This window comes from Piliocolobus tephrosceles, chromosome 5 (assembly GCF_002776525.5).
Source record: "Piliocolobus tephrosceles isolate RC106 chromosome 5, ASM277652v3, whole genome shotgun sequence".
NCBI lineage: Eukaryota > Metazoa > Chordata > Mammalia > Primates > Cercopithecidae > Piliocolobus > Piliocolobus tephrosceles.
Window position 1 is genome coordinate 21,657,045 of NC_045438.1, and position 61,180 is coordinate 21,718,224.

Here is a 61,180-nt window from a genome sequence, read left to right on the forward strand (position 1 = left end):
GTGTGTCTCAGTTCCCCTGGCTAGGAAAAGGGACTCCCTTCCCCCTCGCGCTTCCCAGGTGAGGCGATGCCTCTCCCTGCTTCAGCTCTCGCTGGTCAGGCTGCAGCAGCTGACCCGCACGGATTGTCCGGCACTCCCGAGTGAGATGACCCCAGTACCTCAGTTGAAAATGCAGAAATCACTGGTCTTCTGTGTCGCTCGCGCTGGGAGGTGGAGACTGGCGCTGTTCCTATTCGGCCATCTTGCTCCGCCCCCAGCACTTTCTTGTAAGTACCGGAGAGGCAGAAATAAATGCATTCACAAAATGTATTTGGTTTCAGAAACACCTTAACTTACACAGAATCTCTCATATTTATTTATGTCTAAAATGTTATTTTTAGGATATTAAATATTTCCAAAAGGATAGAAAATTAATAGACTGAGCAGAAAACCTAGAAAGTTGTGGCATTTTCTTGAGTCCCAAATGGAGACTTATCCGTCAACACATTGAGGAGTACAAACATTTGTAGTCATTCTCATATTCTTTTTTTTTGAGACGGAGTCTCGCTCTGTCGCCCAGGCTGGAGTGCAGTGGCCGGATCTCAGCTCACTGCAAGCTCCGCCTCCTGGGTTTACGCCATTCTCCTGCCTCAGCCTCCCGAGTAGCTGGGACTACAGGCGCCCGCCACCTCGCCCGGCTACTTTTTTGTATTTTTTAGTAGAGACGGGGTTTCACCGTGTTAGCCAGGATGGTCTCGATCGCCTGACCTTGTGATCCGCCCGTCTCGGCCTCCCAAAGTGCTGGGATTACAGGCTTGAGCCACCGCGCCCGGCCGTCATTCTCATATTCTTAAAAACAACAGCAAAAATAGTGTAATCTTAATGGTTTCAACCGATCTGTTCCGTTAAAAAAGTTGCTTTGCAATGAAAGAAAAAGTAAAATAATGCCCCAATTTTCTTTTATTTTAATTTTATGCCACTAACATTCAAACAAAGGCTTATAATACTATGTTTCCAGCAGCTATTGAATGAGAAATACTGCAGATTTCAATGGCCCGCTTGTAATTTACAATGATGTTATTGATCAAACCATATCAATAGCTTCTTCAACAAATTCTTTTGCAAATAATGTGTTGCAAAGACTTAAATTTCAGTTAGAAAATATTTACAAGAGAATTATCGTTTTTTTAATGAGAATAAATACATTTCATTCATCTGGAGGTCCAAATGAACTAGTGGCTCTCTTGGAAGAAGACTTTTTAATGTCTTCAGGCATGTTCCCATAAAAGTTGATAGAGAGCTGATTAAATTTTGTGGTTCTTGGAAATTTATATTATGATTAGGGATAGTCTTAATTGTAACACAGAGCTTTTCATGTTAACATTGGTTTAGCATATGTCATCTTTAAGGTGTTATAGGTCATATTTCTTCCTTGCTGCATAACACAAAACACTTTGATATAGAGGCAGTCTTGGCGTAAGCCACACACCATTTCTACGATCATCAGTAGGGTCAAGGAATTAGTAGTAGCATCAGTGGTCTTGTAGTCCTACTTTGTACATAGCACTGAAGAAATATAGAATCTAAATTTACTAATATGATTCTGACAGATTGGAATGTACTAGTTTACAAGTTAGTAAGACATGAAATGCATTACATACATAGGATTTCAACTTAAGATTTTGTTTTTCAATACAAAGTTCAGCCTTACCCCCAGACTGTCTATGTCATAATTTCCATAAATATAAATCTTCCCAGATGATTCTAATGATCTTCCAGTTTTAGATACTACTACTATAGAATATTTTCAGACCCATACAATCTCTGTCTTTACTTTATTCTCTCCTTTTAACCAAAACATTTAAAAAATGTTCATTTATCTGTGTGATGGATGGGGTGTGGTAGATTGGCTTATCTGATTTATGCTCTGCAGAAGCAGCAGAGTGTAAAACAGTATTTCCAAACTTCCCTATACTTACACTTGATTTAGGTTTTGCCTATTGCATATACTTATGCAATATTCTTGTGTAAGACTAGATTTCAAAATGTAAGTAAGTGGTGAGAGAGAATGCACACAAGTCATACATTTGCTGTTGAGATGCAGCCCATATGGTGTGGTTTCGGAATCAGTATTTCTGAGCAAAGCTGTCATTTCTAGGCAACAACTAGCAGGATATTTGGGAGCCAGCAGGTGGCAAAGCAGGTTCCTGATTTCCAGCTTCCCAATTATATAGAGATAACTGTTGCCTTAGCAGGTCAGTTTATGTGGTGGTGTTCTGGGAGTATTCCTGAAAGCTTAGCTCAGTCTAAAACTTGCTATTTCAACTCTTCCAAGTGTTATGTAAGCATCTAATTCCCTATATGTTGTCCTGTTTCTGTTAAAAATAGCTACGGTGGTTTCTGTAATCTTCAACTGATCCCAGATTAGTAACTTCCTTTTATAGCTACCTACCTGGTAATCATTACTCAATGTACAGAGTAATCAACAGAGATCAGTAAACAAAAAAGATCTTCAAGGAATATAAGAACAAAAAAATCTGGCCGTGCAAGGTGGCTCACGCCTGTAATACCAGCACTTTGGGAGGCCGAGGAGGGTGGATCACGAGGTCAGGAGATCAAGACCATCCTGGCTAACATGGTGAAACCCCACCTCTACTAAAAATACAAAAAATTAGCCGGGCATGGTGGCAGGCACCTGTAGTCCCAGCTACTCGGGAGGCTGAGGCAGGAGAATGGCGTGAACCCTGGGAGGCAGAGCTTGCAGTGAGCCGAGATCACGCCACTGTACTCCAGCCTGTGTGACAGAGGAGACTCCATCTCAAAAAAAAAAAAAAAAATTGATTGATTTACAAGTGATAATAACCCATAGTAAACAGACCAGAGGATCTATAGAAAGGACAATTACTATTCATACTTATTGGCATCAGGCTTCCACATATGGCATGGCACAAAACTCTCCTACTCTCGTATTATTAAATCCATCATGCATTTGAACGCTTACTAAAACTATTCTGTGTGCTTTCATTTCAAAGAAAAAAACTAAAAACAGTGAGCCTTGATTTCCTCTTAAACATTAACATGATAGGATTAAAGAAGAGGCTTAGATATCTTTCTTTAGGGATCATATATATTGCAAAGAGAAGAAAAGTTCGGCTGAAAACTTAGATAAGATCATATGAACTCGAGTTTAAATTCTTATTTTTTGACCCTTTCTGGTTTTCTGTATATTTCTATATTTGTTCATATGTTTGGCATTTGTGGAGCACATATCAAGTGGACTTGATACTATGCTAGACAATAGTCATAGAGCGCAATGCAGAATAAAATTGATGTTTCAAGGAACTTGTGTTCTTAAGGTGGGAGAAATATACCAAACAACTGATTATAAAAGTAACAGAAATTATGATATATGTGTAATACATAAATGAAATCATAGGATGACATAACCATAGGGTTTTGACCCAGTCTTCCTTGAGGAAATATTAACTGAAGTAAACCCTAAAAGTGAAGTTAATCAGGAGGCTGGAGAGAAGAGTTTTCTTGGCAGAGTTGTGGCATATGAGTGACCCGAGCAGAAGGAAGGTCCCAGGACTTTTTAATAATAAACCTGGAATATGCAAAAAGTTCTTTCCTCAGTCACTATGTCAGATCTAGAAGTAGGCTAAGAATGGAATATTTAAATAATGGGAGGTAAAAGGAGAGAAAACTGCAGAAAATAGTAGAGAAATGAGAAGGACAGTTTTCCAAAATGCATCTTTCAAAGGGTATGCCATACTTGGAGATATATCTCCCTCTAACCTAGTCTATATTGCTCAGGCTGGACTGCAGTGGCACAATCAGCTCCCTGCAACTTCCACCTCCTGGATTCAAGAAATTCTAATGCCTCGGCCACTTGAGTAATTAGGACTACAGGCATGTGCCACCACATCCCAACTAATTTTTGTACTTTTAGTAGAGAAGGGATTTCATCATGTTGCCCAGGCTGGTCTCGAACTCCTGAGCTCAACAGATCTGCCCACCTCTGCGTCTCAAAGTGCTGGGATTATGGGCATGAGCCACCATGCCCGGCCAAGTCTACATTTTCTAAAATGCAATAAGATAAAAGTTACATATCACCAAGAGATAGAAAATTCACTCATTTTTTCCTACCCCCACACCTCTTCACACCATCACATTCCGTTACTGATACCGCATTTAGCCCTTTCTTGAAGATTGGAATCCTCATCCTTCCTGGGCAGGAGCTGGCTTAGCTGGTTGATTGGTAAGGGTAGGCATGATAAAATGTGTACCCATGAACAGACAGGTAAGCCCCTAGGGAGTGTCTGTACCATTGCTTCAGCAAAAACAGTTTGTCTGATCTTCCTGGGGAGAGCAAAGATCACCTGGTGGCCATCAAGCAGATTGTGCAGAAGCAAAACTCTCTTTTTTTTTTTTTTTTTTCTGAGACGGAGTCTCGCCCTGTCGCCCAGGCTGGAGTACAGTGGCGCGATCTCGGCTCATTGCAAGCTCCGCCTCCCGGGTTTACGCCATTCTCCTGCTTCAGCCTCCCGAGTAACTGTGACTACTGGCGCCCGCCACCTCGCCCGGCTAGTTTTTTTTTTTTGTATTTTTTTTAGTAGAGACGGGGTTTCACCGTGTTAGCCAGGATGGTCTCGATCTCCTGACCTCGTGATCCGCCCATCTCGGCCTCCCAAAGTGCTGGGATTACAGGCTTGAGCCACCGGGCCCGGCCGCAAAACTCTCTTATCAGTGGAATTCGGAAGTAAGTAGACTTCCCTATTATCTAAAGCAGGTATCTGGTTGCAGGTTTCTTTCCCAAACATTTGTAACTAACTAGAATTTCTATATATCTCCAGGATACATGTGAATCAAAACTCATTGTGCAACCCTTGCTGACATTAAGGCACCAAAATGTCTACAAATGTAATCATTTATCATGACCTAAGTGGCTGATATGATCTAAATTACCCTTAGGATCCTCCTTTAAGGACCATAAATACTCCTAAGGAAAAATCCACTGCTGCACACTCAGTCCTCTTAGTGAGGTGCCCACTGCACGCTTCTGGAGAATTCTTTCTATCTAATAAAACTTTTCTTTTTAAATCTATACTATCATCTGTAAATTCTTTTTGCCAACCCTTGAGTTGACCACTTTCCAATGCCAGGGTTCTGACACCTTGCCCAGCATTACCTATTATGGGAGAGACTGTGGGCCAATGGTCCTTTTAGTGTGTAATTACATTTCATTTCCAGCTACAGAGATATTCAATTACTATTTTATTCTTTGTAATTTGGTAAGAGAGAACCTCAGGCAGCAAGTACTTTGAAGGTTATTTAATTTTTGTTGCTGCATAACCTTGGATATCTTACAAGAAATAATGTCATAACTTTGGTTAGCTTACTTTGCTCAAAAAAATGTTAAAACTTTATTAACACCTTCTATTTTGTTAAAAAGGAAAAATTGTTGTAAAGCAAGGCCAAGAGATTCAGCCTCATGCGAAGATTCTGCCAGGATCTCCTAAAGCAACTTCTCTTTGTTTCTTTTATTTCACTACTTTTTTTTTTTAAACAGGTTTTTATAATGAATTCTTTACCATTAGTGCCCTTAGTTAATAAATAAGGTAACAACTCTGAGTAAGGAGTCAATCTATCATAATCTTTCCCTTATGAGGCTGTAGATGCATTTGTATGATAAAAACCACAGCAAAATCATAAATTGCTCCCAGGTTTAGAAAGCTTGGAAAAAGCCAGGAGAGGTGGCTCACACCTGTAATCTCAGCACTTTGGGAAGCCCAGGAGGGTGGATCACGTACGATTGGGAGTTCGAGACCAGTCTAGCCAATATGGTAAAACCCCATCTCTATTAAAAATACAAAAATTAGTTGGGTGTGGTGGTGCATGCCTGTCATTCCAGCTACTCAGAAGTGTGAGGCAGGAGAGTTGCTTGAACCTGGAAGGTGGAGGTTGCAGTGAGTCCAGATCATGCCACTGCACTCCAGCCTGGGCAACAGAGATCGACTGTCTAAAAGAAAAAAAAAGAAAGAAAAAAAGAAAGAAAAAGAAAAAGAAAAAGGAAAAGAAAGCTTGGAAAAAGGTTTATTTGTTAAATGTTAAATCCTTAGCACAACACAGTCTCTGTTCTTTCAGTTTATCTTCTATTGAACTCTTCAATAATCAGAGCAAATAAGCTACTATGTGAAAGCAACCATTCCTAGGTATATAGCCATTATATTCTGAATAATGTAAAATAAGTCAAATATGTCAGTATATGGAGTTATAGAACAGTCAAGTGGCTTTTATTCAACATGGTATTGGAAGTCCTAGCCAGGGCAATTAGACAAGAGAAAGAAATAAAGGGCATCCAAACTGCAAAGGAAGAAGTCAAATTGTTCTTGTTTGCTGATGACATGATCTCTTATTTAGAAAAACCTTAATAGTCTTCTAAAAAAAAAAGGTTAGAATTGATAAATTCAGTAAAGTGTAGAATACAAAATCAACATACAAAAATCAATAGCATTTCTATATGCCAGCAATGAACAATCTAAAAAAGATATCAAGAAGGCAATCCCATCTATAACAGCTACAATAAACAAATACCTAGGAATACACTTAACCAAAAAAGTGAAGGATCTCTACAATGAAAACTATAAAATACTAATGAAAGAAAATGAAAAAAACACACAAAAAAGGAAATATATTGCATGTTCATGAATTGGAAAAATAATATTGTTAAATTGTTCATACTATCCAAAATGATCTACAAATGTACTCTCTGTTAAAATACCAATGAGATTCTTCACAGAAAAAAAGAAATCCTAAAATTCATATAGAATTACAAAAGACTCCACATAGTCAAAGCTATCCTAAGTAAAATGAACAAAGCAAAAAGAACACATGGAAGCATCACATTACCTGACTTCAAAAGATACTACAAAGCTATAGTAACAAAAAGTGCATGATACTGGCATAAAAACAGACACATAGACCAATGGAACTGAATAGAGAACCCAGAAATAAGTTTTTGTATTTACTGTTAACTTATTTTCAACAAAGGTGCCAAGAACATACACTGTGGGAAGGATGATCACTTCAATAAATGGTGTTGGAAAAACTTGATAACCACATGCAGAATAATGAAATTAGACCCCTATCTCTCACTGTATTTGAAAATCAAATTAAAATGAATCATAGACTTACATGTAAGAACTGAAACTATGAAACTACTACCAGAAAACATTGGTAAAATACTTCAGGACATTGGTTTGATACACATTTTTTAGTAAGACCTCAAATGCACAGGCAATCAAAGCAAAAATTGACAAAGAGGACTATATCAAGTTGAAAAGCTCTGTACAACAAAAACAAAACAAACAAACACTAAACAAAGTGAAGAGAAAACCTACAGAATGGAAGAAAATATTTGGAAGCTATCCATCCAACAAGGGAAGAGGTAAGGGATTCAAATGATTGAATAGCAAAAAAATAAAATAAAATAAAAATCAAATTATCTGATTGAAAATTGGCAAAAGATCTGAATAGATATTTCTCAAAGAAGAGATAAAAATGGACAACAGACATATGAAAAATACTCAACATCACTAATTATTAGGGAAATACAAATCAAAACCACAATGAGATATCACCTCATCCCAGTTAAAAAGGCTATTATCAAAAAGACAATAAGAATGTTGATAAAGGGGCGATGCTTATACATTGTTGTTGGGAATGTAGATCAACCACTATGGAAAACAAAACCACTATGGAGGTTTCTCAAAAAACTTAAAATAGAACTAACACATGATCCAATAATCCCACTGTGGTGTATATATCCAAAACAAAGAAAATCAGTATATCAAAAGAGATATCTGTGCTTCCATGTTTATTACAGCACTAATTACAATAGCCAAGATTTGGAATCAACTGTGTTCATCAATGGATGGATGGATAAAGAAAATGTGGCATATATACACAATGAAATATTATTTAGCCACAAAAAAAGAAGCAAAGTTGTCATTTGCCACAACATGGATGGAGCTGGAGGATATTAAGTGAACTAAGCCATGCAGAGAAAGAGAAATATCACATGTTTTAACTTATATGTGGGAGATAAAAAAAATTAATCTCATGAAGGTAGTGAATAGAACGGTGGTTACAAGAGGCTGGGAAGTGTAGTCAGGAACATGGGATGAAGAGGGAATGGTTAATGGGTACAAAAACACCGTTAGGTGGAATTAATAAGTTCCAGCCTTTGATACCACAACAGGTTTACTATAGTTAACAATAGTTTATAGCATTTTTCAAAATAGCTAGAAAAGAATATTTAGAATGTTCCCAACAAAAAGAAATGATGAATGAGGTGATAAATATCATAATTACCCAGATTCAATCATTACTCATGTATGCTTGCATCCAAATATCATATGTACCTCATAAATATGCACAACAATTATGTATCCATAAATGATTAATTAAAAAATAATCAATTGGCTTTTTCTAAAATTTCTATTACAGATATCTGTATGGCATCATGTATTCTTTTCTGCCTATTACAAGATTAATATGCAACCGAAAAAAACCTGCCTAAAAATTGTGGGGCTTTCATGTTTTTGATAAAGTTTAAAGGAATCAGAATTGCAGGAATATATGCTCTACGAATAAATATGTCACCATCTCATATTCTTTATCTAGAGAGTGGAAGAAATAAATGGGTGTGCACAAATATTTCAGCACTCACTTGTGATCTGTAGAGGGCTAAGATAAAGATGTATAATACATGGTTCCTGCTCTCAACAATTTTATGTTCTTAGAATACAAAAAGGAAATGATATATTATATTTTAGAACAAAACTTACACATTCTACCACTTTAAACGTGTTTTATTAGATGACACATATAGCAATAATTTGTAACAAAACAACTCAGTTTGAGAATCTTTACTAGAGAAATAGTTTGCATAGATGAAACAGTCATCTGAATTTTAGCTGTAAACTGAAAATAAAATCCTAAGCACTCCCACATACGGAGCAGACCCCCTTTTGGCCAACGGACCCCCTCCCCCCGAAAAAAACCTTAAAACCTGAATTCCTAGCCATAAAAGGAAGGGAATCAGATATACTTCTGACTTTTTGGAATATAGACACAACTGACAGGGATTCATGTTAAAATCGAGATTATGAAACTGACAAAACAGACTCTTTGTGGCAATAAGACACCAAACTATAAACAAGATCTAAGGTAATGCAAAGCAAGAATTAGGCCATTAATCTTGCTACATCGCATCCTTATGTTAATTTAAAACATTTCTTTATGTCCAGCCTGGGCAACATGGCAAGACCTTGACTCTACTAAAAATACAAAAAAATAGCCAGGCATGGTGGTACATATCTGTTGTCCCAACTACTCAAGAGGGCTGAATGTGGGAGGATTGCTTGAGGCATGGAGGATGCAGTGAGCTGAGATCACGCCACTGTACTCCAGCTTGGGTGACAGAGCAAGATCTTGTCTAAATAAATAAATAAATAAATAAAATAAACTTATTTATGTGGACTACAAGTTTTAGACAGAGCCTTACTCCTTTAATCAAGTGCAAAGAATCTCTGAACTCATCCATAACCTATAAGCCCCCCGCTTCAAGATATCCCAGCTTTTTGAGCTGAACCAATGTATGCCTTCCATGTATTGATTTATATTTTTGACTGCACTTCCTGGCTCCCTAAAATGTATGAAACCAAACTGTAATCTGACTGCCTTGGGACGACTTTCTCAAGGCTTCTCGGGTTTGTGTTTTCCCTGGGCCTCAGTTGCTCATATTGGTTCAGAGTAAACCTCTGTAAAATGTTTTACAGAGTTTGGTTTTTCTAGTAACAAAGCAAAAGAGATAGGCCTTGACATCAAGTCTGATATTAGTGGTAAAGTATTAGAAATGATTCAGAGGTCTCTGGCTTGTACAGTTGGGTGCATGGTGGTATCAGTCACAAAGTGAAAATTGGAAGAAAAGCAGTTGTGAAGGAAGACTACAGTTTTTATTAAACAAGCACCCTTGAGACACCAAAGAAGACGCATGTAGGCACCAGTTAGGGTAGGAGGCCTTCCAGTTAGGGTAGGAGGCCTTCCGAGCCTTATCTGTTGGATCTGGTGTGGAATGGGTAGAAATGTGCTGAGCTGCAGTTTAATTAGCAGGGGAGAGAGAAGGGCAGGGAATACCAAGTCGGATTCTCCTGCTCTGTTCCCAGGAGAGGCAGGTAAACTGCTTTCATTGCTGGTCCGCACTAGTAAGGCAGGAAGGAATCTCTTTGGGTGAAGGGGAGTTTCAGAGACTTCCTTTAAATACTCTACTTAGAACCCTCAAGGTATTTGCCATTCTTGGGGAACCCTGAGTCAGGGCAAATTGAAACCAAGTTCTTCTGATTCCTACTGCTCCTCCAGTTCCTGCCCTTCCCCATCACTAACTCCCAACAAATGTACAATGTATGTAGATTGTATTTATGTAGATGTGGCCTCAGGAAATCAAAAGGTCCTAGAATGCAGGTAATTTAAAGTCTTACCAAATAATCTTCCGTCCAGTTTTTCCACATGGATTCTATAATCTATTCAAGGAGGTGGGGGAAGAGCATTCTTTTCTTTATTTTTGTACCTCATTAGTAAGTCCTAACCATACTCTTCCTTAGATTCCTTTTCCAACTCAGTCTTGTTCTCACATTTTTAGAAAGGACAACGGGATCTTTAAATTCTCTCGGTTTGTGTTGGGAAAGGACCCAAATTAGTGTGCTTCCTCATTGACAGTCAGAGTAGCCTTCAAGCAGTATATCTAGGGAAGGCATTTACACCTCCTCCCCCTCCTCTTTTTCAGTTTGGCATACTCTAGCCTGCATTTTGCTCTCCCTGTAACGATGAGAGAAAATAACACACACTATTCACTCTCCTTTGTCTGCAAAGTCTGGCATTTCAGTGGTTTTCTTTAAGGGAGTCCTCATTTGTGACCAGCTTTGCCATTAACGGAAATCAATCTGAATGCCCCATTGTGCATCTTCTTTCTTTCCTTGCAGTCTGGGATTGCCTTTGCCAAGTTTTTTCTCACTGAACTTGAAAGACCTTCTCTCATTTTCCCGTTCCCTGCCTCCAGCCCCACTGAATCCCTGCAGAGCTTTCTCAGGCATAAGGGCTGTAGTGTGACGATTGGGAGGAACTCGACCTACTCTGCTAACCCAGTGGCCTGAGCCAATCACAAAGAGGATTGGAGCTTCACTCGAGCGCTCCTTCCCTCCTCCTCCCTCTGTGACAGCCTCTTGGAAAGAGGGACACTGGAGGGGTGTGTTTGCAATTTAAATCATTGGATTTTTGCCCACCTTCTTTCCAAATAAGAAGGCAGGAGCTGCTTGCTGATGTGTAAAGGGTCTTCTGAGCGGCAGTGGCAATTAGACCAGAAGATACTCGCTCCTGTCTCTAAAGAGGGGAACGGGCAAGGATGGTGGAGGCTTTCTGTGCTACCTGGAAGCTGACCGACAGTCAGAACTTTGATGAGTACATGAAGGCTCTAGGTAGGTAACAATAAGAACGGCTGTTCTCTTCTTATCGTGCTGCTTTAGATACTTGCAGATTCCATTTTTCACTCATCAGGTCAGCAAGAGGCAAAGACAGATCACATCGTCCTGATCAGATGCTAGGCTATGCATTTTCCACTGAATGGATTTTTAATGTGGCACTTGTTTGCCTTCTTACCCAGGGCCAAAAACACAGAGCATCTGCTATTCTGTGGAGAAAGTGAAGCTTCTCTGACTTTTTTGGTTTTCTTCTGCATCCACTTACAATCACAGTAGTGTTTTACATGATTAATGGCTAATCATGTTCAATGAAACTTACACTTTAGAACCTGGATTCCAGAATCAGAAAGCAGATTCTTGCTTTGTGAGCTATTTTGGAAGTTGCTGCAGACTGTACTGTTCCCTTTGCTATTTTAGGTGTGGGCTTTGCCACTAGGCAGGTGGGAAATGTGACCAAACCAACAGTAATTATCAGTCAGGAAGGAGATAAAGTGGTCATCAGGACTCTCAGCACATTCAAGAACACGGAGATTAGTTTCCACCTGGGAGAAGAGTTTGATGAAACCACTGCAGATGATAGAAACTGTAAGGTGAGAAACTGCTTCTTCTCCAGAGTGGGGATGGGGAGGGGGGAATAAAGATAAAGATTCCCAATGCATGTTTTTTTTTTTTTTTTTTAAGATGTTGGAAAGTGTAGAATATTTTCAATATTTCAATCCAAGGAGAAATACACCAAAGTTAGTTTAGTGTGCATATGTTATATTTTGAACAATGGGTACTTGCTATAGCATAAATCTCAATTGTATTTGTCTCTTACCATATACTGTTCACATTTTATATCAAGCTTGTATTTCAGAAAATATTTGATAAAGTTTGTTTGAAAGAGAGAGTGCATTTTGTTTAATTCCCCAGGTTGCCTCAGATTGATTAGATTGACTAAATGGGCAGTTTGCCTCATTCTAAGGCTTTCTTTAGAAGGACGACTAGCTGCAAAGCACTAGTTTAGGATTTTTGTTTTTAAAATATTAAATTTTTGTTATTTAGATGTATATTTTTAATCAAATTATGAATTATTCAAATTTACATACTAATCTAGAAGTAATAGAGATAACAATAGGATAATTAATTGATCATGATTTATTCAATTACACAATTCTTTCAAAAATCACATCATTTGTCTTCCGTATCAGAAATCTGAATTGTGTTTATTGCTATGTTTTGCATTTCATCGTTGGTCTCAGTCTGTTGTTAGCCTGGATGGAGACAAACTTGTTCACGTACAGAAATGGGATGGCAAAGAAACAAATTTTGTGAGAGAAATTAAGGATGGCAAAATGGTTATGGTAAGTAATGACAGTTCTCCATTCTTCCTTGTTTTTTACTCCTCTCCCCACACCTCTCACCTCCTTCCCTCTTCCTTCCTCCCCCTTCCATTCTTCCTCCTTCCTTCCTTCTTTAATAATACATCACTGGCAAGGTTCTTTAACTATATATAAAACAGGGGAAACAAAAAGATCCTAGTTAATTGTCTTCTTCAGCTCAACAATTTTGATTGCAGAAAAAGAGAACATTTCATGTGTAGTTAAAAAAATAAAAGTTGCCATTGATTTGTCTAAAACTGTGTCAAAAGATTTTTTTGTAGGATAACTATGGATGTCTCTCAAATAAAATTTAAATATAAAGCCCATAATCACTGAAATATATAAAGATAATTGCTATTATAAGACAATCTCAGACAGATGACTTTATAGCTCCTGTAATAAGAGATCTTTAGTTTATATTTTAATTTATAAAGTTACAAAAGTTCAGTGCAGATAACTTAGAATATAACAGAAAAGTATAACATAAAAATTAAAATCTCCTCTAATTTCTCATCAGAGGTAACCTTTTTTTTTTTTTTTTTTTTTTGTTTGTTTGTTTTTTTGAGATGAAGTCTTGCTCTGTCACCCAGACTGGAGTGTAGGGGTGCAATCTCGGCTCACTGCAACCTCCACTTCATGGGCTCAAGCGATTCAACAACCTCAGTCTCCCAAGTAGCTGGGAATACAGGTGCAAGCCACCAACGCCGGGCTATTTTTTTTATATTTTTGTAGAGACGGGGTTTCGCCATGTTGCCCAAGCTGGTCTACAACTCTTGAGCTCAAAGTGATGCTCCTGCCTCCTGCCTTGGCCTCCCAAAGTGCTGGAATTATAGGCCTGCGCCAAGGCTCCTGACTCCCATAGAGAACCATTTTGTCGTTACTTCTTTCCAGTTTTTTCTTGAATGCATAATATGCCTTTTAAACATATATATTTAATACTAGGTAGCCATTAAAAATATTTTTTTCAATCACCCTCTTCTTACTCGCTAGGAATTATCTGTAAAAGAGGATGTATTAGTGTCCTAAGGCTGCCACAACAAAGTACCACAAACTTGGTGGCTTAAAACAACAAAAGTGAATTTTCTCAGTTCTGAAGTCTAGATCCCTGAAATCAAGGCGACCCTAGTGCCACTGTCCTTCTGCAGGCCCCCTCCCTTGCTTCTTCCTACTTCCTGGGTGGCTCTTGGCAATCCTTGAGGTTGTTGGGCTTATAGTCGTATCACTCTGATCCATTTCTGACTCCATCTTTACAAGACTTTTTCCCTGTCTGTTTTTGTCCTAAATTGATCAAACATAAAATAATTAACAAATAATTTCTCTAACGATGGAGTAGTATCACAAACGAGAAAAAATATTATGCCTTGACCAAGCCCTCCTCAGACACTTTTTGTGTGACCTGCAATGGTATATTGATGATACTGACATAGGTGGGTAGGCTCATTCAATTTTGGAGGAGGGTGTTAGAATGCTTTACACAGTCCTTGTAAGATGACAGCAGAGAAAGTTTTGTTGTTTAAGAATGGGGACTCATGTTCCCTTCTCAATTTGACTACTGTAACGAGCACTGTTCTACACTGAGATATTCATGTTTCTGTGGAGATGGAGGTGGGGAGCAGAGGGACAGTTTTCCTTTAACGTTAAAGGATATTTGCTCACATTTTTTGGCAACAATCGACATAAGAAAGGACTCATTTCTAAAAGATTCGCTCTGAAGTTCTCCTTTATGCTTTTACCTCCATTTTTTTTTTCTTGAACACAGAAAAGTAGATAGCTCAACCGTGGCATGCATGACTATGATCAGGCAAGATTGAGTTCAAAAAGGAAGATTAAAGCAATAGACTACAAGGATACACTATACTCCTGAACATCCCATCAATATATTAAAACAATGAGCACTAAAACCCCCTAAGTTCTGTAGAGTGGTTTTATAGCAACTCTTCAAGTTAGATTTGACATTAGAGTAATGGAGCTGATGTTCCACATCCTATCCAGCCACCTACCTGGGTTCACATAGGCTAAGCCATGACAACCAAAGCAAGAAGAACAGTTGTACCTTTACATTTTCCTCTTGATTTTGGAACAAGTCATTCCAAATACCATCAGCTCCAATGATTGGATTTTCCAATGACTGTTAAAATTTATCTAGGTTATGAATTGAAAACTGTTACGTAAACCTATTATACAACTCATTCACTTTTAAAGCAGATAGCTGAGAAAAGAATATAGACAGTCCATTTCTCACACTTAGTCTGCTCAATGACCCTGATAATTTAAGGCTAAAGAAATTCTTTTAACCTGAATCTAAATTGCTAATCTCAGTTTTTGTTTCATTCTCATTTCAGAGACATAAACTGTATATCAATATAGAGTCTCTTTTCAAGATATAAAACGCTTATGCAGCATTTAATGTTTGTAAATGTCATTCTTTCGCATAATACTTAGATCACATATATGATGATCTTTAAAATTCAGTGACTGCTGTTCCTGTATAAAAAGATTTCATTATCTTTTGAACCTTGCAGACCCTTACTTTTGGTGATGTGGTTGCTGTTCGCCACTATGAGAAGGCATAAAAAAGTTCCTGGTCTGGGCTTGGAAGAGCTCTTCAGTTTTTCTCTTTCCTCAAGTCTCAGTGCTATCCTATTACAGCACGGCTAATCATTAATTAGAAGGTTATCCTTGGTGTGGAAGTGGAAAATCGTGATTTAAAAGCTTGTTACTCCAAGCAACTAGCCCAATTTTAATCTGAAAATCTATCATGTTTTATAATTTGAATTAAAGTTTTGTCCCTCCCCTTTTTTTTATAAACAACTGAATATATTTTATAATTTCTTTTGGAATGTAAATCAAATTTGAATAAAAATCTTACACGTGAGATTTTGTTGTTGTTTTTAATATCATTAATCTGGCTAAGAACTCTGTATTAAGACAATTTTGGCCGGGCGCGGTGGCTCAAGCCTGTAATCCCAGCACTTTGGGAGGCCGAGGCGGGCGGATCACGAGGTCAGGAGATCGAGACCATCCTGGCTAACACGGTGAAACCCCATCTCTACTAAAAACTACAAAAAAAAACTAGCCTGGCGAGGTGGCGGGTGCCTGTAGTCCCAGCTACTCGGGAGGCTGAGGCAGGAGAATGGCGTGAACCTGGGAGGCAGAGCTTGCAGTGAGCTGAGATCCGGCCACTGCACTCCAGCCTGGGTGACAGAGCAAGACTCCGTCTCCTAAAAAAAAAAAAAAAAAAAAAGACAATTTTAAGTAAAATAGTCACTCTTACAGCATAAAGTAAGGCTGAAAAAGGTAGCACTTTGTTTAAAATATTAATTTAAAAAATAAACAAAAGCCTTAGAAAATACGGAAATGCCACAGTTTTGGTTGAGCCTTCCATGAAGAACCTGTGATAGTTAAATTCATTTGGCCAGGACCCAGAGATGCCTTGTACAGTGGGTTGGGCTATGGAAGTGGTGTCTTTTTTCTTTTTTTTTTTTTTTTTGAGATGAAGTTTCACTCTTGTCGCCCAGGCTGGAGTGCAGTGGCACCATCTCAGCTTACTGTAACCTCTGCCTCCTGGGTTCAAGCAATTCTCCTGCCTCAGCCTCCTGAGTAGCTGGGATTACAGGTGCCCGCCAGCACATATGACCAATTTTTGTACATTTAGTAGAGACGGGGTTTCACCATGTTGACCGGGCTGGTCTTGAACTGCTGACCTCAGGTGATCCACCCGCCTTGGCCTCCCCAAGTGCCGGGATTACAGGCATGAGCCACTGCGCCCGGTGGAAGTGGTGTCTTTAGAAGAAACAGTTTGAAGAAACAAAATGATGTATATTAAAATGTCTTATTAAAAGCTAAATATAATAAAAATATTATCTAATCAAAATTTCTTCTTGAAAGACAATAGAGAAAGGGAGTGAATTTTATCCTCGATTATAAAAAGTGTTTCTCCAGACAACTAAACTGAGTTGGATAAAGTCAGTGAGAGTGCAAATGGAGTGTTGTGCATAAAGACACTGAAAATTTCAGGGTCGGGGGGGCACGGCAGGATGAAGAAAGGGAAGGTGATTGAGTTGACCAAACCAAATTAAATACCTGTTTGTATCTGGCTAGGGTCTGAATTTGTGAAATACAAACAAATAAATATTATTACATATTTCATCATTTACGAAATACCTTTTATACATTTTCTCAACTGTACAATGTTTAGCAAGAAGGCAGGTATTATTTATTTTTACTTTACCAATAAGGAAATTGAAGGTTAGATTTGCATGTCCAAGTTCAAGTTCTCATGACTAGTAAATAATATTGAGAGCTGCAAATCTTGCAATATTTCCCTCTTTTTCCTTTCCAAAATTAATATTTCAGCTAACTTTTCTTCTGAAACAAAAACATAAGATTTTATTCTCCCTGATCATTCCTTTTCTTTGTTAGCCTCTTGGGAGGCTAGGGAGGTAAATTTATTTCAGCACTTATATGTAATACTGTATTTATTTTTAATCAGCCCAGTGTTTTCAGCAAGTTTTTATAAATTAATTCAAAGTTCAATTAACTGGCCGGGCATGGTGGCTCACACTTGTAATCCTAGCACCAGCACTTTGGGAGGCCAAGGCAAGTGGATCACGTGAGGCCAGGAGTTCAAGACCAGCCTGGCCAACATGGCGAAACCCTGTCTCTACTAAAAATACAAAAATTAGCCAGGTGTGATGGTGCATTTCTGTAATCCCAGCTACTCACGAGGCTGAGTTACAAGAATCGCTTGAGCTGGGTGGTGGAGGTTGCAGTGAGCCAAGACTGTGTCACTGCACTATGGCCTGGGTGACAGAGAAAGACTCTGTCTCAAAAGAAAAAAAAAAAAAGTTCAATTAGCTTATAGCTATAAGTATGAGAAAATTTTCTTTTTTTTTTTTCCCCCTAAGAGATGGGGTCTTGCTTAGTTGCTCAATCTAGTCTCAAACTCCTGGGCTCAAGCAATCCTCCTACTTCAGCCTCCTGAATAGCTAGGACTACTGGCACACACCACTGCACTCAGTTTACCTGTCTTTAAAAGCATGAAACAGAACATGAACAGGGTGTTGGCTCCAACTGTTCCAGCAGCCACCAACTCTGCTTCTAGTGGAGGGCTGCTTAACTTGGGATTTCAGCCTACGCTCTACCAGAAGCTCAGATTCTGGCCTCTCTCTTATTAAAGATACAAAGCCAAAGACAGAGATTTATCTTTAGTTCATTATAATGAAGCCAAATAACACTGGCACCAGTTTCCATAACAGCTGTCTCACAGAGTGAGGAATGAAAAGGTTTTTGGGTGGCCTAAATGGGAAACAAAGATGCAATGGTCTGAAAGATCAAGGGTTGCAGTGGTAGAACAAATGCATTTTAAGGGGGAAGATAATTAACATGTTTGCTTCCTAAATTTTTCTGGGTAGTCGCAAATCATTTTTCTTCAAACCAAATTCTATTTCACACTGTCTATCTGTCAATGCACTAACTTTTCTGATTTGCTGTCCTTGTTTTGTTCCTTAACATAGTTAAGAAACATAATTAAAGGAAAGGAAAAACGACCCAGACCAAAGGCAATTTGACCAACAGGCCCTGGAAGAACATTTCTGAAATGATACAAAGGTCTCAAGGATACAAACTAAACTAAGCTAAGGTTGTTTTGTGAAGCTTCTGCCCTTCTTTCACGTGATTTCCCACACCCAGAAACACACACTCAAAATGACATATATGTACACCTGGAACATGGAGACCTACAAATATATGCCCATGGTTGAGATATACCTGTAGAGATGTTGGGGCACTGTAGTTTTTTGCTTCTTAGTGAGTATTAAGAAAAAAAAAAAAAAAGAAAGTGGAGTGAGTAGAAAGAAGGATGGTGTTTCTACCCACTAATTTTAATATACTGTACTTTTTAGGATTGTAAATATTTTTTAAGTTTCAAAATGTGTATGCCTTGTTTTATGCTTACTGAAAAACTATTTTGCAACCAGTTACTTCCAGTAAAGAATATTGAAATTGGAAAAAAAAAAAAAAAGGAGTGAAAAGAGCTACTTTTATAATTTATCCTTTTCCTAGCTTTCAAATGTTTGGACTAAAAACTCCTCTAAGTCGTTTTGTTAATCCTTACAGTTGTTTCCTCTCACCAGCTCACCATTTTTTTCTGGCTCCATTTTCTCCCATACTCTAGAGGTTGTGAACTGAGAAACTCCAAGGACCATCTTGTCCACCACTGGAATGCACTCCAGTTCCTGCAAACTTTGGAATCATCCAAAAGCTGAAGCAGGACTTGGGCTGCCCTGGCAGGACTTGAAAACAGTAAACCGAAAGTACCTGAGACAGGTCTCAATCAATTTAGAAAGTTTACTTTGCCGAGGTTAAGGATGGGCCAGTGACACAGCCTCAGGAGGTCCTGACATGTGCCCAGGGTGGTCAGGGTACAGCTTGCTTTCATACATTTTAGGGAGACATAATACAGCAATCAGTACGTGTACGATTTTACATTGGTTAGATCTAGAAGGGCAGGACAACTTGAAGCTGGGCGGGGGGTGGGTGTTTCCAGATCATAGGTAGATTTAAACATGTCCTGATTGTCAATTGGTTGATTGAAAAAGTTATTATCAATAGAAAGGCTGTCTGGGTTATAAGACGTTGTGAGACCTAGATTTTGTCACACAGATGAAGCCGTCAGGTAGCAGGCTTTAGAGAAACAGACCTTAAATGTGTCTTGTCAGACTTAAGGTTTGTGTTGATGTTAATTAGGCATGTCCAAACCCCCCCAGTCCCCTTTTTATGGCCTGAACCAGTCTTTCACGTTAAACTTTAGGGTGCCCTGGCTGGGGAGAGAGTCCATTCAGATGGTCGCCCATTCAGATGGTTGTGAGGGGCCTTCAAATTTTATTTTTTGGTTTGCAAAACAGAAAATGGAAGCATCTTGCTTCCCACTTCAAAACCCCTTTCATGAGACATGCTCCCATTAAATTACATGGGATACAAAACAAACCTTTCTATGATGGGAAAGAAATACCTTCTACAACATCTTTTTTGAGGTTAGTAATTATGGAAAGCATTTTTTTCTGCAAAGGAATTCCACGCCCTATAAATTTAAATTATTAGCTTGTCATCTCCAAGCGATCAGCGTCCTCATAAATGGTGAGAAGGAACATAGAACACAGAATCCAGCAGTTTCAGGATTATTCATCATCTTTGCTTACTCCTTTGTACACTTCTTCGCCAGAAGTATATTCAAAAAAGTTCTTTGGAAGCATTAAATCAGCCACCTCTACCTATGATTTCCATTCATCTCTGGAATGCATAAAGTATGATTTTCAGACATGTTCTAATTCTAAGACCCTTCTCTTCCCGGCAGTTTAAAACAAAAACAAAAACAAAAAACAAAACGTGGTATCTTTGAGCATTGGTTTTCAAACATCACAATCACTTTAACATGACTTGAACTGCTTGTGAAAACACAAACTGCTGGGCTCCAGCAGGTTTCTGACTCAACAGGTCTAGGGAGGTGCTTGGGAATTTGCATTTCTAACTAGAGTTCCCAGGTGGTGCTGATGTTCCCAGTCCAGAGACAACAATTCGAGATCCACTGCGGTATCCAGAACTTTTGCTGATTCCCTGCAAATCATGATACTTCAGGGCTCTCTCTGCATCGCCTCTACTGAGGAGCCCTCCCCATTAAAGCTGGGGTAGGTTGGCCCAAGAAGGGAATCAGGATCGTTGAGATTTCAGCACCCCAGCATTTTTTTTAGTGACTGAAATAATGAAAATTCTGATCAGGCTCCTGCTTGTTTGCAGATTTTAACCAGTAGCTTTTTGCCCAATATTCTCCCTGTTTCCATAATATAATTATAAACTGCTGATATACTGCTTCCTCGTCAAGAACGAAGAGGTCACTTCAGGATCACAAAAATGTTTGTAGAAGGGATGAATACCTCGAAGGGCTTTGCAATCGGCTGCGGATGCCTGGACGTCTAATTGCTCAAGGTATTATCTGAGACTGAAGAAACAGACTTGCCCTGGATTACTTGAAACTCTCCCTCTCTTATTCTCTAGCAGTATAAAAACTCTCCGCTTTTTCCTTTTTACAGACGGATTTGAGAGATCTTGCTCTCCCTCCTTCTGGCTTTCACCAAATTGAATGTCTTTCTCTATCCCCAAGCACCAGTGTGTCAGTGTTTGACATCAACTGCACCACTGATACACGAGCCTGAATTTGAGCTTCTACAAGAACATTCCTTCCTAGGCCAAACACCGACGCTGAGAAATACGAGAACAGATCATCGCTAAACAGCAGCTGAAGGCCAGGCGAACTGACTCGCTGCGGAATCTGTCTTTGCACGTGATCAGCCAGGCGTCTATACCCGCAGCCGTCTTCTGACTCCTCCTCACCCTCAGGCCTGACGGTCAGAGTGGAGCTGCGGGACAGCCCGAGCCTCCGGGTCAGCCCCGCGGTCCTCCATGGCGCTGCTGCACGCGCTTGTCTGCTGCCTGCTGACTGCTTGGCACTGCCGCTCCGGCCTAGGGCTGCCCGTGGCGCCCGTAGGCGGCAGGAATCCTCCTCCGGCTGTAGGTGAGTTGTCCGCTACCCTTCTCTTCCCAGCCAGGGCCGAGAGCGGGGAGAGACGGCGCCTGCGCACAGCCAGAGAAAGTGCGGGAGGGCAGCTGCCTCCGGCAGAGGCTCGGGCTAGCCGGGGCCCTGACGCATCCGGCGTTCACTAAGGCTGCTGGGCGCGGGGAGGGCGACCAGGGAACTAGAGCGTTAGGGCGTCCAGCCGGAAGACTGGGGCTGGGCGGCGGGGGGGAAATGCCAGCGCCAGTGGGGGCGCTCCAAGGGCGCGTCGGCCGGATTTCAACAGCCTGGCTTTTGTTTACATCCTGCATCTCAGTTGGTTTGCTCCTTGGGGAAGGAAGGAAAAGCTGCGGGACTCAAGGGAAGAGGAAGCTGGGAGTCCGATGTCCAGCACTACAGGAGGCCCCGAATCAGTCCTGAATGGAGGGGGACTGTAGTTTCCCCCTCAGCTCCGGGATGTAAATTTCAGCGTGACTCAGACTATCTTCTGTCTTGCTCGACCGAGATCGGTGGCTTTTTCTGCCACTCACCCAGCTAGAGCGCGAAAGCACCCTCAGTGTAGACTCGCCCCTTAGTCAACCGTGGAACTCACGGGGACTTCATTTCACCTGGATGTCCACTAGGCTCCCTGCGGGCAGGACCCATTTTATTCACTCCCAACACTTAACACAGTGCCTGTTACAGTAGTGATTCTCTAAGTGTGGCCCTGGACCGGTGGCAGCCCCCGCGGCACCTGAGCTTATTAGCATTGCAAATTTCTAGCCCATCCCAGACCTACTGAATCTGAACCGCCGACGTTGGGGTTCCACAGTATGCTGTTTAACCCACCCTCCGCATGATTCCTTACGTTCGGCTAAGTTTGAGACTCACTGGTCCAGAATAGATACGTTTTGGTGGGAGACTGTACAATGCCATCCGAGCCTACAGTTTCAAAAATCAAGGTGCTCACACCTCCTCAACTCCCTTTAAAAATAATTGCACTGTTAGAGGAAAAACAAAATTAGAGAAGTGGAATTCTGTTTTCTTTGGGGGAAGAGTTGTCCCTGAGACTCGGTAGCAGCACCTAGTACTGAAAGCTCTCTCTTTGCTCCTTCTGTGCTTTCTCAGGACTTGGGAACGCTGTAGGGCAAAATCTTCTCTTTGAAGGCCAAGTCCTCGTGACTCAGCTGTCAGGAGGTCTGAAGCAAAAATTGTAAATCTGGTTTCCCAACTGTGGCAAATGTCAGTCAAGAAATTTCCCCCAAATGTTTATGTATACTGGTTTCTGCTTGTATTACAGCTTAGCTTATGTTACTTTAATTATGTGACCGGTTAGGGTTTTGAAATAAAATGTCTCTGGTTGCTTGAGGCCACACAATGGCAAATTCACTGTGTTTTAAGGAGGCCTCAATGAGCGCTTTCTGGGGACTATGTGAGTCTTCACACGTCCGTTTTGGATGGGAAGCTGCAAGGTTGAATGCCCTCGTACTGAAGGGGAAGGAAGAGGGATTACTGGAGTTCAGAGGTCTGAAGTGTTACTGGAATCACTGGAGTTCAAAGGTCTGAAGTATTCACTCAGCAGTTTCACAATTCTCCTTGTTTGTAGTATTTTGCATATTTTCCACTTGTGACAACTCCCCTGCCTCCTCCTCTCAGCCCCAAATGCTTGGACTTCCTTTCAACACCCTGTCTGACTGCGGCTTGCTTGTTATGTTTTTGCTTTTAAATTTCCAGTCTTAGATTTCTGCCCTGTCAAGTCCTGGTGGTCGGAGGACAAAAGTCCTAGGAAGCTTCACATGTGTGTTTTTAGCTACAGTTCTTTAGATTTAGTAGGCTAGGACTGGCTTGATTGGTACTGTTAAATCAAACTAAATACGGCCTGAGAAGGACTCCTTACTTCTATATTTGAATCCTTGTGAATGAACTGTAACCTAGCTTAATAGTCAGATGAGACTGAAAACCTAACTTAAGAGTAGTCACTGGTAACAATAGCTAAGTTTGGCCAATCCCGGCAGCCATACTTCAACCATTCATATGCTGCTGAGTGTTCAAACTGTTCAAATAAGGAATAAGGCGAGCTGAATTATGTCTGAACTATGGTTCATTGGGTTCTTGAGGAGCAGTTATAATATTTTCTTTAGATTAAAAGATTTTCTGGTATAATTTTGAGAGTTTTTCTAGATATGTTGAACACACATATTTTTGGAAATCTTTTTTTTTTTTTTTTTTTTTTAGACGGAGTCTTGCTCTGTCGCCCAGGCTGGAGTGCAGTAGCGGGATCTCAGCGCACTGCAAGCTCCGCCTCCCGGGTTTATCCATTCTCCTGCCTCAGCCTCCAGAGTAGCTGGGACTACAGGCGCCCGCCACCTCGCCAGGCTAGTTTTTTGTATTTTTTAGTAGAGACGGGGTTTCACCATGTTAGACAGGATGGTCTTGATCTCCTGACCTCGTGATCCTCCCGTCTCGGCCTCCCAAAGTGCTGGGATTACAGGCTTGAGCCACCGCGCCCGGCCTGGAAATCTTTTTAAAGATGGTCTGCAGAACAGGAAAACGTGGTGTAGTAAAAAGAACTTTGGACTTTGAACTGGGAAACATGGTTTGGAGTGTGAGCTCTGCCACAGGCCAGACCTTGGAAACACACATGCACACCCATTTTTTTATACAGTTTCGTTAGGGGAGGGAGATGAGACTTCCAGATGTTCATTATTCATGAGTCCCAGGTTAAGAACCTGTCAGATCTCTGTTCTTGGCTTCTATTTAAAGACATCTTTCAGTGAATTTAAATGACTATCCCCTAATTTATCTGTCTGGCAATGCCATGCAGCAGAAAATCACTAGACCGGAACTCTGGAGAGACTGGTTCCAGTTAAGCTTTCATTACTGAGTCATCATATGATCTTGAGGATATCATGAAATTTGCCTTTGCCTAAATGTCATCATATATAAATTAAAGAATGTTTGTTGAAGGGCTACTATAAGTCATTGCATATTCTAGGTGCTGGAAACATAAATCTAGGTACTAAATTATATCAGAGGGGTGTCCTCTTAATGCTTTTGAGGTTTGGGTTTACTGAAACAGATACTGAAAATTTTTATAGTCTTTTTCCCCTAATCTTCACAGTATCTGGTGTGTAGATATTGGCATTATTGGTTTTCTTTCTTCTTCTTCTTTTTTTCTTTTTTTTTAGAGACAGGGTCTCTGTCACCCAGGTCGGAGTGCTGTGGCCTAATCTTGGCTCACTGCACCCTCAATCTCCCTGGCTCAAGAGATCCTTCCTACTTTTTGTAATTTTTGTAGGCATAGGGTTTCACCATGTTGTCCAGGCTGGTCTCAAAATCCTGAGCTCAAGCGATCCTCCTGCCTCAGCCTTCCAAAGTGCTGAGATTACAGGCATGAGTGCCTGGCATCATTATCTGTTTTCATGTGAGGCAGGTGAGACTGGAGATATTTGAATATGAAAACACAGAGAGGAATTGTATGTGGATAAGGGCAATGTGGACTCTGGAGTCAGATTTTCTGAATTCATAGTTTAGCTCTGTTGAAGATGATGCATGTAACTTGAATTTAATCTCTATGTGCTTCAGTTTCTTATCTGTAAAATGGAGTATACATAATAATGAGTTCATACATGTGAAGCATAAAAAATAGTACTAAACATGTAATAAATACTTGAATTTTAAGTATTACTTGGAAATGGGGTTTGAAGTTAAAACAAAAAACAAAAAACAGTAAAACTAACATTGAGCTTACTTGGTGCCATACACCTTCTAAGGGCTTTACTTCTGCTAAGTCACTTACACCTCACAGTAGGCACTATTATTATTCCCATTTCATCAATGAAATAGGCCAAGATCACACAGCTAGATTAGTGGGTGGTGGAACTTGGGTTGGAAGTCAAACAGTCTGACTCTGGTCTCCACTCTTAACCACGACACTGTATTGTTTCATGTTCATTTACTATACCCTTGCATTCTTGAAATAATACAAATACATGTTCACATTAAAACGATTCTCTGGGAACACTCTGAGCTATTTTCCATCTTTACTTTTTGTGCTAGATAAAGTATATATAAGATGGAAATAAAGATTGGAGTATTTTCTGCATTATGGAATAAAATAAAATTGCTTTTGGCAGATATTTTCAAATAGTGACTAAGTACCAAGTAATTGACCATACTACTACTTTCTTCTGGATCTTTTGTCTACCATTTCTTAGTTGTGAACATAAATGTGTTATAAAATTATAATGACAATTATGTTGAGAAGAAACAACAACCAAAAGATAACTCACCCCTTTCACCTTATCAACTATTTCACCTTATTATCCCAGCTTTGGATTTTATTCAGTTGTATCATATTGTTATAGTTTAAAGTTTGCATCCTACCTGTTTGCTCTGTGCTTCTGGTGCAGTACATGCTACTTTGTCACTTCTGATGTGTTTCTAGTTATAATCAGAGTAAACTTGAAAACTCAAAAGTGGGGAAAAAAATCTCTTTTTTTTTTTTTGAGACGGAGTCTTGCTCTGTCGCCCAGGCTGGTGTGCAGTGGCCGGATCTCAGCTCACTGCAAGCTCCGCCTCCCGGGTTTTAGGCTATTCTCCTGCCTCAGCCTCCGGAGTAGCTGGGACTACAGGCGGCCGCCACCTCGCCCGGCTAGTTTTTTGTATTTTTTTTAGTAGAGATGGGGTTTCACCGTGTTAGCCAGGATGGTCTTGATCTCCTGACCTCGTGATCCGCCCGTCTCGGCCTCCCAAAGTGCTGGGATTACAGGCTTGAGCCACCGCGCCCGGCCAAAAAAAAAATCTCTTTATTAAAACAATTTAAACATAGTCTATAAGGATCATTGGGTATATATGTAAACGATGTATAAACAAACTTGGAGGCCCTTCAGTATGGGAGTTCAGATTTATTTGCTGTGTATACTTTAACAAATTTTCCATTTGACCCAGCATGGTTTTTCCATTCTAAAATAAGAACCATAATTCCCAGTTCAGAGAGTAGTTTTGAGAATCAAACGACATAGTATATTTAAATTGCTTATCACAGTGCCTGGCACATAGCAAATACTTAATAAAGAGAGATACCACTGTGGTTGTTTGTTCTAGTATTACCTTCGATAAAGGAAACTTTCTTGGCTGAGTGCGGTGACTCACACCTGTAATCCCAGCACTTTGGGAATCCAAGGTGGGCAGATCACAAGGTCAGGAAATCGAGACCATCCTGGCTAACCTGGTGAAACCCCGTCTCTACCGAAATTACAAAAAATTAGCCGGGTGTGGTGGCACGCACCTGTAATCCCAGCTACTCAGAAGGCTGAGGCGGAAGAATCGCTTGAACCTGGGAGGTGGAGGTGGCAGTGAACCAAGACTGCGCCATTGCACTCCAGCCCAGGAGACAGTAGGAGACTCCATCTCAAAAAAAAAAAAAAAAAAAAAAAAAACTTTCTTAAGATGATTTCCAAGTAAGGATGCTATTAAATGGGCCTGGCTGCTTCCTAAAAACCCAATGGAAGCATCCTTTTTAACAGTTGCTTCCCTTAATATTATTAACATTTTATACAAGTATATATTAGAAGATGTACCTCTATTAAATAGCTTTTAAGAACCTTTGGGACTTCCTATTTTTGGCTTAAAGCTTGTATTAGAGATTTATGTTTTTTGAATTAATGTTCAGAGGCAAGGTTTACAAGAAAGTAAGAGTGATAGATAGTTCCTGGTTCTGCAGTCTGCTTACTCACTGTGTAACCCTAACAAACGACAACATATTTATATGTCAATTTTTCTACAAGAAGAATGTAAATAATTTGTGAAATCTTAAATTCTTAAAGGAGACACACTATTAAGACACAAGATGATGTCATCATTGTCCTCTCCAAAGGATACTTTCATACATTTTATTATGGAAACATAGCTTTGCTAAATACTCTTTGTTCGGTTATCATGCTGATACTAATACTGAGCTCATCCATTCTTTTTTTTTTGAAATGGAGTCTTGCTCTATCGCCCAGGCTGGAGTGCAGTGGCACGATCTCAGCTCACCGCAACTTCTGCCTCCTGGGTTTAAGCGATTCTCCTGCCTCAGCCTCCTGAGTAGCTGGGATTACAGGTGTGTACCACCACACTCGGCTAATTTTTTAATATTTTTGGTAGAGATAGGGTTTCCCCATGTTGGCCAGGCTGGTCTCGAACTCCTGACCTCTAGTGATCTGCCTGCTTCAGCCTCCCAAAGTGCTGGGATTACAGGCATGAGAAACCTCGCCTGGCCTGAGCTCATCAGTTCTGACACACTTAAGTAGTAAATTGTTCCTACAGTTCCTTGAAGCTCGTCTTCTCACAGAGAAGGATTGTATTTAACTTCAAGGTGTATGAACATTTAAATTACCAAGACTTTCCTCCATCACAGTGAGGAACAACCGTCTCTAGTCTTACTATAAATATTTATATGAAAATTCCAAAAGAGAACAAGTAGATTTATCTGCACTTTTTGTCTAATCAACAGGTCAGTTTTGGCATGTGACTGACTTACACTTAGACCCTACTTACCACATCACAGATGACCACACAAAAGTGTGTGCTTCATCTAAAGGTGCAAATGCTTCCAATCCTGGCCCTTTTGGAGATGTTCTGTGTGATTCTCCATATCAACTTATTTTGTCAGCATTTGATTTTATTAAAAATTCTGGACAAGAAGCGTCTTTCATGATATGGACAGGGTAAGTGATTATATAAGTACCATTAATTAATATTTATTTACAGTGTCCTAAGCTTCATAAGAGTGCTGAATTCCATAAGAAGATTAGTTACATTTTAAGAGTTATTTGAGTTAAAAAACTCTAGGTCAAATGAATCAACATTATTAGAGGTAAGAACAATTTTAGAAGTGTTTTTTTTTTTTTTTTTTGGAATACAGATTTCAGAAATATATCAGTGTTAACTAAGAGATGAATCCATAAACAGCACACTTGCATCAATATCTTGAGATGTTGATACTAGGTCTTCATGAAATTGTCAAAGACAAAAGGCAATAATGGAAGTTTGCCTGTCATGACAATTTTGTAAAGCATCATCTTCTGGCAGTATAACTAACTGGTTCCCTTCATCATTTTAGAGTGAAGAGGCCCATATTTCTTTACCTGGAATAATGACCATGGCTAATATTTGTAGAGTATTTACTTCGGGCTTGGCGCTCTTTTAATTAACTTATACATTGTAACTTATTTAATTTTTACAATGGGTATTATTGTTCCCATTTTACAGATGAGGAAATGAAGGCACTGAACATCTAAGTAACCTATCCGAGTATACGCAGCTGGTAATTGGCAAAACTGGGATTTGAAATAGGCATTTGGGCTCTGGTTCAATTGGCATCTGCTTTCAATTATTGCAGTTTTTAGCCTCTTATTAATCTTCAGTCAGGTAGTGAAATAGACTGGGATTCCCAGCTTATTTTTTGTATTGTATTTTGTTAATTTTCTTTTATAGGATTCTCTGTAGGGAAGAGGTAGGTGAAGAGTAGTCCATCAACTATTTAGCTGTAATCTGCTGTTTTAAAATGGAAGTGTGCAATAACAGGTATAGCAAGGCATCATGCATAAGTCTAATAACTCTTTATGAAATTGATTTTGTTCTTTACAGTCTGTCTCTTTTTCAGGGATAGCCCACCTCATGTTCCTGTACCTGAACTCTCAACAGACACTGTTATAAATGTGATCGCTAATATGACAACCACCATCCAGAGTCTCTTTCCAAATCTCCAGGTTTTCCCTGCACTGGGTAATCATGACTATTGGCCACAGGTAAATTTAATAAACTTTCAGAAGTGCTTAAATAATTGTTCCTATTAGTAGTGTCAAAATTGTGACAATAACTAGCTAGTGATAGGGCATGGGAATGGGTCTTACAGAGGAAGAATATGGTCTTAATCCTAACCATCAAGAAAGGCAAAGACAAGTACTTTGCGGACTGTAAAAGGATTCTTTTAATATTTCATGAGAAGTTATATCAATAGTGAGTTTTCAGAAGCAAATTATCCAGTTCGTGGATTATTAATTTATGTTTTCCTTCATAATCTTCTTCAATTTCTCTTTTCTTTTGAATAATGTTTATTTGCATGTCCATGGCAAGGTTAGCAAGTAGGTTAATATTGATAAATATTTACTTTTTCCAGAATTCTTATTAGGCCTACAAATATGTGCATACCCTGATCTAAGCTAGACTATAAATAAAAACAAAAACATTACAAATTACCATAAGAAGCAAAGAGGAAGGAGGTCTATGTTCAAGTCTAGTTTATCTAATTAAGACATGATTCAAGGCAGAGACTGTGTTCAGAGCATTTAATGCCTAGATACCCCTGGCTCCAACAGGTTTTTATTTGAGAACCAACCTGTGCATAACAGCCAGATAGCAGTCCTGTTTACAGCATCCTGTTGTAGTAGTGTAAAATTTTAGATTTGTACCCAGCGATTTTTGCTTAGTCCAGGGCTTGGAAATTGTCCCCTGTGGTACAAATTCAGCCCATTGCTTGTTTTTGTAAATAAAGTTTTATTGGAACACAGCTATGTTTCCATTCATTCTACATTGCCTTTGATTGTTTCATGTTTCAGAATAGAGCAGTTGAAATGGATAGAAAAAGTTTGCTGACCCCTGATCTAGACCTACCCTTCATTTTGTAGGTGAGAAAATGAAGGCTCAGAAATGTGAATTACTTGTTCAAGTGCTCAAAATCCATTGCGAGCAGAGCCCAAACTCTAGATCTTTTTACCTCAGATCTGTGTTCACTTAAACCAACATCCTTTTGCACATCTCTTGCTCTTGCCTGACTAACATACTCAATGTTTCCAAATATATCTACTTTCACGCCTCTCTGTGTCCACATTTTTCTCTTTGCTTAGAATATCTTCCATCTCATGTCAAATGAATGCTGAATGGGGGTTTTGATTATTTTTAGTTAATCGGACCTGAATACAGTAATTTTGACGAGTTGTATTCTAGAACAAGCTGAAGTTTCAAGTGACTTCTTGGCCCTGGCCTACTATCTTGAGATGAGTAATACGTGAGTCTTTTTGAGTCAGCCTGTCAACAAGCTTTTGTTCCTGTTGAGATATTAGACCACACAGTGCAGAGGCTTGGGAACAAATGAGTTCCAGCAGCCCAAGGTCACACACATTGTGTTTATATGTCTTAGGTGGCAGGAAGACTGGAATATTGGAAAACACAGGGGTTAGAGTCGTAGTCACTAGAAAGTAAATCTTTAACCAGCCCTGCCTTCCACCCCCTCCCTCCCACCGCCACACCTCCCTCCCAGCCCTGCTTTTAATAGCTTGGCCAACTTGAGTGATTCACTTAACATTGCTGATGCAGAGATCACTCATTTGTAAATAGAAGCCATAGTACCTACCTTGTAAAGTTTTTGTGAGCATTGGTGATATGAAAAGGGCATAGCTTACTACCTGCCACAGCATAAGCCCTCAGTAAGTGGACTTGTGGTGATTGTCACATTAAGTGGTGACAGGGGATACATGTTTGTAACTCCTTTGAGGATTTGTTTCATTTTATTTTTATGTCTGTCCTCTTTTTGTCAAGTCAAATCTTACAATTCAAAGACAGAAATGCTACCTAATTTCTATAACATATACTATTATATTAATATATACAGCTAGGGTAAATTGGGCAGCCTACATACCTTTAACAGTTAATTTTTTTTTTCTTTCTAGCTTATGATCTTATATCTAAAAATGTTCTTTCTGTTATTCCACTACCATCTTTCCACCTCATAGTTTTGGAAATGTCAATGAAAGCTCCACAACAAGTTTTCCTAGAGGCTGATATCTGAGATCTAACTCTGGAGAATGTTAGAAACAAATACATTTCATAAGTGCTATTTTCCCACTGAAATCCCATGTTCATGCAGCATAGCTACATAATATACATATACAGATGCATGTCCCCACCCATGACATCAAAAGTAGGTATCAGTGTGGACAGCCTGGAGGATTCTTCCTGTTGCCACCCAAGGAAGAGTCCCCATTTACTCCTACACTGGCAAGACTGGTGCCACTGAATTTGTGGGTGGGTCACTTTCCATTAGGCTTCATTTCTCAGCACTGGTTATGTCACAGCCCAAAAGGATGGGGAAGGAAACATGGTGCAATAGACAACTGGCTGTGAGAGTGATCATGGGATTTAGACCCGCCCTGAGACTGACCACCTATACCTGGACCAGCCGTCTAACTTCTCTGGTGCTTGTATTTCTCATTTTTAAAATAGAGAAGAAAGTCTAAAGTGATTTTTCCATAATTCTAAGCTTTTCCATCACCATACCATACTTGGCATCCATCCCAAAGTAAACAAGACTTTATGGCCAAGACTTTATGGCTTTTTATTATATGATGATAATGATGCATACCAATTTTTAATCAGAATCTAGATTGGCCTAAGCTGTTGTGTAATTCTCAGACAGGTGACCCTGATCTTGGACACAAACTGAAAATACATGTTTAGTCCAATTAAAACGAGTCTTTTGGTTATTACTTGCCCTGGATGTATCTATACATTCATCATGTATTAGATGCATGCATCAAGAACTACTATGACTTGGGCATCTTCTTGCAAAATAACTTTTGATAGACTCCTCTCAGAAATAGGTCTATTTTACCAATGTACAGAAGTAAATGAGGAGAGTGAAGAAGGGGCTTCAGTCATTTAACATACTTTTTTTTAAAACAAAATTAAAAACAGTTATCCAATTCACAAATGATTTCTGGGTTTTTATTCAGTATTTACTTTTTTTTTTTTTTTTTTTTTTTTTTTGAGACAGGGTCTTTTTCTGTCACCCAGGCTGGAGTGCAGTTCAGTGGCACAAGCATAGATAACTGCAGCCTCGACCTCTGGGGCTCAAGCTATCCTCCTGCCTCAGCCTCTCAAAGTGCTGGGAATACAGGCATGAATCACCATTCCCTGCTTCAGTATTTACTTTTTTAAAGTTTTGTTTGTTTTCCCCCAGGTGAGGGTCCCCATTTACTTCTACACTAGAGCTTATGTCATCCTGAAGACACTTTATGATAATAAAAATGTTTTATACTTAAAATGTATTATTTTAAAAATCAAAATATTTTGATATAATTTATGCTGCCATAAAGAGACTTATCCACATCAAAAGCATGTGGTTGTAAATCTTTCTTCAAAAAGTTAAGAAGCTTATAATAGTTTGAACAGTTCAGAAGACTTTGTTAAATTCTAAAACATGGTGTTTTCCTGTTCCCTCAGCATGCTGCATCAGGCAGTGCACGTACAGGCTCAAACCTGCCTTTGGCGTCTCTTTAATGAGCACACTCCCACATCCTTCCTATATCCTAGCTATGCTAAAGCATGAGCTTCTGTCTGTACATGGTACACACCTATGGGACTCCGTGCCTGTGCCTGTGCCTATGCCTGTGTTTGTATCTGGGCCATTGCATTTACTTTGATGCCCTTTTGTTAAGTTGATAAAATCCTTATTTAAGGCCTGGCTTAGATGGTCTCTTCACTCTCTACTCTAATTCCCTGGGCTACACCTTTGTTTTTTTGTTTGTTTGTTTGTTTGTTTTTTGAGCCAGAGCCTCAGTCAGTTGCCCAAGCTGAAGTGCAGTGGTGCGATCTTGGCTCACTGCAAACTTCGCCTCGTGAGTTCCAGTGATTTTCCTGCCTCAGCCTCCCGAGTAGCTGTGATTATGGGTGCTCACCACCACGCCTGGCTAATTTTTGTATTTGTAGTAGAGAGGGGTTTCACCATATTGGCCAGGCACTTCTTGAACTTCTGACCTCAAGTGATCTGCCTGCCTCGGCCTCCCAAAGTGCTGGGATTATAGGCATGAGCCACTGCACCTGGCCCTTGGCTACACTTGATTGTTCTTGCTTCTAGGCTCCCAGGACCTCTGGGTAGTGCCCAGCACATTGTCTTATAGTTAAGTGGTTACATTTTGTCCCCCAGTCTCCAACTAAGTTATAATTCCTTGAAGATGAAATCTATCTAATAATCATCCTTGCATCTCTGGATGCCTAACATAGTAGTCAGTGCTCAAGTAGTGTTTACATTAGTTCAGCTGTGTATCTTTACATTTCAATGGTGGATTATATTGTTTGTGGCCAGGATCAACTGCCTGTAGTCACCAGTAAAGTGTACAACGCAGTAGCAAACCTCTGGAAACCATGGCTAAATGAAGAAGCTATTAGTACTTTACGGAAAGGTAAGTGAAAGACTTACTTATTCCTATTTTGCCTCAATTTTTATTCATGTTATTTAGACTTAAATTGTTAATGTTTGCTTGGGTGTGCCAATTCTGGAGCGCAGCCCCCAGTTTTTGTGGAGGACAGTGAGTAATAATGCTGCCTGTGACACAGGTCACGAACCTGTTTATCTTGCAGGGGGCTCTTCCTGTTCTTCTTCTACTCTTTTTTCTTCTTCTACTTTTAATTAGGTAGGTATGTTCCCCATGGAGCAAAAGCTGAACTTGGGATTTCAATGTAAATAAAAGTATATGTTTCTAATTGGAAAATTGATTTCCAATTGAGAAGAGAGAATGGACAAGAGATTTCCAATTGAGAAGAGAGAAGAGAGAATGGAAAATTGATTTCCAATTGAGAAGAGAGAATTGATTTCCAATTGAGAAGAGAGAATGGACACTAACTTCTAACAAAGCAGCACAGTTATATAAAACAAACAGCTGGTAAAGTGAGAATAATTAAGCTTTTAACATGGACTTTGAGGTGCTTGGGAAAGCAATGCATAATTAGTGCATAGTAAGGCCTTCCCTGAGTCATGTCTAAAGGCCCTCTGCTTCAGTGGCTCTTGACACATCGTTATGTAAATCCCTGACATTTTGTGAGCTTAACTGAGGTGCCCAGCTGTTAAATTAAGACTTTGGTGTTTTTAGAATGTTGAGACAATGTTAAGTTAATGGCTAGACTTCTCTCAGTTAAAACACTTCTTTCAGTGTTTTTGTTAACCCTTTGGCTTTTGCCACTATTTTGTTATTATTTTGGCTAGCATGCAGCAAATCATAGTATTTATGAATTTGAGACATGATAGATTAGAATTAGACTATGGTTCTGATTAATCTAGGGAACTATATCTAACCTTTTTTTTTTTTTTTTTTTAGATGGAGTTTCACTCGTTGCCCAGGATAGAGTGCAATGGTGCGGTCTTGGCTCACTGCAACCTCTGCCTCCTGAGTTCAAGTGATTCTCCTGCCGCAGCCTCCTGAGTAGCTGGGATTACAGGCACCAGCCACCACACCTGGCTAATTGTTGTATTTTTAGTAGAGATAGGGTTTCACTATGTTGGTCAGGCTGGTCTCAAACTTCTGACCTCAGGAGATCCACCTGCCTTTGCCTCCCAAAGTGCTGGGATTATAGGCATGAGCCACCATGCCCGGCCTATGTCTACTCTTCTACTTCACGTCCTGCAAGACACATGGAGAGCTTATGCAGGTTGAAGGGAGAGCCACAAAGAATGATCAAGATTCCTAAAGAAATGCTCTGCCTTCTAAGAAGACTCAGCATAAAGCAGGGGAGGCAGAAAAAAGCTGAGAAGTGGAATGCAGGCCCTAAGAAAAAACCATATGAGTTTCATAATAATATCCGTTCCAATGATAGCTCTCAAAGCTCCAGTTAAACACTGGAGTATAATATTAAGTTAAAAGTCATAGAAGGCATCCTGAGAAAGTCTTAAAGGCAAAAGTGATTTGGAGCAGAGATGCGCTGCATGAGGGGCCTCAAACTTTGTCATCCCCGAGGCCCTAGTGAGACCTGTTGTCATTTTCTCCTCCCAGGACATGAAAGGCAGCTTCTCAAAAATAACTTCTGACAAATTCAAACCCAACTGCCCTGCTAATACCGTAGTAAAAATAATAAGGTGTTATGACTACAAGAAAGAATAGAGAAAATTAAAGGGGCAGTGACCAATCATGATTGAAAGCTAGGGAAAGCCGTGCATAGTGAGTAGGCTCAGGGCAAAGAAAGCTGAGCCAGATCTTAGTGCCTAGCTCTGAAAGTACCATTGCAGCAGACCCTTGGGTGTCCCATCGCCGGTGGTTCAGAGGCATGAGTGGAGTGATGCCTTAAAACCTCTTCTCCCCTGAGATTGTAGCAGCTGTGGTTTGTCTGACTTTTTTTTCCAAGTAGTCTCTAGCAAGATCCATATGTGTTACCATTTTTTGGATTTTATATTTCCCAGTGTCTCTCATCTTAAATCCCTAATCACAAAAGTAGAAGTTGATGTGTAAATCTTTCTTTCATAAAATTCAATTGCATTGCTTACTGCCCAAACACTTATTTATCTTTTCATGTGAATATTGGATACAACTGTTGTTATCTCAATATGTTGGAAGTGACAGCACGGGGCCTGGCACCATAGCAGGTTTTCAGTAAATGCTTGTTAAATCTGATTCTTATCTAATGACAGCCTATCTATGTGCAAACTAAACAATGAGAAATAAGCACCAACCTCCTGACTGGATTGTAAACCTCAGGAATTTGCTTTCACAATGTTTGTGTGTATGTGTATGTCTTCCTAAATGTGTTTTAAAATTGTTTTTATAGGCGGTTTTTATTCACAGAAAGTTACAACTAATCCAAACCTTAGGATCATCAGTCTAAACACAAACTTGTACTACGGCCCAAATATAATGACACTGAACAAGACCGACCCAGCCAACCAGTTTGAATGGCTAGAAAGTACACTGAACAGCTCTCAGTGGAATAAGGAGAAGGTAGATCTCAAAGACCAAAACCATCTGGGAATAAACGGAAGGCAAAATTTGTATGTCTATTAAACTTGGGGTGGACTCCAGTATCAATAAAAGTATTAGAATTTGAAGGGTTTTTTTTGCATAAACACTTTGTAACTCATGGATTTTCTCTCTTTCTTTTTTTTTTTTTTTTTTTTATTTTGAGACGGAATCTCACTCTGTCGCCCAGGCTGGAGTATAATGGCGTGGTGTTGGCTCACTGCAACCTCTGCCTCCCAGGTGCAAGCGATTCTCCTGCCTCAGCCTTCCCAGTAGCGGGGATTACAGGCACCCACCACCACGTCTGGCTAATTTTTGTATTTTTAGTAGAGATGGGGTTTTACAATGTTGACCAGGTTGGTCTCGAACTACTGACCTAGGTGATCCACCCATCTCGGGCTTCCAAAGTGCTGGGATTACAGGTATGAGCCACTATGCCTGGCCAACTCATTGTAGTTTTAATTTTTTTTTTTTTTAAGAGACAGGGGTCTCACTTTGTTGCCCAGGCTAGAGTGCAGTGGTGCGATCATGGCTCACTGCAGCTTCAGTCTCCTGGTCTCCAGTGTTTCTCCCACCTCAGCATCCTGAGTAGGTGGGACTACAGGTGCACGCCACCACACCAAGCTAATTTTTTTTTTTTTCTGTTATTTTTTGTAGAGACAAGATTTCACCATACTGCTCAGGCTGGTCTCAAACTCTGGGCGGCTCGAACTCTGCTTTGGCATCCCAAAGTGCTGGGATTACAGGCCTGAGTCACCTTGCATTGCAAGTTTTATTTTGTCTTGCTTTTACTGCTTTTAGGATTAGTGGACATCTACTGGTATAAAAAGAGGCCAGTTCAAAAAATTGTGACTGAAGTCACAGTTGACTTATATCATCAACAGTGCATATATAGTGACCTTAATAGTTTTATAATTTTGTCTCTATAATTTATAAATAGAAGAGATGACATATTTGCTTTCTAAATTTTAATTAATATACTTTCAATCTTGAGTATCCAAATGTCATTTGGTTGTGACCAATGTGCAGAAAGATTCTCATGAGGCCTCCTTGTGTTTCTTTTTCCAGGTGTACATCATAGCACATGTTCCAGTGGGGTATCTGCCGTATTCACAGAACATCACAGCAATCAGAGAATACTATAATGAGAAATTGATAGATATTTTTCGAAAATACAGTGATGTCATTGCAGGACAATTTTATGGACACACTCACCGAGACAGCATTATGGTTCTTTCAGATAAAAAAGGTAATGTAATGCTGTGTTTGCATCTCCCTAGTCTAAGAGTCTACAGCAAAGCGGTGAATATCCAGTCAATTTGCTGATTTAGTAAATTAAACATTTTATTTAAAAATCTGCCAGCACTAGCCTTTTCTGAATTATCCTCAATGGTTGTATGATGAGTGTCCAAATCATAACATTAGGCCTGCAGCTGGATTTCTTCAACATAAGCTCCTGTTAGCTCCACAGGGCCAGCGTTATTTATTTGCTGTCAACACAAAAGCCACAGAAACCCTCAGCTCACTGAAATTTTCTTTTGAATCTTCAAGTTTAAGGAAATATCACTCTATTTTAACTGCTACACTCAAGTTTCTTTTGATGTTACTTGTTTTGTTTCTTAGAATTTAGAAAGCAAAGCACAATTTACACAACAGCTTAAAATAAAATATATTAAGCTCTTACTTGTAAGTTCTTATTGATACATATATAAGCAGAGAGAATGATACAAACAAACTCCCATGTATTCATCACTCATATTCAACATCTATCAAGATTTTTCACTTTTTTTTTTTTTTTTTTGAGACGGAGTCTCATTCTGTTGCCAGGCTGGAGTGCACCCTGCGATCTCGGCTCATTGCAACCTCCGCCTCCCTGGTTCAAGCGATTATCCTGCCTCAGCCTCCTGAGTAGCTGGGACTACATGTGTGTCACCATGCCCAGCTAATTTCATCATGTTGGCCAGGAAGGTCTCCGTCTCTTGACCTAGTGATCTGCCCGCCTCGGCCTCCCAAAGTGCTCGGATTACAGGCCTGAGCCACCGCACCTGGCCTTATATTCTTTTAATTTTTTTGCTGGAGTATTTGAAAGTGAATCTCAAACACTGGATCTATTTCAGCACTACATATTCTATATTCATTGCTAAAATATATGGATAATTTACGTAACCACAAACTTACTTAACAAAATCAACAATAATTATCTGGTATCAATAACAAAAATGCCCCTATATTCTCAAAATTGTCTCTTTATAGTTGTTGCAAGTCAGTATCCATCAATGATCACATATCACTTGGCTATGTCTGTTGATCTCTTAATCTGGAACCTGTTTATATTTTTAATATAGTTAAACTCTATTATTTAAAAATGTTTGTTTATGTGCATATGTTTTGTTCAGGAAGTCCAGTAAATTCTTTGTTTGTGGCTCCTGCTGTTACACCAGTGAAGAGTGTTTTAGAAAAACAGACCAACAATCCTGGTATCAGACTATTTCAGTATGATCCTCATGATTATAAATTATTGGTAAGTTGGCAGATTTCAGAGCTGACCCCATATTTATGCATATCTTTGTAGTTTTCATTAGTTTAGTTGAATTTTTCTCAGGACAGTCATGTGAGATGTATTTTATGTTGAAATATCCTGGCATCCTTCTTCTTTTTTATACTTGCAATGTTACCAGGACTTACTAAGTGTGAGCTGACGAAGTTAGTCTTTGGAAGGCTGTTTCTATTCTTCTAAATACTTCACCTTTATTTAGATGCTTTCATTGGTTAGTGCCATGTTTGTGGACTTGTATACATACTGTTTCACTAAACCATGTTCATTCTTCTTCTCCCGAATATAAGTATCAAGAAGAGTGTAGGCTCTGTTACCATTCCCTCTCATGAACCATTATTTCTAAACTTCTCTGTGTCCCAGTGTATTTATCCATGAAATGGGAATTAAAATATTATTTAATTCACTCAGTTGCTATGAGGATTGCATGAACAAATCTATGTAAAGCACTTAGAAAAATGCTTGGCTCATACTAAATGCTTAATAAATGTTAAACAAGATTTTATTTTCTTTTTCTTGTTTTGTAACCCAGGTTTGGCTCGTACTAAATGCTTAATAAATGTTAACAAACAAGATTTTATTTTCAAGTTCTTGTTCTGTTACCCAGGCTGAAGTGTAGTAGTGTGATCATAGCTTACAGCAGCCTCAAACTCCTGGGCTCAAGTGATCCTGCCACCTCAGCTTCCCACGTAGGCAGGACTACAGGCATGCACCACCATGTCCAGCTAATTTTTATATTCCTATTGTAGATATGGGGGTCTCCCTGTGTTGCCCAGGCTGGTCTAGAACTCTTGGGCTCAAGTGATCTTCCCACACTGGCCTTCCAAATTGCTGGTATTACAGATGTGACCCACTGGGCCCACCCAAAAAATTCTTTTAAAGGAAAAAAAATTGAATTGGATATTTAGGACAAAAGCTCTTTGGAGCAGCTTCATGGCTCCCTGCTTTAGAATAATTTAGCACAAAAGACTGGCCATTTAGCTTATGGGTACTTCAGTTTGGATAACTTCCCCTTTCTAGAAACATAATTTCAAAATAATTCACGTCAATTAAAGCCATTATTGGTATAACTGCTTTTTTTTTTTCTAGATGAATTTAAGTAGGAGATGGTTCTGTTATTCCCCAGAATAATGGAGGGAGGAGGTACAGTGGCAGAAATCTGGTCTGGGGAAATGAAACAATTTGTGATAAATTAATCCAAAAGAATTTTTTCTACAACTTTCAGTTGCCTAATTTTGGATCTGAACCTCAGATCCAAAACACACACACATGTATATATCTATCTATATATGTGTTTATGTATCTAATACACAGCATCTGAGGTTCAGACCCCGATGTATATATACATGTGTACATATGTACCGATGTGGGGAGATTCTCCTGATATAGCACTAAATAATTTCTAAAAATATAAAAATAATTTCTTGTATAATTTCTAAATAATTTCTTAAAATACAACAATGTATATAGTAAGACTCCATTTTTTTGACAAAGCCAAAAATGTAAGTATGCACATTCCAAATATTTATCTTTGTTTAGATATAAAGCCTAGACTACCACACATACACTGGAGTACTGACAAGTGTTTAACAACTAGTTCACTGAGGGGAAAAGTGCCTTAATTTGTAGTGTTTGCCAATATCCATGACAGAAATACTCACATCATGGACAATTTCAAGCTACCAAAGTGCCACAGATTTCCTTTCCTTTTTCCTTTCCTTTCTTCGAAGTCTTGTTCTGTCACCCAGGCCGGAGTGCAGTGGCGCAATCTCACAATCTCGGTTTACCGCCACCTCTTCCTCCCGGATTCCAGCAATTCTTCTGCCCCAGCCTCCTGAGTAATTGGGATTACAGGCACCCACCACCATGCCTGGCTAATGTGTGTGTGTGTGTGTATTTTTAGTACAGATAGGGTTTCACCATGTTGGTCAGGCTGGTCTCAAACTCCTGACCTCAGGTAACCCACCCGCCGCAGCCCCTCAAAGTGCTGGAATTATAGGCATGAGCCACAGCGCCCAGCCTAAAATGTCACAGAAATTTAAACATGAACGCTTCTTGTTGTACAGTGCCTTATGTGCCAAAAAGTGAACCAGGTTTCGTTACTGTTCTTAACTGCAGGATATGTTGCAGTATTACCTGAATCTGACAGAGGCGAATCTAAAGGGAGAGTCCATCTGGAAGCTGGAGTATATCCTGACCCAGACCTATGACATTGAAGATTTGCAGCCGGAAAGTTTATATGGATTAGCTAAACAATTTGCAATCATAGACAGTAAGCAGTTTATAAAATACTACAATTACTTCTTTGTGAGTTATGACAGCAGCGTAATATGTGATAAGACATGTAAGACCTTTCAGATTTGTGCAATTATGAATCTTGATAATATTTCCTATGTAGATTGCCTCAAACAGCTTTATATAAAGCACAGTTACTAGTATTTCACAGTTTTTGTTAATAGAAAATGCTGCTCCGATTCTGAGATCAATTTGTGGGAATTTTACATAAATCTTTGTTAATTACTGAGTGGGCAACTAGACTTCCTGTCTTTGCTTTCTTTCTTTCTTTTTTTTTTTGATGCCTAAATGTAGATATCTTCATCATTCTGAATTGTATTATATATTAAAACTGCTCATTAATAGAACAATGGATGTAAATTGGATGTAAATATTCAGTTTATATAATGATACCTAATTTATACCCTTGTTGAAATTGCCATTTATACAATAAAGCAAATTCTTTATCTCTAAATATGATGAAGTTTTCTTAACATGATGATTTTAGTTAAAATCTGTGTGTTAACTGAGGTCCAAGTTGTTTACCTCTCATATGTAAACAAAGGTTACCACTGTTTACGTGCACTATCTACTCTTGGGAAAATACCATGATCATTAGGACCATGCTGAAACATCACAGGGCATGTATTGCCTAGCTTTCTTCATTCTGTGAGTCTTTGGCATTGCTAACTTTTAAGGATGAGAATGTCACACATACTTATTGCAACTGTAGTACTAACATAAGGCCTGGGTCCTAGTCTAGTGCCTGGTACCTAGTAAATAATTGTTGAAATGAATTGAAAGCTATGAATATTTTTCAAAGAAACATCCTAGATTGCAGTGATGGCATTTTCTTTGTCACAGTATTCCAAGGTAGGACCAAAATGAGCCTTGTATTTAATGGGATTGTTTTTAGGACTCTCCAATGGCTCAAGCTGTTTTCTGCTTTCAGGTTAAGAAGGAGAATTAAAGTAGAAATGGAGGGGAGAGTGGGAGAGACTGGGGGATTTAAAGGAAGAGAAGATTGTATATCCCAAGTTTTTGGCATACTGGAGAAGACAGTTAAAGAAAAAAAAGCTCGTCATGACACTTGTTAAAGATGTTAAGGCAAACGTTATCCAAGGTAGACCCCAATGATAGGTATAGGGACCACTGCAATGGAATCCCACAGTGAGGGAGAGACAGTGGACTCAGTTCTGACTTCAACAAGGCTGAGTGGGGATTTATAACCAAGGAGCAGGGCGGGGATCAGCGAATGGAAAATTACCAGGAGGAAAAAACATCAAAGGTAAGAGCTTTCTGGCTGTACCAACTTGATAGGATTATTGCTGAAGGCAGGCCAGTGTGATAGGATATCAAGGGTGGTCAGATACCAAGGGTGGGGCATTCTCCCTAAGCCAACTTAACAGGATTCTTGCTCAAACTGGATCCTGCAAGAACAAAGAAGGAAGCCCAGTGTTGGCCTAGTCAAGCAGAGGAATTGGAGGAGCCTGACTAAAGTTTTGGTCAAAAGAGAGAGTCTTTGTCAAGACATAAAATGAGCAACCTTAGATTGAGGAGAATGGAACTCATCGTCCTTATGACTAGCTTGATTTTGTATATTAAAATGTCTTTTAGATGTAACATTGCATAATAACGAAACCAAATTATCCTAATTTCCAGAGAGCTAATAAAATAAGTATTATAAAACAAAGATATCATATCTAAGAAACAATCATGATTCATTAGGTAAACTTTCTTTTAAAATTTTTACTTTTTAGGTTTCAACACATAAATTAGTATGTTTTAAAAGTGAGAATGCTGAAACAAAGCAAAAATGTATTATAAAATAGTCACATCATTTAGAAAACTTCATGCCTGCAATTATATTTAAAGATGGTATATTCAAATGACTAGATTGTGTATTCATACATTTTTTTATTTTTAATTTTTGTGAGTACATAGTAGGTGTATATATCTTTGGGGTACATGAGATATTTTGATCCAGGCATGCAATGAGTAATAATCACATCATGGAAAATGGGGTATCTATACCCTCAAGCATTTATCCTTTGTTACAAACAATCCAATTACACTATTTTAGTTATTTAGAAATATACTATATTCATGTATTCTCATACTTATGGACAGAGGTTCTAAGAAAACAAGTTTGCAACATGTAGGAAAATTTAGAAACAGTGAAAAGCAAATATGGTTTTAGCTGACTTGGAAAATGAGTCCCAGCACCGGAAATGTTTGCAGGGTTATTGTGGAGAAAATTTCTGCATCTGTTGAGGGTTTGGTGCAGTGAATACTTAGGGTCTATCCTACTTTATTCTAGAGTTTTTACATTTTTAATTACACATTTTTGTATTCAGTTTACTTTCCTCTTGAAATAGAAATAAGTGATTTTAAAATCTGAGTGACATTTAGGGACATTATCAACAGTTAAATTGATCTTTCCATTGTAAAACCAGAACATGTTACAATTATTTATTGTGGTTTATTTCAGATTATGTTCAGATAAACTATGAATTTTATTATGTCCACAGTAAAACTTACCTTAATTTGCCTCTGTTTATTGGTGGTGCTTTGGCAAATTCATAAACTGTATCCTGTTTAGATATAGACACTGCTACTTTGAAAATGGTTTTGAATGAACATTAACCATATATTGGTACGAAAAAAGGGGATCGGGAGCGATGCCTCACACCCAGCGCAGTGGCTCACACCTGTAATCCCAACACTTTGTGAGGCCGAGCCGGGTGGATCACCTGAGGTCAGGAGTTTGAGACTAGCCTTGACTACATGGTGAAATCCCGTCTCTACTAAAAATACAAGAATTAGCTGGGCATGGTGGCAGGTGCCTGTAATTCCAGCTACTCAGGAGGCTGAAGCAGGATAATCGCTTGAACCCAGAAGGCGGAGGCTGCAGTGAGCCAAGATTGCACCACTCCACTCCAGCCTGGGCAACAAGAGAGAGATTACCTCTCAAAAAAGAAAATAAAAAAAAATTGTTACAGATAAACATGACTTACTTCTAGAAGTGTATTATCTGCCCCGTCCCTTCTGGTACTGCCTAAACCACGCTAGACAAATGTTGAGGAGATAAAGGAAAGGACAGATAAGATGCTTTGTGTTTTTAAAATTTGTTTTAATTTTAATTATTATGGATACCTAATAGTTATAGAGTGCATGTGATATTGTAATACAATCAGACAATGTGTAATGATCAAATCAGGGTAATTGGGATACCCATCACCTTAAGCAGGTATTATTTCTTTGTGTTAGGAAATTCCAATTCTACTCTTTTAGTTATTTGGAAATACACAATAAACTATTATCAGCTATAGTTGTCCTATTTTGCTACCAAACACTAAATCTCATTTCTTCTATCCAACTGTTTTTTTGTACCCATTAACTATCCCCTTTTCATTCTGTCCCACCTCGCCAACTACACTTCCCAGCCTCTGGTAACCATCATTCTACTCTCCATCTCTATGAATTCAGATTTGTTTACTTCCCACATATGAGTGGGAACATGCTGTGTTTGTCTTTCTCTGCCTGACTTATTTCCCTTCACATAATGTCCTCCACATTCTTCTATGTTGTTGCAAATCACAAGATTTCATATTTTTATGGTTGAATAATATTCCATTGTTTATATGTATCACATTTTCCTTATCCATTCATCCATGAGAAACAGTGTGATTTCCTATCTTGGCTACCATGAATGGTGCTGTAATAAACATGGGAGTACAGATATCTCTTTGATGCATCAATTTTCTTTCTTTTGGATATATACCTAGCAGTGGGATTGCTGGATCATATGGTAGTTCTATTTGTAGGATTTTTTTTTTAGAAACCTCCATATTGTTCTCCATAGTGGCTGTACTAATTTACATCCCCATCAACAGTGTACAAGGGTTTTACATATATGAATAAAAACCTCTATGTGTGTGTGTATATATGTATATATATATATATGCAAAGGACCTGAAATTATACATAAAATATGCATTATATATTTATTATAAATTTAAATAGAATATGCATATTAATTATATATGTATTATATAGTTATATTGAATATGCATATTAAATATATAATCATACATTTATTATATATAGAGGGCCTCTCTAGATTTTTATATACTATATTTATATATAAATATTTATATATTTATATATTATATAGAGGCTCTCTATATAAATGTGTATACATAGAAGTTTTATATATATAAAATATATATAGTGAGAGGTTTTGTATATATAAACATATATTTTATAGCTGTAACTCCCTTCTCTCTCTATATGTGTGTTATATATATAAAACCTCTTTCTCTCTACACATGTATAATATATATTATATATTGATACATTTCTGTATTGCAAAGATACATATTTATATATTTTTCTATAGATAAAATATATATTATATTTATATATGGGTAGTTCTATATATATAAAATATAATATATAGAGGGGTTTTATATATAACTTATGTATTATATCAATAATATATAACTATATGTTATTAAATTTTATGTATATATAGAAAGAGAAGGTGTTCTCTTGAACTCCTGGACTCCAGTGATCCTCCCACCTCAGCCTGCTGAGTAGCTGGGACTATAGGTGCATGCCACTACACCTTGCTAGAAATAGTTTTAATTAAATTATTGATGAGTTATCTAATTTTTTTGGTGGAGAATGAGTTCCCTTCTCATTTAGAATCCCCTACTTGGATTAGTTCTCCTTGGAGCAATTATATGGATTAGCATAAATGTGGGTGGACAGTGTCCATGGAACACTGGACAAAATAATGAAAAGATAAGGATCATGTCTATTCTATGACTTCGATTTTGGAAGACATACCTAAAGTTCCTATTATACAAAATTATCCTTATTAAACATCAGCATGATTCAGCATCCTTACTCATTAATAGAATGAATTTCTTTCTATAATATGTATTTGTTCTTTAATTTAAAAAATTTAAAGCAGTATAAACCTTTTATCTTTTATTATAACACTCCAGATCCTTTGCATTCTGTTCTATACATAATGCATTTCCTTTGGAAAGTTTGGTGTCCTCAAACTTTTAAGAACTAATGATTTAGGAAGATGGCTGAGGATATCCCCTGACCATTGCCTTGTAGGCCTGGAGGACTCCTTTTCATACAAGACCAGGGATTGATATGGCTCTATTGGTTTCGTAGCTTTATTTTTCATTCTCAATGCAGACTCCTACATCTCCCATCACCAGCCATATTCTAATTAATTAAAACAGATTGTCAGTTTCTAAACACAAATGCAATACCCATACCTTTACCTTTTCTCATGTTATTCCTTTTCCAGTCTAAACTACCCTATTTCTTCCTCTCCAAAACTATTATTTTTTCTAGAAGACCCAACATAAAATTTACCTCTGTTGTTAAGACTCATCTAATGTTTTTAGGTATAATGAATCTTTTCTTCTTGAGGCCATCGCAGCACTTTACTTACAATCAGGAGTGCCACTGATCACACCTCCTTTTCTCTATTTTCCTCACCGCCATTACTTCTGGGCAAATAAGGTCTCTGCTTTACTCGACTTTGTATCCCTACTGTCTAACACAGTGCTTGACAAATAGGTAAGGAAGTGTATTAGTCTGCCTGGCACCACAATAAAATCCATGGACTGGGTGTTTTAAACAAGACAAATTTCTCACAGTTCTGGATATGCCAAGATCAAGGCTCCAGCAGGGTCAGTTTCTGGTGGGGCCTCTCTTCTTGGCCTGCAGACAGCTGCCTTCTCTTGGTGTCCCCACATGGCTTTTCCTCTGTGTGCTCTCAGAGAGACAGCATGTAAGCCCAGAAGTCAGTGAGCTCTGGTCTTTTTCTCTTCTTGTAAGGACACTAGTCCAATCAAATTAGGACCCCAGTGTTATAGCCTCATTTAACCTTGATTACTTCCTTAAAGACCCTATCTGTAAATGGAGTCACATTATGGGTTAGGACCTCAGCATATGAATTTTCAAGGGGGCAAATTTCACTGCATAACAGTAAACTTTGTAATAAAAAGTATTGAATGAATGACATTATTCTTATTTTCAGAAATGTTTTTCTCAATTACTTGCAGATGTCTGAATTCCTTTAGAAATAGATAAACTTTGAGCAGCAGAGATGAATGGTTTAAGATAGAAATATTTGGGTGAGGCAATTTATTGAAAATCATTTACTCTAAAGTGTAATGAGTTGATTAGTCACCATTCTACATGACTGAGTGCACCTTGTTCCAGTTCAGACAGAGAGGATGGATTCTGGCATTGGAGGGTTGGGGAAAGTGAACTGGAACTGAGAAAGATGGGGATATTGAGTTATTAGAAAAGAAAAGACAAAATATTCTCTCATGTTCTGATAGTGATGAAGATTGAGTGACTAGGAGCTAATTTGGAGGTGATATAATAAAGCAATGATGGCCAGAACGTCTAGCTAGAGGCATATGAGACTGATCCCAGCTCCTCCAACTTTTACAATTGCAGCCAACTTATTTACCTATCTGTAATTCAATCTGCCTCATCAAATAAATGAAGATTATAGTATCACCTAATTTACAACTTTGTGGTGGTGGTTAAATAAAAACATATAGTGCACATTCCAGTTGCTAGACATAGTTAGCATTATAAGAAATTAGAAATATTGATACTATTTTTAATATTATTAGACACTCAAATGAGGTGTCAGTGATACAGCATTGAGCATAATAGGCAAAGATTCCTGCTCAGGTAGAGCTTGCTCTAGTACAACATCTGTGCATGTGTGTGTGTCTGTGTGTCTGCTTGTGTACAGCTTCGGAGCAACACTGATTGTCTTTGAACACACCACACATAACAAAATTGATTTAATAATTAATGTCTTCTTACAGGGTCACTTTCAGTGTAATGGACTTCATTCCCAGAGCACTAATTTATAGAGGCTGTGACTGTCAAGGCACAAAATAAAAATGTTGGAAATACTGTCAACTATATTACAAAGATGTCCACTTGAGTTTTAAATATTTGGGAAGAATGATGAAAAGTTACTAAAATAACTACTTTGTCTAAAATCATGTAATTATATAAACATGGAAATGATTAACATAATATAGAAGAAAAATCTATTTTCTGATTACTTTCATTGGCAGATTTTGTTATTTCCCTGATCGGTGTTGAGGTACCTTTCTGACACTTACAAAATCCCTTTTTATGGATGTTCCTTCAAAGCATTTATTCTCAGATCACTCAGACTGAAAATGGAAATGTGTTTGGAACAATGACTAGTGTTATGTGGAGCATTTTCCTACAGTGTTCATTTGTCTTCTTTCCTGTTAAGCCCTTAAATTGCTGCCAAGTCGTGTCAAAGAACCATAGCAACAACAGGAGGTAGTTTCTATTCACCTGAAAATTCATTAATCACAATTTCCCTTCGAATCTAGATAGAATCTTTAGCTGAAGTGTGTGTAGTTTTTTATAATCTTTTGTTAGGGAAGGGTTGGTAGTAACTATTTTAGAATATATAAATATTAAATCCCCTGAATATAAAAAATGACTTTAAAAATTCAAAATGCCATTTACTAATTATTTATATTTTAATCAATATGTTTGTTTCACCAGAAAGAACCAAAATCTTTCATTTGAAATTTTTGTGCTCTGGAAGCAAAACAATATTAGTTCAATAAGTGCACATTTAAGATTCTATTTATCTTCTTCAATGGGTGTCTGTAAGCCACAGATAATTAAATTTGGGGTTTCTTTGTTTAGAGGCTACAAATGTGTTTATTTAAGTCACTCCTATGTTCAACAACTATTTTCGTAAAAGGGAGGAGTAGGCTCATACATTTACTCATCAAGCATTTTCTTGGAACCTGTTATGTGCAGGGCCTGAGCTCGGTATGATGTACGAAGATAATTAAAATATGAAACAAAAGGGAAGATAAATACTTAAGTAGGGAAATAAAAAGAATATGTAGTAGAGAAATTTTGTTGATTGAGCTGATATATTTTGCCCAGTTCTTTGTAGTTTTGAGTTTTGTGTTTTTTGTAGTTTTGATTTATAGTTTTCTGCACTCAATTGAGGCTTTTAATAAGTTTCCTTAATTTATTTTTGGTTCTCACGATGAATTATTTTAGAAATATAATACCCCCGTGAGTCTTAAGGGTAGTGTTTTCTTTCCTTGTGTTGTTAGTTTTCTATAATATTCATGGTGGACCTTTTCTGTCAGTCAGCTTCAAATGATGTACACTTGTTTCTGTATTTTACCACGAGAAAGAAAAGAGTGCTTTTCATTTGTGAAGTAGAAATAGTAATAGTGCTTCACATAGAGTGGTGTTGTGACAATTAGAGTTAATTGTTTAAAAGCATAACAATGTCTGGCACATAGTAAGTGCTGCAAAATGTAGTAAAATAAAATAAATAAAATAAAATACACCTTATTCTCCATTCCAGTCATTGTCTACTTGCTTGTTGTGGTTGACTTAAGTCAACTTACTTTTTCTTTTTGGTAGAAATGGTAGCTATCCCAAAATTCTTGAGTTTCAAGTAAAAGTGAAAGCAAACTTCAGCCAAATCATACCACTTAAACAGACATTTATTAACTAAATATTGATTAGTAAGAGAACATATAAAACAAAAATTAAAACAAATATTTTGTACAACTCATTTTATAGTTTCTGGATAGCTCCAATTCTCCAGCCATGAAGTGCTTTGATCTCTACCCTGAATGAAAGTTTTGCTAGAACCAAATGCCGAAATTCTAGAGACAAGACATTTCAGCTTTGTAGACTCTCAGATGCTCAGAATCAGGATAGTGAGGCACTTATCACAGGTGCGAAATTTAAGGAGGTGCCAAAAACTCAGTAATCAGGAGTGGTAATATTTTTAAAAATAATTCTTTTACAAAAAGAATTTATTTATTTAGAGACTGGGTTATGAGACTGGCTAATTTTTGCATTTTTGGTAGAGACACGGCTTCACTATATTGCCAAAACTTGTTTCAAACTCCTGGCCTCAAGTGATCCACCTGCCTCAGCCACCCAAAGTTCTGGGATTACAGGCATGAGCCACTGCACCCCACCAGGAGGGTATTTTAAGGCAGGATTGAAAAAAAAATTTTAAAAAAAAATCATAAAGAAAATATCAAAATGTTACATAATGGGAGGCTGTTTGCTTTACGTCTCTGGGTTACTGTGCAGCAAGAGAAGTTATATCCAAGTAACCAGTGGTTCTGGGGTTGCCAAATGGCTTTATAGGGGTCAACAATGGCATGAATTGACAATGGCATCCCCTTGGCATCACAGCAGATAACATGGAGCTTTATATATAGCCACGTTCTTTTACTGTAGAGATATTATTAACTTGTTTCACTTAGTTCAAAATGTGGGAGAATATTTTTGTAAATGTATATAGGGGCACACTTCTTTTCTTTGCTGAACTCAGATTCTAGTATGCCTTGATGGGGCACTGCTCAGATCCCTCACTAGTGCACCTCTGGAGGTAGGAGGAAGTAGAGATTTAGTCCAAGGGATTATCTCTAAAGGCAAGACTTTTGGCCTTTCAGGGTTCTTCTACTTTGTCATGCATATTAGGAGGAGTCAGTGTCTCTGTAAAACAATCAACCCAAAAAACCCAAAACTACATACTTCAAGTATTTTAAATTTCATCATTGAGAGTTTCATCATACTACATGCTAATCTACTGGCCATTATATCCACCTGTAAAAACCCATTTCTGAGATCCAATAAGCTAATTAGCAAAGAGTAACAGTTCCTGATTAGAGCTCTCACTGACTGCCTGTGGGCCCTGCATTCTTGATGGTAAATTACGTGACCACTCCCAAATGTGAAATTTGAATTACAGTGAAACCGCCCCTAGATTTGAGTTGGTATCTTCTTTTGTCTCTACTCGTTTGTTTTCTAAGAAGCTAAAACATCAGAATTATGGGAAAATCCCTAATTTCCCACAGGCAGTAGTATTTGGGCTCATCTTGACTCCATACATACATATAATTTTATTTAAGGAGACTACATCTCCCAGAGTTCAACAAACATTTCTCCTCCACAATTCTTGCCCAGTTATTTTCTAGGGATTTTAGTCACTAATTTTACATAGAAAGAGATAGACTTACTGAGGCTTCAGGGAGACCAACACATAGGTTTCGGCACTCTGTCTGGTAAGAGGTATATTCCTTGATTTCTAGCTTCTATCATAAATGCCTTGTACTTCTGTGCCAGTAGCAGATAGAGGGGTGAAGACAAAGCATTTTCTTTTTCTTTCAAGGCAGCAAATTTTCATTGCTTGAGCATATATTGTGCAGGGGTCAGTAATTGTCTTCCCACCCAACTGTCAGTTGCAATTATTTTCAGATTCTGGCAACAATATGACTCTTAGTCCTGGTTAGTTAACTTACTCTTTCATCAAATGTTTATGGAATTTTTCCTACATGCGAGGTGCTATTTTAGGCACTGGGAACACAGATAAAATATGCCTGCCTTTATAAAGCTTAAATTCTTGTTTTGCCTTTTCATCTTATTCTGTGAATTCATGGAGTAGCAGTAAGAAGAGCTGCTAGATAGATGTCATTTGACACTGAAGCCCAACCTAAAACACTTTGGCATATCTAGTGAATTTTAAATATTAGGGTAATCACTTTGATCTTTTCTCATATCCATAAATTACTCATTAAGGAAATTTAAATTGTTAAATAAAGCTGCACAGCATTTTATATATCTTCTACATGGACTTTTAACACAATTCGTTTAGTATTTTAATGTTTCAGAAGCATTTCAGTCCATCCACCACATTATTTATGGGCAGAGTTGGCTCAGAAAGATGAAGTAAACTGCTTAAGAGATATTCCTAATTAAGTAAAGAAGTTGAAACTCAAACCCAAGTCTTTTGACTTCAAGTTCAGTGATAATTCCATTATGCTAGTCAAATATGCAGTTTCCAGCACTTTCCATGTTGATGAATAATTCATTAAATTCATAGGGCAACAGATAATAAACTCTTCTACTAAAACAATTTCAGTTGTTTTTTTCACAATTGAATTAGGCCATGGATTTTTTCCCAGATTGCCTGTCAGTAGTTCCAAATGCTGTGTGTATTCAGTAAGCCTCTTGCTTCTTTGACCTGTTTGAGTCTGCTTATTCTGAGTGCTCAGTATCAAACACTCTTCTGATGCTACAGGCCTCCTTATAAGGACATACTCATTTCATTGTTATCAGTGAGTTGAAAACACAACCGATACTAAGGCCGCATGATATTTCTTGATCAGTTTCTATTGCATTAAAGCTCCCATTTTATATTTTGGTTTCCTTTTCCTTCTGACCAAGATATAATTTAGGAAGCATGCAAGAAAGAGCCCATCCTTTTTCCAATACCTCAGAGAAGGTAAAATCTATTTTTTCAAGCTTTAGATTTTTTTCAATCTTGATTTTCATATATTAAATGCATAATGACTCTCAAATATGTTGCTAGAAAGCTTTCTTTTATCCTCTAACAGCCCATTACATATTTAATGAGGCTCAGTCAGTTACACATTTAACATGGTCTAGTAAGCATCCATTTTAAGGAAGGCGCATAGTTAGTTCCTACAAGCTCGACTGCTCCAGTCTATGGAATGGTTTTCAAGTTTCTGTATTGGTACTGGATTATCAAAGTCCCCAGAGCATCTGATATTAAAAGAGACCTTGGACACCCATCCACCAATCCCTTCATTAAGAAAAGAAAAAAAAAAAAAACCCTACAATTGCATGTCAAGAACAATAATTATATTAGGAAAAACACACTGATATATGGTTTATATCATGCCCCAGAACTTTCTCTGAATAGAAGAAACATGAATAATAACTGCTGCACACACACACACACACACACACATACTTACACACACATTAAGGTACTCTTACAAGAGGAAAGACTTTTCACTCAAAGATATGTGAGTGGGAAAGAAATATTTCTATATTTCTCAAAAAGTCAATTAAATTTTATGTTTGATCAAATTGCCCAAGTATCTCTCAATACATATCTAAAGGCATAAAAGTGAGAAACGACACAACCCAAAACTCTTATCTTAGTTTCTACTAAATAGTTTTTTCAAAAGATATTAAAATGATTTTTCAACCTACAGAGTAATAATTATTTCAAGCAAGTATCATCAATGTTTGCTAAAACTATAGAGTGAAAATCTGAATAGGCACAGTATATTGTATTATCTCAAAGTCTCTTTCTACAGCTCACAAACCAATTACAGAAATTGAAACAGTGACTTTCCCGTAAAGAAACCTGGCAGATGCCACCTTAACCAAGTATTCGTAGTTAACTCACTAATAATGGGACAAATAGCTGATCCTCCTGCTGCGATGCACGAATGATATACCATTCCTGCCTAAAATACGTAAAATGAACATACAGTTAAAGAAACATCAGACAAATTCACATTGAGGGACATTCTACAAAACAACCAGCCCGTAATCTTCATAAGGGTCAATGTCATGAAAGAAAAAGTAAAAAAAGACAGAAGAATCATTTCGGGTCAAGAGAGACTAAAGAGACCTGACAAGTAAATGGAAAGCATGATCTTGGATTGACACAAAAAATTTCGTAAAGGATGTTATTGGGATAATTGGTGAAAATTGAAAATCAACTGTGTGTAGTATAATATTACATTAATGTTAAGTATCCTGAATTTGATAAAACTAGTTTATGAATATACAAATACATGTTTTCATATACATGTACATACACATATACAAATATATATGCATTAAAATAAAAAAATTGAAATATAAAATATGAAAAAGTTAATCCAAGAAAAACATTGTACCTAAAAAATAAAACAAAGCAAAGCAAAAGGGAACAAAAATTATTAAGACTACAATGGTTGTCATTCCTCCTGTATGTGTCTTGGAAATAATGAAATAATTCAACCAAGTTATAAAGATGAGGAACAAAATTTGTGAGACTTATTTTATTTACAATCCTTCTGCTATGGCGAGCTCTCTGAAATACCTTTTTGTTTTTGTTTTAATGTCATAAACTACTTCTTGTTTTAGGTAGCTTACAAAATTTCATATAGAATGCAACTTAATTATGTTTTCTTGAAGATTTTTCTCTCTCTTGCTATATTCACCGTTTAAGCAAACTTTTGCTGCTATAAAACAAGGAACCATTAGATTTTATACAGCCCTATCCCTGGTGCCTTTATGTAATCTACATTCACACTCTGCATATTTAGCATCACTTGTAATGAGGCCTCCTGAACCATGGTAACCCTTGTAACTCAGTAAATAATGGAAATTAGATGGATCATTCTTTCCAGTGGCATGTTGTGAGGTAATCGGCTTTCATTACAGGCTTTCTTGCAGAGGTGATTGGGATTAGATGCTGTAAACACAGAGCAGAATATATTCGTTTTCCCAAAAGCCAAGTTCAAGATTTGTATAAATCATAGTTGTTACTTTCCCACAGCCATTTTCAGCTTCTTCCTGAGCCTGTAAATGGACAACCTTGTTTAACATGTCTGCTTTCCATTTTCAACATCTCTTTAAGGGATTCTGGTCCATCTGCAGAAATCGTCCAGAAGAAAATATTTCTTTCTTTCATATATTAATTTTGCAATGAGTAGTCTATATAATGGTAAGCTACATTTTCCTTGCAGAAAAGGGACTGCTTCTCTTAGCTTACCTTGGAAGCTTAGAAGAGAAAACTATAAAGCTCTATTTTGTGTATGTGGTTGTGATGACCTACTGTCTTATGCAAAATCAATTAAATATATTAATTTATACTTTCAAAATTTTCAAAGTTACAAAATGGCAGGTTTTAATGAAAGAGCTTACTCAGCACTTGTACAGATCACAGCTGCCCCTTTGTGTCTGTGAACAACATGGGTTTGAACTTTATGGGTTGGTTGGTTTATTTATTTATTTATTTATTTATTTATTTATTTAGAGATGGAGTTTCACTCTTGTTGCCCAGGCTGGAGGGCAGTGGCGCGATCTCAGCTCACTGCAAACCCCGCCTCCCAGGTTCAAGCGATTCTCCTGCCTCAGCCTCCTGGGTAGCTGAGACTACAGGCTCCCGCCACCACACCCGGTTAATTTTTTTTGTATTTTTAGTATAAATGGGGTTTCACCATGTTGATCAGGCTGGTCTTGAACTGCTGATCTCAGATGATCCACCCGCCTTGGCTTCCCAAATTTCTGGGATTACAGGTGTGAGCTACCACGTCTGGACATATGGGTCCATTTATACACAAGTTTTCTTCTGCCTCTGCCACTCCTGAGACAGCAAGACCATCCCTCCTCAGGTTACTCAGCATGAAGATGATGAGGACGAAGATCTTACGACGATCCATTTGCACTTAATGAATAGTAAATACGTTTTCTCTTCCATACAATTTTCTCAATAACATTTTATTTTCTCTAACTTAACTTTATTGTAAAAATAGAACATACACTACATATAACCTACAAAATTTGTGTTAATCAACTGTTTATGTTATCAGTAAGGCTTCCAGTCAACAATAAGCTATTAGTACGTAAGTTTTGGGGGAGTCAAAACTTATGCATAGATTTTCAACTGCGCAGGGATTGGTGATGTCTGTGTTGTTTGAGTCAACTGGATTTTCATAATATCAGTGACCTGGGATTGTCATCATTTTCTGGTGCTTCCTCTTGCTATTAAGTCGTCATTAAATGAAACGTGCCTTTTAGGCATTTTGTTGTAAGGCAGATTTTGTTGTAAGGCAGACTTTGTCTTACTGTATCTCTTTTACTATCAAAGTTACTACAAGCTCGTTTCTCTTTGGTTGTATTTCTCTTCGAAGTATTTTGAATTGATAATTAAATAATGTAGTCCTCCCTTATCCATGGGATAAGTTCCAAGACTCTTAAGTGGATACCTGAAACCACAGATACCGAACCCTATATATATTATGTTTTTCCTATGTGTGCAGACCTATAATAAAGTTTAATTTATAAATTAGAAACAGTAAGAGATTAACAACTTCTCTTTGGCATATGTTTGGGTTTCTTTTGGTATATGCAAGTTGTCAGCATCAGTACTCTTGCACTTTATTAATTAAAATAAGGGTTACCAGTGACAGACTGGATTAAGAAAATGTGGCACATATACACCATGGAATACTATGCAGCCATAAAAAAGGATGAGTTTGCGTCCTTTGTAGGGACATGGATGCAGCTGGAAACCATCATTCTTAGCAAACTATCACAAGAAGAGAAAACCAAACACCGCATGTTCTCACTCATAGGTGGGAACTGAACAATGAGCTCACTTGGACTCGGGAAGGGGAACATCACACACTGGGGCCTATCATGGGGAGGGGGGAGGGATTGCATTGGGGAGTTATTCCTGATATAAATGATGAATTGATGGGTGCTGACGAGTTGATGGGTGCAGCACACCAACATGGCACATGTATACATATGTAACAAACCTGCACGTTATGCACATGTACCCTAGAACTTAAAGTATAATAAAAAAAAAAAAATAATAAGGGTTACTTGAACATAGCACTGCCATAGCAAGACAATCAATCTGATAACCAAGATGGCTATTGAGTGACTAACGGATGAATAGTGCATATCGTGTGGATCTGCTGGACAGAGGGATAATCCATCTCCCAGGCAGGACAGCATGAGATTTCTTCACTTTACTCAGAATGGTGCATAATTTAAAACTTATGAATTACTTATTTTTGGAATTTTGCATTTAATATTTTTGAACTGCTGTTGGGTAAATGAAATCACAGAAAGCAAAACTGCAGATAAATGGGGGCTACTATAGTGGTTTGCACTATTATATTTGGAAGAGGAAAGGTTTAAACATTTGGCTTTTGTTGTAAATGAAGAAATTTTTTTGGGGTGGGAGTAATCACCTAAAAACCTTAATAAGTTGTGACCTTGCTCGAAAATCCAAGAAGTGTTTCTTTTTTTGTTTTTGTTTTGTTTTGCATATGTAGTATTATTTGTGTTTGTTTGCCTGATTATAGATGAAAGTTCTTGATGAAATTCCTAATATTTATTCTATCTTTAGGATTATGTGAACATAACAATCATAAACAGCTTATAAACAGTAGAGTTTCATGCCCAGATAATTATGGCAAGAATTTTTCAGGTGCACACTTTCTAAAATTTATATGCCTAAGAAAGCACTTACGATTGAAAGCATAAGGACGATTCTTTTTCTCTGCCCCATTCATAAGCATTTTTTCCTCCCATTTTACATAGAAAGCCTTTCTGCTTATCTATTTAGTATCTTTATATGACTGATGATCCCACCATGTAAAAATTTCTCAGATACAAAATAAAGGGACACTAGAAATATTACAGTGTTGAGAAGGTGAATATTCTAATGACTGGTAAGCAAATCCTTTTGAAAGCCAGGTGACTTCTAATTCTTTGCTATCAATATATACAGATAGATTATTTAAAATAATTTTGATGATTGATCACTATAGGAGTTTGCAATTAACTTGGAAACAATTCAAATAGTGGATTGGCCGCATGCTCATGCCTATATCCCAACATTTTGAGGAGGCTGAGGTAGGCAGATTGCTTGAGCCCAGGAGTTTAAGACCAGCCGGGGCAATATGAGGAGACCTCATTTGGATAATTTAAAAATTAGGCAGATGTGATGGCACGCGCCTGTAGTCCCAGCTACTCAGGAGGCTGAGATGGGAGGATTACCTGAGTTAGGGTGACAGAGCGGGATGCTGCCTCAAAAAACAAGAGAAACAAAGAATAGATTGATATTTCAATACTAATGTTATATTTACCCCAACTATTATTTATGTAAATGTTTTTCAACATGTATATCCATGAAAAAAATTAAGGGAGAAAATAAATTCTCACATCTGTCTTATTCTAGAAATATGACATATCTACAATATGTAAGCTCATTGGAAAGAAAAAACATCCTACAGTACCATCAATATCCTTAACAGATGCCATGGTAAACTATGTTATTGGCCTTGATTCCTTACGTTTCCCATTCTTTGCCTTGAAACTTTGCAGTTTTCTTCACAAAAGTAGCAGATTATATTTCTGAGTAGGAAAATCTCCTTTTATTATACTCTCACAATGTTCTCAATACATCATTTCTGACACCAGATGTGTTGCTTTTTTTCTACACAGACCAACTCTTTGATACCAGCAGAGTTTTCTTTCATTTAATTAAATGCTGACACTGTCTACCTGGAGACAGCGTTAGATCCACAGTTTAGGTCCCACAAGAAAGGCCCCTCTTCTGACGTCAATCATAAGTCCATGTTGTCACTTCTGAGTGATCCACTGTAAAGTAGAGGTTCCCATTGTCCCTTCCTCGGGTCAGGTCATTTGCTAGAAGAGCTCACAGAACTCAAGAAACCAGTTTACTTGGTAGATTAGAATTTATTGTTAAAGGATGTGACTCTAGAATAGCCAGCTGGAAGAGATGGATAGGGCAAAGTCTATGGGAAGAGGCACAGCTTCCATACCGTCTCCAGGTCTTCAGGCTTGCCACCCTGTTAGCATCTCAACGTGTCCACCAGCCTGAAAGCTCTCTAAACCGCATTCGTTTAGGTTTTTATGGAGGCTTCATTACATAGGCATAATTGATTAAACCATCAGCCATTGATGATTAAGTGAATCTCTAGTCCTTTTTCCTTCTCTGAAGGAAGGAGTAGGAGGGTGGGGCTGAAATTTCTAGCCCTCTAATCACTTGGATGGTTCCTCTAGCAACCAGTCTCCATGCTTAGAGGCTTTCCAAAAGTCACTTCATTAACATAAACTCAGATGTGGTTGAAGAGGCTCGCTATGAATAACAAAAAATGGTCATTTCACCTTTATCACTTAGGAAATTCCAAGGGTTTTAGAAGCCTTTGCCAGGAACTGGGAGGAAGACTAAGTATATGCCTCTTATTATAAATTACCATATTGCAATTTCGCAATTCCTCTCTTCCGGGTTTGACTTTGCGACTTGCTTTAGCTAATAGAATTGGCTGGAAGAGACAGTGTGCCAGTTCTGGGTATAGTGCTCAACAGACCTCACATGTTTCTGATTTCTTCCTCATGCATCTGCCAGAGCTGTGGCAAAGAAGTGACCAGGCTAAGCAGCTTGTGGAAACAGACGATGAGAGACATGTGAAGTAGAGTTATCCCAGATGATCTGCCCCAGTCGAAAACAGCCAGAGGACAGCTAACTCCCCTCTGCCCCACAGACACATAAATTAGAATAATAACTAGTAAACTGAATCTATTGAGTTTTGGGTAGCAGCAACTGCTGACCCACATAGATATTTAATAGTTAGCAATGTATTATTCTTGTAATTTTGATCACTTGCTTACTATTAATAACAAAAATAAGAATAAAATCCATAAGACATATTTTATTACATGTCTTACAGCATTATGGCCACAGACAATTAACAAATTATTTTAGGTACCTATTTTTGTTGAAGAGAAATATTAATGGGTGGTCACATTTGGGTAAAATAAAAAATGTAATTCATTTGAATTAAAATGCAATAAGAATGTGAATACAAGAAATGGAAAAGTATTAAGAAAAAAATAGATGATGTATTTATTTTTATTTTTATTTTTATTTTTGAGACACAGTCCTGCTTTGTTGCCCAGGCTTGAGTGCAGTGACATGATCTCTGCTCACTGTAATTTCCGTCTCCTGTGTTTTTAAAGTGATTTTCCTGGCTCAGCCTCCTGAGTAGCTTGGATTACAGGCACTCACCACCATACCCGTCTAAATTGTTTTTTTTAGTAACTAAGAGACAGGGTTTCATCATGCTGGCCAGGCCAGTCTTGAACTCCTGTCCTCAAGTGATCTGCCCGCCTCGACCTCCCAAAGTGCTGGGATTAAAAGCGTAAGCCAACACACTCGGTCTAGATGGTGTATTTTTAAGAACTGTAATGGTGGGCATCATTTTGCTATGGTGCTTAGGTTTCAATCAGAGATGCAAAACCATTAGGGGGGTATCTATCTCTCTCTCTCTCTATCTATCTATCTATCTATCATCTATCTATCTAATTGATTAATTGGTTAATCAATGTATCTATTTTTGTAAAAGAAAGGATTTGTTACAAAGATTTGATTTTATGCAATTTTGGGATCTGGTTAAACAATCTCTGTAAGGTGGTAGCTTCTGCATCTGATGCTGAAGCTTCAAGTCCACAAGGCAGGCAGTCTGGAAGGGGAACTGAATGTAAAGTCAGAGAGAATTAGAACAAGTTGAATCCCTTAAGCATGAGCTTAATCAAGAACAGACTGGGATCCACATTGGTTCTTACTGCCCCCAACCGTAATGATGTGGAGATGCTGCAGGAGAGGCTGGTGCTCTTTATCAAAGAGCTATACACACATTTGTTCCGGGAGTTAGAGAACCTGAAGGAAGATCCAGGGACAGGTAGAGCAGTTGAAGATCAGGCAGCTGATCCATGCCAACAAGGTGAGCAGGCAGATAAGCAACAAAATGTATGAGCTACAAAGTGGCCACCACTTCTATCCTGCAACTTCCCACAAGGTTTTCTTGTGTGGCCACCCTTACCAGAAACATACAGTAAGGAGATTTCTAGAAAAAAAAGTTTGGCCTAATCTCATGGACACAGTAGAGTGATCATACTTTTAAAGAGTTTTTCACAGATTTATTTTAAAATGCTGATGGGGTTCACAACATGTTATCCCCAAAATATGGCACCTTGGCATTTGAGAAAATGGTGGAAGCCGGAAGATCACTCTCACTTTCCTCTTGCCCTTCTCTGAAGCAAATCATAAAACCTAGAACGGTCGATCTCTGACCTTCCTCCACCTTTCTACCCTGAAGCAGGTCATAGGACCTTCATTCCAGAAGGACCCTGCCCATGCCCAGAAGAAAGAACTTCCTTATCTCTGAAGGCACAGAGACACAGAGAAGAATCTGAACAAACAAGTCTCACTAGGTTTTCCCCAGTTGTTAACCATTAGATGATACCTACTTTGTCTGATCATACTTCTCAACTATCCATTTCATCACAGCTAGCATAAGAAACACACAGTTTTACCTGTTTCATTGAGCCTTCACTTCAGAAGGCCCCAGATCATAGAAAAGGATTAAATAAATGTATATCTAATCTATCTTTGTTATAGGAGACTTTTTTTTTTTTTTTTTTTA

At 38.2% G+C, this 61,180-nt stretch overlaps 2 protein-coding genes across 4 annotated transcripts; both read left to right on the forward strand.

Annotated features, from left to right (window-relative positions):
- The first annotated feature begins 11,123 nt into the window (after positions 1-11,123).
- On the forward strand, positions 11,124-15,755 carry FABP7 (fatty acid binding protein 7). Of its 2 annotated transcripts, XM_023230707.2 has the most exons (4): positions 11,124-11,516; positions 11,937-12,109; positions 12,761-12,862; positions 15,403-15,755. In XM_023230707.2, exons 1-4 carry the CDS (start codon positions 11,444-11,446, stop codon positions 15,451-15,453), a joined length of 399 nt encoding a protein of 132 aa, XP_023086475.1. In that variant the 5' UTR covers positions 11,124-11,443; the 3' UTR covers positions 15,454-15,755. The 2 variants fall into 2 exon arrangements, with proteins under 2 accessions (XP_023086475.1, XP_023086474.1); XM_023230706.1 differs by lacking the exon at positions 15,403-15,755 and having other exon boundaries at positions 12,761-14,580.
- A 3,653-nt stretch (positions 15,756-19,408) lies between these two features.
- Positions 19,409-41,499, forward strand: SMPDL3A (sphingomyelin phosphodiesterase acid like 3A). Of its 2 annotated transcripts, XM_023230656.3 has the most exons (8): positions 19,409-21,449; positions 27,928-28,141; positions 29,080-29,224; positions 33,559-33,655; positions 36,009-36,178; positions 37,265-37,445; positions 38,593-38,717; positions 40,869-41,499. In XM_023230656.3, the coding sequence occupies exons 1-8, from the start codon at positions 21,338-21,340 to the stop codon at positions 41,184-41,186; spliced, it is 1,362 nt and encodes a 453-aa protein (XP_023086424.1). In that variant the 5' UTR covers positions 19,409-21,337; the 3' UTR covers positions 41,187-41,499. The 2 variants fall into 2 exon arrangements, with proteins under 2 accessions (XP_023086424.1, XP_023086425.1); XM_023230657.3 differs by lacking the exon at positions 27,928-28,141.
- Positions 41,500-61,180: the final 19,681 nt, after the last annotated feature.

Bases quoted from the DNA above. Each gene is read 5' to 3' on its own strand.
- FABP7 (XM_023230706.1), top strand. From the start codon at position 11,444: ATGGTGGAGGCTTTCTGTGCTACCTGGAAGCTGACCGACAGTCAGAAC. The intron at 11,517-11,936 runs GTAGGTAACAAT...TTGCTATTTTAG, and splicing joins TGAGTACATGAAGGCTCTAG to GTGTGGGCTTTGCCACTAGG. The intron at 12,110-12,760 runs GTGAGAAACTGC...CGTTGGTCTCAG, and splicing joins CAGATGATAGAAACTGTAAG to TCTGTTGTTAGCCTGGATGG.
- SMPDL3A (XM_023230656.3), top strand. From the start codon at position 21,338: ATGGCGCTGCTGCACGCGCTTGTCTGCTGCCTGCTGACTGCTTGGCAC. The intron at 28,142-29,079 runs GTAAGTGATTAT...TCTCTTTTTCAG, and splicing joins TCTTTCATGATATGGACAGG to GGATAGCCCACCTCATGTTC. The intron at 38,718-40,868 runs GTAAGTTGGCAG...TCTTAACTGCAG, and splicing joins CTCATGATTATAAATTATTG to GATATGTTGCAGTATTACCT.